This window comes from Triticum dicoccoides, chromosome 6B, assembly GCF_002162155.2.
Source record: "Triticum dicoccoides isolate Atlit2015 ecotype Zavitan chromosome 6B, WEW_v2.0, whole genome shotgun sequence".
NCBI lineage: Eukaryota > Viridiplantae > Streptophyta > Magnoliopsida > Poales > Poaceae > Triticum > Triticum dicoccoides.
Window position 1 is genome coordinate 598,119,732 of NC_041391.1, and position 72,089 is coordinate 598,191,820.

Genomic DNA, 72,089 nt, shown 5'->3' on the forward strand with positions numbered 1-72,089 from the left:
CGTCGGGCGGGAGTTTTTACTGTAGCCATATGTTAATGAGCACCTCGAATCCTCGATACTAGTACTATATAGTAGGAGTAAGTAGTAGGAGTAGTAGGGTGGCATGGGCCAGAACAAGCATTCACGTCTAAGAGTACGGCACACGCCACCACCATGACATCCATCTGACACCATATTATTTCTTGGAGTCCGTGCTAGAGCAATCTCTTCAACCTCGTCATTTCTCTAACTTCAGCCATCGCATGGCAGGCGAGGTGGGGGTTTGCCGATAGTCGGTTTCCTTAACTACGGTCCCACTTGTAAGGCCAACTCCAACGCACGACCCCAAACGGACCTCCATTTTGCACGAACTCCAACGATAATTTTGACTAGAAAAGCAAGACCAAGAAAACAAGAACCACACGAATACATTTTACTACTCCTGTAAGTTGGATTAGTGCCTTCTCGATGCATTCATTCTAGTAGGAGTATCAACAAGTGCACCAATCTCATCTCTAGCCTCTGTGCTAGCTAAAAGTGATAGAACATCTACTAAATTGCGCTCTATCAATATATGGATGTACTCTTCTTCCCATTACAGAAACTTGCATCCACTCTACTCCCTCCGTTGCACAATACATGCCTTCTATTTGTCAAAATATATATGTATCTAGACATGTTTTAGTATATAGGTACATCCATTTTTGGACAAATGGAAGTCAAGGATTTTGGAACGGAGGGAGTACACAATAAAATTTTTAAGTTAGCACAACTAGTCTAATCCGAGAGCACAACCGAAGATTTGGTCGGGTTCTTCCTCCTTTTGCCGACACGTGGGACATCCAGCATCCAGGTCGTGTCATGAAAGAAAATAGAGTGGTAGTTGAAGCCACGAGATGTGCATCTTGGGTTAAATTGTTAATAGAATCTTACTACTCTTGAGTAACTCCAAAAGAGGCCACCTAAGATCTTTATTGGATTTGTTTTTCATCACCAGCACGTCGAGGTGAAAGATGTGCAGGTTCAGTGGGTCCGCTTGTGTTTTCACTAACATGTGGGACCACATGTGAGCAAATAGACGCTGGGCTCCGCGCGTCCGCTGGCTAGTTGAGAAGAGAGATAGAGGAGGGCTGAGCACGGACTGCAGGAAAATTGTTCTACGTACCTCGATATAGGCTCGATATAGTGGGGTGGAATGGGGGCATAACTAGCATTCACGTCTAGCAGTACGGCACATGCCACCCACACGAGTCCCATCCGACACCAATTTTCTTGGAGTTCGTGCTACAACCATCTCTTCTCCCTCCTATTTTCTCAGCCATCGCGCGGTGGGCGGGGTTGGGGTTCACCGATAGTCGGTTTGCTCAACTACGGTCCCACTTGTAAGTGTAAATGCAACACCGCATGCATTCTCGTTTGAGCGGCGTGCCGGACTAATCGTGTGGGGGTGTGACGCGAACACGGCAGGCTTTTCCTTTTGAACTTATAACTTGTAAAATTTGGTTCTACTCCATGGCGCGACCGATAGATAGAAAATAACGATTTTGCCTTGAGTAATGAGAAGTTAGGTTCTGGCGCCGTTCATGCATAGAGTACGTACGAAAATTATGAAGTTGATGCGAAAGGTAAGGTAATTACTATAGTATCATATACTACTACATGGATTTGACGGAAAGATAAAAATACATGCGGATCCATCAACGACATCCTCACGCCCCAGTGCGCCGGGTCACGACCCGAGGTGTGAGGAGCAGCGGCGTTGGCGACGAACTCAACGTGCTTCTGAACAGTGTTGTCCAAGGTTGCCCTGTGGTCCAAGAAGGCCAGCGTCCTATCGTCCTCCTCTTGCATGTAGTAGGCCTTGTGGATGATTTGCGTGTAGACGTGGGTGATTATGTCGATGGTGTCTTGCTGCGCCAGGCGCTGTGCGGTGAGCGCGACCTCGAGGTGGACATTCTCCGGCGCGATGGCGGGTAGTCGCAGGGCCACTAGTGCGTCGAAGATGTTGTCACCATAGTGGATGTTGAGGGTGGCGGGCTTCGCAGAGCCTGGGCGCGTCGGCTGGAGGCTTACGTCAAAATCATCCGCGAGCTTCTTGACGATGGTGAACTTGTCGAGGAAACCAACGAGGACCTCATCGAACAAGGAGACGAAGCTGTCGTCCAAGCGGCCCCTCGCCCTGGCGGCCTCAAGCCATACTACTTGGAGACGTTCCTCGATGCCGGGCCGCAGGCCGGCGTCGTGGATCATCGCGCACAGCCGGCTAATGCTCACGCTCATCGCCTTCGAGTCAACTGATCTTGCGATTCGAGTGATCACTCTTGCCCTTGGTTAGCATGCGTAGGTGCGTAGTATTTCGTACTACTCCTCGGCCCTCTATTGCACCTGCCTTTGGCTGTATGTTAGGTGGGCCAGCCACCCCCTGGGCCCATGTGTCATTCACCCAAAGGCAGTTGCCATAAGTCAATGAAGCTGCGTCCCCCTCCGTGCTGGTGCATTATAGTCATCTCACCAGACCTCTAGTTGGGGCCAAACGAGAGAAGTTTGATGTTTACTGGTTTATTGGTCCCTGTCGGTGTCAAAACTGGCAGATCTCGGGTAGGGGGTCCCGAACTGTGCGTCTAGGCTGATGGTAACAGGACACAAGGGACACGATGTTTTACCCAGGTTCGGGCCCTCTTGATGGAGGTAAAACCCTACGTCCTGCTTGATTAATATTGATGATGTGTGTTACAAGAGTGGATCCACCACGAGATCAAGGAGACTAAACCCTAGAAGCTAGCCTATGGTATGATTGTTGTTCGTCCTATGGACTAAAGCCATCCGATTTATATAGACACCGGAGAGGGCTAGGGTTACACAAAGTCGGTTACAATGGTAGGAGATCTACATATCCGTATCGCCAAGCTTGCCTTCCACGCCAAGGAAAGTCCCATCCGGACACAGGACGAAGTCTTCAATCTTGTATCTTCATAATCTTGGAGTCCGGCCGACCATGATAGTTCGGCTATCCGGACACCCGCTAGTCCGGAACTCCCTCAGTAGCCCCTGAACCAGGCTTCAATGACGACTAGTCCGGTGCGCATGTTGTCTTCGGCATTGCAAGGCGGGTTCTTCCTCCAAATAATTTATAGAAGATTGTGAACATCAGGATAGTGTCCGGCTCTGCAAAAATAAATTCCACGTACCACCGTAGAGAGAATAATATTACACAAGTTCAATCTGCTGAAATATTTTGTGGCGTGATGTCACACCACTACCAAGCCTTTACTCAAATTGTTTTTATCGTTCCACCTCAGCGCGTTTAGCGAAGCGGTCTCCCTGGCACGTCTTGTCGAAGCAGAGATCGTGTTCCCCTTATTCCGGATTCCCATCAATACGGACGTGGGTAACCCAACCGCGCCCGTTGCCACGCCCCCTCCATCGAAGACGGGTTCCAAACGGTCACGGGGACGGCCTTTGGTATTCTTCCTCTTTATAATGAGACCAAGGCCCGTTCTTTTCCTTCAATCCTCTATCGAATCCGCCCCTCGCCCTGAGTTCCAACACCCAGGGCTCCAGATTCGGGTACCCTCGATCTTCGACAATGTACGGCCCCGACCTACGAGGCCGGTGGATGCCCTCCTCCATCACGGAAGAGGACGTGCTAAAGCTGAGAGACGCCAGGTACTTAACCTACGAGATTTCGCATAGGCTGCCTGCCCGAGGGCAAGTTATTCCTACTCCCGAGCTTGGCGAGAGCGTCGTGTTCGTGTCTCACCTCCGTCGGGGTTTAGGCTTCCCGACGGATCCCTTCGTGAGGGGGCTCATGTTTTACTATGGGCTGGAATTTCATGACTTGGCTCCGGAGTCCATCCTCCACATCTCATCATTCATTGTCGTTTGCGAAGCCTTCCTCCGCACTACCCCTCACTTCGGCTTGTGGCTCAAAACCTTCAACGTGGAGCCGAAGATGATTGAGGGGCGTCAGGCAGAGTGCGGCGGGGCGGTTATAAGTAAGAGGGCCGATGCTCCATGGCCCGAGGGCTCTTTTCAGGTGGAGCTCGGCTTGTGGCAACAGGAGTGGTTCTATATCACCGCTCCCAGGGGCAGCAGGCAGAGGCTGCCGCTCGTCTTCCGCTCGGGCCCTCCACAGCGGCTGGCGTCATGGGTCAACAAGGGGCGTGACTGGGGGCCGTCCAAAGACGTTCCCCTGTTGCAGGACCGGATTCGAGGCCTCCAAGAAAGGGAGATCAATCTGGCCATAGTGGTACAGGTTATGTTGATTCAGCGCCTACTGCCCTGCAAACGTTGCCCCCTCCGCCTGTGGGAATTTAATCCGGAGGGGCCACGAGCTCTTCAACACTTCATGGGTTTGACACTCACGGAGATGTACAAACTGTTCTTCGGATCGCAAGAGATGCGTCCGGAATTGACCGAGGATGCTGGCCTAAGCTACAATCGCCCGGATACTCAAGTAAGTTGCCCTGTGTCCGGACACATCCTCCATTCATTTACCGTGGGTCTGCCTTTTAACCAGCTATCCCTTGGACAGGAGTGGATAGTGCAAGCAAAACTGATACGGTGTCCGGCCCCCCTCCCTGAGACCACGCAGGATCCCGTGTTAATCAAAATGTTGGAGGTTGCACCTTCGGAGGAGGGCGAATAAGGGCACAGGGGAACTACCACCTTAGCCACGGAGGCTTTCAGTAAGGGAGGAATCGAGAGTCCCTCCTCCCAAGGGGAGAAGAGGACCGCTTCCGAAGACCCGGAGGCCAAGGCCTCAAAGCGGGGAAAGAAATCTGTACCGGAAGGTCCTGTGCCGGGGAGAGCCCCGGCCGTACTGTCTCCTCGGAGGAATCAGCCCTCCAGCGAGCCGTAAGTAAAAAAGGGGGGATTTTGTAATAGTGGACATCCTACTTAATTTCTAAGGGTAACCGAAGTTTTCACCTTGTAGTTCGGATCTCAGCCCATCTCAGCACAGCTCATCGTCGGGAGACCTTCGTCCGGAGATGATGGAGAGCGAAACGCCTCCATCTGCCGCCCCTTCGTGCGGGGCGGGCGACCCTGAGGTGTCATCACGGAGGGTCTCCCCGAGCCCGGCGGGGCCGGAGCGTTCGGCACCCATTGGAGTACAGTTGGTGGAGCTGCAGGATTTGCTCAAGAGGGCGTCTATCTCACAAGATCACCGCACATTAATGGGTAGGGTGATTGAGAGGATCTCGTCCGCCGACAGCAAGTTGTATGAGGCTGTCAGAAGTTTGCTGACGGGGTTTGAGGTACGCAAAAAATGACATACCTTTTGACAGTTTTGCACATGAAGTGCGCCCTGTATAAATAGTAGCCCCTGAGACTTGGTATGCTGTCGAAAGCGACAGCGTGCCGAGGATCATAATCTCAGTTACAGATTGTCGCCTTTCCTATGCAGGTGGCGGAACGTTCGGTGGCCAGCTGGACTGATGGATTTGCCGAGCTGAAGAGGCAACTCGACGTTGCGGATGCGGACATCTCGCTGGTTAATAAACGACTTGATGAGTCACAAGGTATGTGGTTGCTCCGCCGTCGCCTAGTAAGGGAGATGACGCTCATTCCTTACAGTTTGTATGCTTGAAGCAGATGGTGCTGCTGCTGTGGAAGACCTTCGAGCAGAACTTGCTCGGGCCAAGGAGCAAGCCAGAAAAAGCGAGGCGGCTGCCTTGAAGGCAGCGGAAGAGCTAGAAGCCGAGAAGGCTGCTCACTACCGAAGCAGGGAGGAGATGGTCGGAATGGCTGCGAAATTAAAAGTTGCTACCGACCACCAAGAGGTTCTTGAAAGAGAACACCGAGCGAAGCAAGAGGACCTGAACAAGGCCAACGCCGAAGCCAAGGATGCCCGTAGTGCAATGCGGGCTATGAAAGAGGAAATGCGTCAGGTTGGAGACATTGTGGATGGAAAGCCCTTTATGCTGCATAGGAAGTTCACGGATCCGAAGTATGCTCAGCTGGGCCGATTGTATGGTGCGGAGGATCCTTATCTGGACTTGGCAGCGAGTGCGGCGGACGCAGTCGTGCACTTCCGAAGCCAGAAGGATCACGAAATGGAAGAGCTCTTCTGGTCTCAATTCCATAGTCCAGAGCGTCCACTTCCGTTGAGTGATCGGATGGTTGAGTGGGCTGAGCTGAATAGATTGTCCGGACTTGCCATGACGGATGTGGTGGCTCATCTGTGGCCGAAAAGACCCAAGCCGAAGAGTTATTTTGGCTTGTTGGAGCAATTCCTTGGGGCGGTGCCGCGTATTGGGGCGATGAAGTGGTCGGCATGCATAGAAGGTGCACGGATGGCTCTCGCCCGTGGTAAGACATACTGGGCGGAGATGGATGCCACCGCTGTTGCATCTCGGGGTTCGGACAAAAGCCGATTCCCCACCGAGCACTATTTTGAGGAAGTCCTGTAGGGCGCTCGTTTAATAGAGTCGCAGTGCTCGAAAGATGTTATGTTTGAATGACATGTATGATTTCTGATATCATGTTTATAATGCAATAACTTTTTATACTTGTGTGTTCAAGTATTGAACTATCTCCTGTGCGGCCGTATATGTATGTATAATCTGAAAGATGGCAGTCTTTGGCTTCAGCCCCCACGCACATAGTGCGGGGGTGTTTGCAAAAAGAAAAGCGCTTTTTCACACTTAATCCAACGTCTTGGTCCTTTTAAGGAGGTGATAGCGTAGCAAACTAGGCAACCGGACTAAAATGCTTTATCACTTTCACTTAGCCATAGGAGCTCGAATTTGGGGCTACTATATAGCCCCTGGCGGCACCGCTCTTCTCCGAACTCGGGGCGCATATGTGCCTGACCGGGAAGCGGTCCTTCGTCAAAGCGGAGGAATTCTAAACATTCCAATGGTCGATCAACTGGTTGACCAGTCTCTCGCTATATCATGACAGTCAGTTTTCGGCTTTCTCTACTGAGGTGCTCGCCCGGCCGAACTGAGGCACAATCGCAGTAGTTCTCCTGGTGCCGCATTAGCCGATGATACGGAACGTAAGGCAGCAAAACACAGGAGCCGGGCAAACCCAACATTTGATCAAAGACATGATTCGGAGCTGATGCATACAAGGCCTAACTCGAGACGCCGAACACTCCCTGAGGTGTTCGGTCTTTGTGATACCGGGAAGAACAATGCCCTAAGCCCCTAGTGTCCAGGTACAGGCGGGAACTTATGACGCGGCCGATGCCAAAACGCCAGCCTCCTCCTCGGCTATGGTAGGAAACCGGGGGATGTGTATCAACAAGAGACAGTAAGAAAGGTTTACGCAGTGTCTTAATCTGAAAAGAATCCTTGCAACGGGTCCCTGCTGCACGTCTGCGCCTGTATCTCCATTGTGCTGTATCCTGGGCGGGTGTAGCACGTGCTTCATCTGTAAAAGAGAAGGACTTAGTTTCTAAGAGATATCGTGCAAAGGTTGTATTAAAATAAAGTATAATTTGGAAGATGAAGAAAGTTGAGCGTTATTGGCTCTCATCATTTGTACGCGCGGCCCCTTATAAAGGGGGTATGCTGCTAGGAACCCCCTTGTTTATTAATGCCGGACTCGCCCAACTGTGTCTGGGGTCTGAATGACCTGTTTTTAGGGGCCTAGACCTGCAAGGTCGGAGTGGCCATTAAGGCAGCCCCATGCTCTCCGTGGTCGAGGAACACTCTGAGTTACTCTTTTAATGAGATTATGCCGCGTGGACCGGGCATTGTAAGTATAAGAGACGTGTAATGCGGTATTGCATTAAAGCGGGTGAAAGCTTCGCACCCCAGTAGTGCTTAAGGGCCACTATTAAATGGGGCGATGGAGAGTGAGCTTTTCGCGACGGAGGTTGTCGGATGAACTGAACACAACCTCTAATGGTACAGAGCCTGTGTGGTAGGCTTAAAGGCCTGATGTCACACCTTTGAAGGAAGTGCTGCTATGGAAAATTTTGGTAGGGTCTATCCCCATTCTGCGGACGGTGTCCTGGTATGGCAGGTGTCGCGCTGTGTTTTTGTATTATCACATGAAGTGAGTTCACTGTTTTGACTTCTAATGGGAAAGTCTTCTGTTTTTCGGAGTGCTGCTTTTGGGGTTCGTCACTTTCGCTTGGTGTGTCGAGCCCCTTGTGTTTGGTGTTAAGTCGGCCGGACTGCTTGAAGACCCAACAATCTCTGTGGGTATGGTTTGCAGGCTTCTCGGAGGTACCATGTATTTGACATAGCGTATCCAGAATCTTGTTTAGGTTGGATAGCTCGTCACTGTTGTCCTTGAGGGGCAGTGTTTTGTTGTTCGGCGGAGAGCTTTTGAATCCGGCGTTGACCGCCGTGCTATTTGGGCCATTTTCCTTATTCCGGCGTTGATCTTTTCTGCGTCGTGATTTCCCATTTCCATCCCTGATTTCGGATGTACTCGGGTCGCTGGTGCTGCATCTAGCCAGCCAGCTGTCTTCCCCTTCACAAAAGCGGGTCATGAGGCTTGTTAGTGCGGCCATTGTTCTTGGTTTTTCCTGGCCGAGGTGTCTGGCGAGCCATTCGTCTCGGACGTTGTGTTTAAAGGATGCTAAGGCTTCGGCGTCCGGACAGTCTACTATTTGGTTCTTTTTAGTGAGGAACCTGTTCCAGAATTTGCGTGCTGACTCTCCGGGCTATTGAGTTATGTGACTTAAATCGTCTGCATCCGGAGGCCGGACATAAGTCCCCTGAAAATTTGCTCGAAACGCATCCTCAAGCTCTTGCCAACTTCCAATGGTATTTTCTGGGAGGCTTTTAAGCCAATGCCGAGCTGGCCCTTTGAACTTGAGGGGTTGGTATTTTATGGCATGGAGATCGTCTCCTCTGGCCATATGTATGTGTAGGATGTAATCCTCAATCCAGACTCCGGGGTCCGTTGTTCCGTCATATGCCTCTATGTTTACGGGTTTGAATCCCGCTGGAAATCCATGATCCAGTACCTCGTTGGTGAAACATAGTGGGTGTGCGGCGCCCCTGTATTTGGGTGTGCCGTTGTCTTCAAATGCTCGGCGGGTTATGTTGCTTCCTGGAGTCTTCTTTTTTGGCCCATAGATAGATCTGACTGGGTCGTCCTTTTTCCGAGGATCTTTATGCTGATCGTGTGCCGGCCTGTGTGTGGTGCCCCTTATTGCTCTTGGCCTGTCATCTGGTCGTCTATCCGGCCAGGCGGCTTCTTTCTTTTTTGACTGCGAGGGCTCTAAGGCCTCCTCGTCAAATTCGGGCAACAGCTTGCGCTTCGGGTAGCTCTTTGTCTGGTGACTAGCGCCATGTTTATCTGCGGTGTTGAGTACTTTGCTCCATCTCATTCTGAGTGCGTCCTCCGTTGTTTTGAGCTTCCGCTTTTGCTTCTGCAAACTTCTTGCAGTGGCGACGAGCCTTTTGTGAAGGTCCGTATGCTCTGGTGAGGTGAGATCGTCTTCGCTGGGGATGGGTTGCTTGTCCAGTTCATCATGTCCGGCTGGCTGCTTGGTGACATGTGCGTCGTCCACTGCTTCGCCCTGCTCTAGGGCCGGGTCCGTTTGGGTGCCGTTCTTATCGAGGCCGGTCTTCGGGCAGCGCTTGCGTCGCCGTTTTGGTTGTAGGTTGGGGGAGTTGTCCTTCGCCACATCCCGTTTCTCCTCATTATCGCTTCCTTTTGGTGTATCCACCATGTATGCGTCGTGAGTTGGGGTGGCTTTCCCGTGCCCGGTAGGCGCTGGTTCTTGGTCGTCTCCGGCATCGTCGTCCATACCGTCGATGTCTTCGGAGTCATAGTTTAGCATGTCGGTTAGATCATCGACAGTGGATACTAATTGGGTGGTGGGTGGGCTTTGAATTTCTTCGTCGTCCGCATCCCAACTGTCCTGGCCGCAGTCCGGCCAGGGCTCTCCTGATAATGAGAGATACTTTAGCGAACTCAAGATGTCGCCAAATGGTGAGCGTTGAAAGATGTCCGCTGCGGTGAACTCCATGATCGGCGCCCAATCGGATTCGATCGGAGGGGGCGCGGGAGGTTTGGAGTCCGGCGAGGAGTCCGGCACCTCGGAGTCACGAGCTTTATGAGGGACAAGGTCAGTGTTCGGCTCTATCGCCGTAGAGGTTGCAGTCCCCGAGGCAGTGTCTAGCCATCCATCCTCGATCTACGCAGCCGGCTCCGAATTGAAGATCGGAGCGGGTTCGAGTGCGGCCTCAAGGGTACTGTCCGGCTGCAGAGCTAAATCATGCTCGCCGTGACAGTGCGGCACGCTCGGCTGTGGCTCGAATCCATCGAGGATCAAGTCCCCGCGGGTGTCAGCCGTGAAGTTCAAACTTCCAAATCTGACCTGACGGCCAGGGGCGTAGCTTTCGCTCTGCTCCAGATGGCCAAGCGAATTGGCCCGCAGTGCAAACCCGCCAAATACGAAGATCTGTCCGGGGAGAAAGGTCTCACCCTGGACTGCATCATTGATGATGGTCGAAGAAGCCATCGAGCCTATTGGTGACGACACAGAGGAACTCTAAATGAAAGCACCAATGTCGGTGTCAAAACCGGTGGATCTCGGGTAGGGGGTCCCGAACTGTGCGTCTAGGCGGATGGTAACAGGAGACAAGGGACACGATGTTTTACCCAGGTTCGGGCCCTCTTGATGGAGGTAAAACCCTATGTCCTGCTTGATTAATATTGATGATGTGTGTTACAAGAGTGGATCTACCACGAGATCAAGGAGGCTAAACCCTAGAAGCTAGCCTATGGTATGATTGTTGTTCGTCCTATGGACTAAAACCATCCGGTTTATATAGACACCGGAGAGGGCTAGGGTTACACAAAGTCGGTTACAATGGTAGGAGATCTACATATCCGTATCGCCAAGCTTGCCTTCCACGCCAAGGAAAGTCCCATCCGGACACGGGACGAAGTCTTCAATCTTGTATTTTCATAATCTTGGAGTCCGACCGACCATGATAGTTCGGCTATCCGGACCCCCCCTAGTCCGGAACTCCCTCAGTCCCCTTTGCATTTTGCGCCAAGTTTTGACCTTTGATTTAACTAATAAAATGTTAATGCATGTAAACAAAAATATTGTGTAAGTCACCTTACGAAAACCAAATAATCCCAAAACACTTAGGCACGGTGCATTAACTCCCTCCTTGTTTCTTATTTCGTGACATATCAACGAATGAGAGATGTGGACCGTGCATGCTTTCAGTGACTTGAGACTACCAAACATGACATGCAGTGTTTAGTTCATTGCATGTAATCCTATTAGTACTCTAGTTAGCAAAAAACATTAAGTTCTCTCACTGATAGGAATAAAACACCATGTATTTATTTAGAGAGGGAGTAGTACATTTTTTGTGACATGCATTACTAGATATTGCTAGTCAAATACTAAAATCCAGATGGACGTGGTAGTATTCCTAAATCCAGACGGTAGTGCTACAAGTACTAGTAGTAGTACTACCAATGTAGTAGTTGTACTAGCACTGTACTACCCGTTGTTCAGATTATTACGTGCTGCTCCTCACAGTGAAGTGACAAGACCATGCGCCGGAGATGACACCTAAGTATAGGCGCCATGTTCGGCATACCATAGTCAGCCTCACCGTCTGCAGTCACTATCATCATGGCTGTAAAGCTAGCCTACTTACAACTAGCCCTGTTCGACATAATTTCCTGTGCGTAGATGCCCGTACATTGCACAGAACACCAAGATTGGGGGTGGACGGCTCCGGCAGCGGCCATCGCGCCAGATTTTTCCACGGCCTTCTAGATGTGGTGGGGAGGAGATAAGGCTGATTGTGAGAGACAAGGAGTTGTTTGTAAATAGGGAACAAGTGCGGGTAACTTTTTGCAAAAATGGAGAAGCTTGGTTTCTATGCGTCAGATCTAGATCCGACGACTATTGGTGAAAGTTGGGAGGCACAACATCATCACCAACTCAGGACCTGTTTGATTCGCAGGATTTTGAAAACACAGGAATGGGACACGACAATATTACAAGTTTCAAACCAATATTACAAATGTTAGGAGTAATGCTGCACCTATGAAGAGGGAATTACTAGGAAGTTTACGTAAGAAACTTTCGTTACTTTAGGTGGATGCAGCATTATCGTACAAACTAAAATCCACCGCCCTAACATGTCACTAATAGGCAAATAAGTTTTCGATTCTTTGGCCACTTGATGTTTCAAAAACAAATTCAGCTTCGACGGAGACTTTGTCATTTAGGCTTAGACGCTTGCGGTGATCAGCACACCATTCATTATTGCGCCAGAGAACGCCAAACCTCATTACCTTGAGCACACTTGCCTCCAGAACAAAGAACCTGGCCAATTTACTCTCAGATGTGCTGCCTCGATAGTCGATCAAATCAATTTCTGTAAGATGGAGATCAAGGCATTCGATGAGATTGTTATAGTGCAGCACATTTTTCACTTTCTGGTCTTTTTTTATCTGCAAAAGAAGAGAACATATTAGAGCAGCTGGCTGCATAAGATTGTCGTGTCATCAAGAGGTACCAATATCATTCGCTCATACGATATGGTTGGTTGGCTAGTGATATTTTTTCACTCTCTCTCTCCATCTCTCTCTTTCTGTTTCCTCTCATTTAACTAGGAGCACGTGAAGAGCTTGGGCATTTGTTGCCTTCCACTATGTGGCCGATGCCATATTTCTCAAAAGTATGCCACATAATACGCATCGATGTCAAATCAAAAGATTTTGGCACCGCTCTCGCGATGTGAGAGAGTTGGCACCGCTGTGCACATAGACCCACATGTATAAACAAATCAATCAAACACACTACACCAACCTCTCACTTTCCCAAACAAGTGTTTTTTATTGCCTCAGTCCTCTCTCTCTCTCCCACGCAGTGTTTTTTCATTGCGTGAGTTAATTTGGCACCGGAGCAAAGTAGGTGATCCAGATTGGGGCACCAGGTGAGCAATGGAGGGGCATCGATGCCAAATGCATCACAAGTGAATTTGGCACATGTTTTGGCCTACATAGCCCACTTTTGTACTCCCTCCGTCCCCAAATTCTTGTCTTAAATTTGTCTAAATACGGATGTATCTAGTTACATTTTAGTGTTAGATACATCCGTATCTAAACAAATGTAAGACAAGAATTTTGGGACAGAGGGAATACTACCTCGTATTTAGTATAAAATTTTGACCATAGATTTACCTAAGAAAATGCCAATGCATGTCACTAAAAATTACACCATTTGAAATTATTTCAAATACGAATCCAACGATATAGTTCTTAGTGACATGCATTAACATTTTTTCAGTTAAATCTATGGTCAAATTTTGATTCTACAAAATTGGAAGAGTAAACCAGGACGGAGGTAGTACTTGCTCTTAGGGTAACCATAGAGTTACTGGAGTAGTCTAAGTTACTTTCCACTATAACTAGCCTAAGCTACTATAGTAGTACAGCATAAAAACGATGCAGGTGATCACATGAGAAAAGAATACTAAAAACATTTCTTTCAGTGCAGTGCGTAGATGTAGTTTTGAACACTACACTTGTCATCGTAATTTGGGAAAATTACGAAAAAAATGAGCTACATTGTGATTACCGTTTACTTATAGGAAATAAGTTTCACCTTGTTGAGTAGCTTCTCCGTGCACGGAAAGCATGTAAGGAATCCAACAACTTGATCCAGATTGGGGCCGATAGATTTTAGTGCTAAGATCTTCACTATGCGCATGGACTGGGTCAAGCTTGTGGGAATCATTTTCTGGAAGACGATCATAAATACATCAAGAAGAAATTTAAAAATCTTAATTTCAAGAAGATGGAGAAGAAGATGAGTGATGTACCTGAACGATTATGGATCCAATAAAGAGTTTGGAGAATTTGGGAGACGAGTACACCAACACTATCAATTTCGGTGCGTCAATGATCCTGATTTTTGTTGGACCTTCTAGATCCAATACAAGCAATCTCTAAAGGAAAGGCGAATTCTCAATGACCATAACGTGAAACAGCTGGAGTGATCTCTTCCCAATTGATGTCTTGTTGCGGGGCCAGCAAGACACATAAATCCATCGGAGATTCGTTGAGGCGATGTGGAGGCTAATGAACCCGTGGATCTGCTCAAGACGAAGGTACTCGAGCGCAGTACAGCTGCGGAGCAGGTGCTCCATAGCCTTCTTCGAGATGACAACGTCGTAGAGGTCGAGCTGCTTGAGTTAAGGGAGAAGAAGGGTGGGCGCGACATTAATCTGGGGAAAATAGCAGGAGCTGAAGCTGGCGCGGCGCGGCGTTGGCACGAGGCGGAGCGCGGACAGTGGCAGAGAGCGACATCGTCCAGCTTCAAAGCTGAGCTCCTCGAGTTGATCTAGGGCGGGGGATAAGAACCACTCGTCGAACTTGGGTTGGACCTTGCAGTTGGTACTGAACATGCGGATGTCAAGGCGTCTGGCTAGCCTAGGGTGCGATGAAAGGATCTTGGAGATTGCGGCCATTCGTTTGCAATCCCCGTCACAGAGGCAGCTGTCGACGGTGAGGTTGAGGGGGACGCAACGCCAGAGTGGGCGCCACCGTCTGGAGAGCAGGGCGGTCCGCATGGTAGATTTGGTGGGGAGGAGGTAGATGATGACGAGCAACATGTCGTCGGGGAGGCTGCTGATGAAGTCCAGGCTCGCCGGATGCGGTTTTGGCTCGAGCCGCCTCCTCTTGTTGGCTGCCTCGCCGTACATCTCAACCGGCAGTGACGCCGATGTACACGTGTGCTGGTGTGTGTTGTGTGCTGGGTGTGCGCGAGTGCGTCCTTCTGTGCATGCCGACGCGCAGTGGTGAATTGTGCGCGAGTGCGTCCTTCACACGCAAGAAGTTTGTCCTCAATGCGCCCTCAATTTAATAGCATGCGGGGTGCTACCCCGAGTGGTTTCAACTTTGTTTACTTCACCACGTGTCAGATGGGCCTCTAGTTTACTTATTTTCACCCACTGCCACACGGGCCAGCACACGAAGATATGGAACACGAGCTGACAAGGCAGCATGTGGATGGTTGACCGGTCAACTAAACAATATACGGAGCTATATGCTGACACAGTGAGCGTATAATCCGTCGGTATAGAGAGTTCGAGTGAGAGGGGAGGCCCGTGAGAGATAGCAGAGAGAGAGAAAGAGCTACTCCCTCCGTTCGATAATGTAGTTCCAACATTTTTTTAAAGTCAAACTTTTGGAACTTTGACCAAGTTTATAAAGAAATTACTTATATCTACAATACCAAAGATAAATGATAGTATGAAGTAAGTACATGTTGTGATGAATCTAATGATCGCTCCAGATATAAATGTTTTTCTCCACATATACCTGGTCAAACTTTTCTGAGGTTTGACTTTTCAAAACATCCATATGCTTATGGACGTGACAAAGTCCCTAACTAGAGAGAGAGAGAGAGAGAGAGAGAGAGAGAGAGAAAGAGTGAGTGAAAAAAGTGTGTGTGCGTGTGTGAAAGAGACATGGACAACACACGATAAAAGTAGAGAAAAAGCGTGCATGTCTTATGCAAACATATCACACATGCATCTTTGACAATGGAGGCAAGGTGAGGAGATAGTGTGTGGTTGTTTGGAAACGAAAGAGCAAGACCCCTAGCATGTGGCCAAGAGGGGTCTGACAAACAAGGGAGAGAGGTCGAGAGAGACGTACGGAGAAAATGCAGACATTGGGGAGGAGAGAGTGTATGTTTGTTAAAGAGAGATCCACTGGAGATCGTGATGGGACTACATGGGTGGGAGATCGAGTGGCAAGGTGTGTGCATGATAGACGATGCCCCGAGAGATATCGAGATAGACGTATGGATGGAAGGGGACAATACGTGTGTTCCTGATGGCTAGTAAGAGATAATCATACTTAGGAGGGGGGGAGTGCTTGCGCCTATGATGGAGTGAGGGATTATGGTCCTTAGGGGGTGTGTGTCACATGGAGAGAGAACAAGAGCGGAGAGTGTTGGATGGGTCTATATGTATAGCGCGAGCGAGACTTGTGTATGTGTGAACCAGGGAGATATAAGGCCAGTTTTGCTTGCATCCTGAGCATCTTTTGCCTGGCCTGGGGTTGTGGCTGGATTTCATGCATGCTTGTTTGGTTGCTACCCTGTGAAAAAGAAAGCCCGCCTGGCCTGGGTTCCCTTGCACTTTAATTAGCCTGGCTAAACTCCAGACACTGCAAGTAGCCTGGCCCAGGCAACCGATTTCGAATGCCTGGCCGTGCCTGGTCGTGCGGCCACGAGGCTAACAGCAACATGGATGGATATTAGCATTAAATAATTGATGCATGGATTGATTGATGAGTCATTGATGCTTTGCCTGGCCCAGGCATGAACCAAATGCTTCAGCACCACGCAAGCCTGGCCAGGCAGAAATATTTTACATCTCACGTCCACACCAGGCAGTACCGGCCATTAAGGCATGAGGGTCAGGTCCAAACTAACCAATAAAGTTTGAGAGAGATTGAGGAGCCCCGATAAGGCTGAGTGGTGCGTCAGATAGCTGAGAGGGGGAAAGAGACATTCCATCCACTCGATAATGCAGTGCATGTAAATTTTTTAGAAGTCAAACTTTGGAAACTTTGATCAGGTTTATGCAAATGTTATTTATATCTACAATACCAAAGATACATCATACAAAACTACATCTCATGGTGAATCTAATGGTATATGTTTGCCATACTATATATAATTATTTTTCTCCACGTACATGGTTAAACTTTGTGATGTTTGATTTTTCAATAAATCTATATGCTATGGACCGAGGACAGTGCCTCAGTTGAGACAGATCAAGTGCATGTGAAGGAGAATGAGTAAGTGTGCAAAAAGAGTATGTGTGTGAAAGAGAAAGTGACAACAAACGATAAATTAGAGAGAGTGTGTGTTTTTTCGTTTCTTATGCGAACATATCACGCATGCATCTCCGAGATGGAAAAGCGAGGCGAGGAGATACACGAAGATAGCTAATGTGTGATTGTTTGCAACAGAGAGAGACACCCCTGTAGTACATGTCCAATAGAGGTCTGGCCAACAAGGAAAAAAGGTCGAGAGGGACACATGGATGGCATGGACGTTGGGGAGGGAGAGAGGGTGTGTTTGTGATAGAGAGATCCCCTCGAGATCGTGAGGGGACTATATTGGTGGGAGATCGAGGGAGTGCGTGCGCAATAGAAAGATGCCCCGAGAGAAATTGAGATATACCATTGCTATGTCTTGAGCTTGCGTTGGTTTTCCTTGAAGAGGAAAGGGTGATGCAGTAGAGTAGCGTAAGTGTTTCCCTTAGTTGTTGAGAACCAAGGTATCAATCCAGTAGGAGGCTCCTCAAAAGTCCCACGCACCTACACAAACAAACCAAGAACTTGCAACCAAAGCAATAAAGGGGTTGTCAATCCCTTCATGGCCACTTGCGAAAGTGAGATCTGATAGAGATAGTATGATAAGATAAATATATTTTTGGTATTTTATATTATAGATGCAAAAAGTAAAGATGCAAATAAAAGTAGATTGGAAGCAAATATGATAAGAGATAGACCCGGGGGCCATAGGTTTCACTAGAGGCTTTTCTCGAGATAGCATAAGTATTACGGTGGGTGAACAAAATACCGTCGAGCAATTGATAGAAAAGCGAATAATTATGAGATTATCTAGGCATGATCATGTATATAGGCATCACGTCTGCAACAAGTAGACCGACTCCTGCCTGCATCTACTACTATTACTCCACACATCGACCGACTCCTGCCTGCATCTAGAGTATTAAGTTCATAAGAACAGAGTAACGCCTTAACCAAGATGACATGATGTAGAGGGATAAACTCACGCAATATGATATAAATCCCATCTTTTTATCCTCGATGGCAACAATACAATACGTGCCTTGCAACCCTTTCTGTCACTGGGTAAGGACACCGCAAGATTGAACCCAAAGCTAAGCACTTCTCCCATGGCAAGAAAGATCAATCTAGTAGGCCAAACCAAACTGATAATTCGAAGAGACTTGAAAAGATAACTCAATCATACATAAAAGAATTAAGGGAAGATTCAAATATTATTCATAGATAAACTTGATCATAAACCCACAATTCATCAGATCTCAACAAACACATCGCAAAAAGAGATTAATCAAATAGATCTCCACAAGAGAGGGGGAGAACATTGTATTGAGATCCAAAAAGAGAGAAGAAGCCATCTAGCTAATAACTATGGACCCGTAGGTCTGTGGTAAACTACTCACAACTCATCGGAAGGGCTATGGTGTTGATGTAGAAGCCCTCCGTGGTCGATTCCCCCTCCGGCAGAGCACTGGCTAAGGCTCCAAGATGAGATCTTGCGGATACAGAAGGTTACGGCAGTGGAAATTGTGTTTCGGGTGCTCCCTCAATGTTTTCGGGGTACGTAGGCTTATATAGGAGGAAGGAGTACGTCGGTGGACGCCCGAGGGGCCCATGAGACAGGGGGCGCGCCCTATAGGGGGCGCCCTCCTATCTCGTGGAGTCCTCGACTGCTTCTTGACTTGCACCCCAAGTCCTCTGGATCACGTTTGTTCCAAAAATCATGCTCCCGAAGGTTTCATTCCATTTGGACTCCGTTTGATATTCCTTTTCTTCGAAATACTGAAATAGGCAAAAAACAGCAATACGGGCTAGGCCTCCGGTTAGTAGGTTAGTCCCAAAAACGATATAAATGTGTAAAATAAAGCCCATAAACATCCAAAAGGGGTAATATAATAGCATGGAACAATAAAAAATTATAGATAGGTTGGAGACGTATCAAGCATCCCCAAGCTTAATTCCTGCTCGTCCTCGAGTAGGTAAATGATAAAAAAAGAATTTTTGATGTGGAATGCTACCTGGCATAATTCTTAATGTAATTTTCTTTATTGTGTCATGAATGTTCAGATCCAAGTGATTCAAAATAAAAGTTCATATTGATAAAAGAAATAGTAACACTTCAAGCATACTAATCAAAGCAATCATGTCGGAGTAATGGGCCACGGGTAGGCTAACCCGAGCCCCAGGACATTTCAAGACATCGGGGCAGGCCACGCCCCTCAGGCCGAGTCCCAGGAGAGACTCCAAGATATGCCGAGTCCCAGACGGCGACTCCCAGATAAGCCGACTCCAAGCTGGCGACTTCCAGGGAGGCCGACTATGGAGAGTCGGCCCAAGACTCCTCCCTTATCCCGAAGTACGACACGGGGTACGTTCACGGCATGGCCGTTTTTCCCCTGCCTACGAAGGGCCGGCATGGCTACAATGAGCCGTATCGCTGGAAGATTCTCCGTCGAGATGCGGCACTGTTGCCATGCCTGCCCTGATCTCAGCCACAGTACGCAGTACACTGTGCCCACGACGCAGGCCTGTACGACCCAAAGGCGGTGGGGCCGCCTGTCAGTGGGTGGGCCGAAGGCGGCCTGGGAAACCCTAAGACGGACCTGTGGGAGTCGGCCTCCCTGGAGTCGGCCTACCCCTCCCGGGGCCCCACGAGCCATTAATCAGAAAAGATGGGGAATGGCGACAGTGATCGCCCGATAGACGGCGGCATTGTTGCCACGACCCGATGACCAAGCCTGCGTCATTAGGAGTGCCGCTACAGTATCAAGCATGTCCACGGGACCCGCCAGTCGGCGGGCCCCATAAGCCGGTGGGAAGGACGGCGGCCTGAGAGACAGACGGCTGGGACCCGCGCCCAGCCGGATTACTATTGTACCCCCGGGGGGTAGGCCTATATACTACCCCCCGGGGCACCCATGCAAAGGGTTCGGACCTAGAGAGAGAGATAAACCAGATAGCCCAGGGAGGAGAGAGCTAGCCTTGCCCTCTCCTACCTCCCAAAACAGCTCCAGGAGCACCATTGTAGTCACTTTGCTTTAGTGATCATGCGGAGACCCCGCAGAGCAGCAGTAGGGGTGTTATCTCCTAGGAGAGCCCTGAAGCTGGGTAAGTTCCGCCGGCATGCATGTCTTCGCCTCATCCCGCTTCCAGGCACCGGCGACTGTCTACTCGCTCCCACCATGATAAGCCATCCTTTGGCATATGTCGTATCCAACCCCCGACATTTGGTGCCCACCTTGGGGCGAGGTGCACCGTCGTTCGGAGATCTGCTCTGGACGGGAACCCTGTTCCTCCCCGGCGAGCACAGCCAGCCCAGCACGCCGGACGGCGTCTATGCCGACGCGCTACGCGGCGCTGAGATCGCCTGTGCAGCCAGCTGCCTCGCCGATCTTGTCGGCGAGGTTTGCCTCTCCGACGAGCCTGCGCCCAACGCAGGCACGAGTGGCCCCGAGAGCCTCCTCACGGGCCTCCTCGACCAACTCCATGTCGCCGGCGAGCCTGCCATGGACCTGGAGTCCAGAGGATCCACCGACCCGATGCTGGTCGACTCCGACACCGCGTCGCTCCACGCATTCCCCACCAATGTGGTGGTCTACGACGAGCCGCTCTCGTACGCGGGGAGCGGCGGCAGCACCGTCACTGAGGTCCTCGTCCTCGAGCACGGCGAGCGCTCCGGCGAAGGAGTGCATGACCCGTTTGACGCAGCCCTGCGAGACCTTGCAGCACTGGTTCCAGAAGACGTCGACGCCGGGACGCTGGAGGCGCTCCGCCTTCAGCTCATCGAGGGCGCGAAGAAGCTGGCAAGCATGAGGCGCTTGTCAGAATCTTACCAACGAGAGATGGATCGCGCCGTAGGCGGCTTGCCGGCTCCAACCGGGCATAGCCGCCTAGGCGCGGTCCGACAGCGGCACGGCAATCGCCAACCTCTTCGGGGCTGATCGCCCTATGTATGCCACGTCCGCAGAGAATATCCGTGCCGCCCAGGCGACAGCAGACGAGCTCGACAACTTCGAAGGCGAAGAGCGCCGCATAATGACGGAGCGAGTTCAGCAGCTCCTCGACGTGGCTGCCGCGCAGAATGATGCCGGCTGCCGCACCGAGGCGCCGCAGCGCCAAAACTACGACCCACCACCTCGCCGAGACCAAGGTGCGACGTCTCGAACACCGACTGGCGGGGCCCGTGGGAAGAAGGACAAGGAACCGGCTGCCAGCCGCTGTCGGACTCACATCACCATCGAACGCGACCAAGACGGCCGCCCTAGAGCGGTGGAACGGTGGGACGACTACTTGCCTCCCCCTCCTCGCAGAGAAAGACAAGTGTTCCCGCCGCCCGTGGAACATCCGACTCTCGGCGATCGCCTTGGCCGCCGAGAGGGAGTCGGAGAGAACGACGCCCGCCACCGGATCGACCGACTCCACCGATCCCTGGCGCTGGAAGAAGAAGACGAGTTGGGTCCCCCCAGCTTTGGACCCCGCATCCGGGACGAGCCTTTTCCCAAAGGGTTCACGCTCCCCCGAGACACACCCAAATATACCGGCACCGTGAAGCCGGAAGATTGGCTGATCGACTACTCCACATCCATCAACATAGCGAACGGCAACAAGCGTGTTGCCGTAAGATACGTCCCGCTCATGCTCCAGGGCTCGGCCCGGACGTGGTTAAATAGTCTGAAGCCTCGCAGCATCAATAGCTGGGTCGACTTCACCGAGGTTTTCATCCGCAACTTCACGAGAACGTACAAGCGACCTCCCAAGCCACGCCAGCTCTCCTTGTGCGTGCAAGGCCCTGATGAGTCTACCCGCGACTACCTCACACGATGGGGCGAACTCCGGAACTCCTGCAAGGGCGTGCACGAGGTGCAGGCCATCGAGTACTTTACTGCCGGGTGCAGAGAAGGCACCCTCCTCAAGCACAAGCTCCTCTACGACGAGTCGGAGACCCTCGATGAGCTGCTGATCACAGCGGACAAGTATGCCACGGCCGACTCCTCCATGAAGGCGGAGATTCGGGTCAGCACAACTGGCAAAGTCGCCCCTCAGGCTCCAAGAACTCCGGCTGGAGACACCAGTCGGCGGCAACAGCAGAATGACCAGAAGCGCAAAGCCCCGCAGCCGACTTCCAGCAGTCGGCAAGTGGCAATGGCAGAGGACCAGCAGCTGGAGGGACCGCCTCCGGCGAAGCGGAAGAAGGGCGGCAAGTCCAACTGGCTGCCGTCTTTCTCCTACGAGCAGACTCTAGATTGTCCCTGCAAGTTTCACAGCGGCGCGAAGCCGTCAAACCACACCACCAGGAAATGCCACTGGCTGACCAGAATCGCCAAGGGGGACGGTCTGCTCCCTCCCGCTCCTCCTGGGCCGCCTCCTCCACCACCGCCCCAGCAGCCGGCCGTCAAGCCAGTCGGCGCGATACAAGACGAGTTCCTAGATGAGCACGGAGCCTATGTGGTGTTCACCAGTGTAGCGGATGACCGGCGCAGCAGGCACCAACAACAGCAAGAAGTGAATGCGGTTGCATCAAGCACTCCAGAGTTCATGCATTGGTCCGAGAAGCCTATCAGTTGGAGCAGAGCTGATCACCCAGAAGTGATGCCGAGTCCAAGCTCCTACGCCTTGATCTTAGGCGCCACACTCGCCACAGATAGGCGGGCCGCTTGCTTCTCGCGAGTATTGATAGATGGAAGCAGCAGTATCAACATCCTGTACAAGGATATAATGGAGAAATCAGGAATCAAGCGAAGATAGCTTCAGAGCAGCCGGACTGTGTTCCACGGAATCGTCCCTGGCCTTTCCTGCTCACCAATCGACAAGATCCTGATAGATGTCCTCTTCGGAGACAAAGATCATTTCCGCTGAGAGCCAATTTGGTTTGAGGTGGTGGACCTTGAGAGCCATATCATGCACTACTTGGCCGACCCGCCTTGGCCAAGTTCATGGAGGTCCCCCACTACACCTACCTCAAGATGAAGATGCCGAGTTTCAAGGGAATCCTAACCGTGTCCGGCGACTACAGGAAGTCGTCCGCTTGCGCGGCCGAAAGCAGTCGGCTGGCCGAGTCCTTGGTGATCGCAGCTGAGAAACGGCTCCTTGATCGGGTCGTGGCGATGGCCGGCAAGCAGCCGAGTTATCGCCCGACCCCAAGGAGTCGGAAGCAGAAGGATCATTCAAGCCGGCCAGAGAAACAAAGAAGATACCGTTGGACCCGGAACACCCGGAGAGGTACGCTGTCATGGGCACATGCCTTGACAGCAAATAGGAAGGCGAGCTCGTCGATTTCCTCCATGAGAATCGCGACATCTTCGCATGGTCCCCCAAGGACATGCCTGGTGTCCCGACAGAATTCGCCGAGCACAAATTACACGTCCGATCTGATATGAAGCCCGGCAGGCAGCCCTTGCGCCGCCTGTCAGAAGAAAAAAGAAGAGTTGTTGGAGAAGAAATAGCCCGGCTCCTTGCAGCCGGCTTCATTATGGAAGTATTTTTTCCAGAGTGGCTGGCAAATCCAGTACTGGTGCTGAAGAAGAACAAGCAGTGGCGGATGTGCATTGATTACACGAGCCTCAACAAAGCCTGCCCCAAGGACCGATTTGCTCTGCCAAGAATTGATCAGGTGATAGACTCCACAGCCGGATGCGAGCTGTTGACTTTCCAAGATGCATATTCAGGATATCATCAGATCAAGCTGAACCCGGCTGACAGACTGAAGACCGCCTTCATCACGCGTTTGGAGCCTTCTGCTACCTGACCATGACGTTCGCCTTAAGAAACGCCGGTGCCACCTTTCAGCGTTGCATGCAGAAGTGCCTCCTGAAGCAACTCGGTAGAAATGCCCACGTCTATGTGGATGACGTAGTGGTGAAGACAGAGAAGCGTGGAACCTTGCTGGAGGACCTCAAGGAAACATTCGAGAATCTGCTCCGATTCCAGATCAAGCTCAACCCGGAGAAGTGCGTTTTCGGAGTACCAGCCGGCCAGCTCCTCGGTTTCCTGGTCTCCGAACGCGGCATAGGGTGCAATCCTGTAAAGATCAAGGCCATCAAAAGGATGGAGGCACCCAGACGACTGTTAGATGTGCAGAAGTTCACCGGCTGTTTCGCATCCATCAGCCGATTCATCAGTCGACTGGGCGAGAAGGCTCTCCCCTTGTATAGCTCATGAAGAAGACGACCTTCTTTGAGTGGACTCCCAAGGCGGACGAGGCTTTTCTCCAACTAAAGAAGATGTTGACTACTCCCCCTGTGCTGGCGGCTCTGACTCCCAAAGAGCCCATGCTCCTATACATTGCCGCCACCAGCCGAGTAGTCAGCACGGTCATTTTAGTCGAGCGCAAGGAGGAAGGCAAGGCGCTACCCGTCCAGAGACCGGTATATTACTTGAGCAAGGTGCTGTCGACCTCCAAGCAGAACTACCCCCATTACCAGAAGATGTGCTACGGCATGCATTTTGCCGCCAAGAAATTGAAGCCTTACTTCCAGGAGCATCCAATCACCATGGTCTGCACAGCTCCACTGGCCGAGATCATTGGAAGCCGAGATGCTTCTGGTCGGGTGGCCAAATGGGCCATCGACCTGGCTCCCTACACCATCTACTACGAGCCCCGCACCGCCATCAAGTCACAAGCACTGGCCGACTTCCTCGTCGACTGGGCCGAGACCCAGTATCTGCCGCCAGCGCCCGACTCCACCCATTGGCGGATGCACTTCGACGGCTCCAAGATGCGCACCGGCCTAGGAGCCGGCGTCATCCTCACTTCCCCCAAGGGCGACAAGCTCAGATATGCGCTACAGATCCACTTTGCTGCCTCCAACAACATGGCCGAGTACGAGGCGCTCATCCACGGGCTTCGGCTTGCCAAAGAACTCGGCATTCGCCGGATCCTGTGTTATGGCGACTCTGACTTGGTGGTCCAGCAATCATCTGGCGATTGGGACGCCAAGGACGCAAATATGGCGAGCTACCGTTTCCTCGTCCAGCAACTCAGCGGATACTTCGAGGGGTGCGAGTTCCTCCACGTGCCAAGGAACGACAACGACCAAGCAGACGCCTTGGCACGAATCGGCTCCACCCGCCAGGCAATACCATCTGGTGTCGCCCTCCGGCGCCTCCTCAAGCCTTCTATCAAGCCGTCACCAGAATCAGATTCAATCTATGTGCCGGCTCCGCCTGAGGAGGACGGATCCGACTCCAAGAAACATACAGTCGAAGCCGGCCCGGGGACTTCAGAACCTGGCCCGAGGACTGCAGTAGCAAGAACGAAGACTCCAGAGCTCGGCCCGGGGACTGCTCCAGTCGGCCCCGGGACTTTGTCAAATCAGCAAGCGGCTGCGGACTCCAACCCACCGCCTCCCAGCCCGGCCGCCCTTATCCAAGTCGCGCTAGTGGCAGTTGAAGAAATAGCAGCACCTTCATGGGCCCAGCCCATCCTCAGATTCTTAGTAAACAGAGAGCTACCAACTGATGAAATCTTGGCTCGGCAAGTGCAACGCCGAGCAGCAGCATACACCATAGTCAACAGAGAGCTGGTCAGGCGCAGCGTTACCGGTGTCTTCCAACGCTGCGTCGAAGCAGAACAAGGTCAGGCAATCCTCAGAGACATCCACGAAGGCGAGTGCGGCCACCACGCGGCCTCAAGGGCACTCGTCACCAAAGCCTTCCGGCACGGTTTTTTCTCGCCAACCGCTCTGGAAGAGGCCAAAGAGTTAGTCCAAAAGTGCAAGGGGTGCCAGATTTTTCGTTCCAAGCCACTTCAGCCGGCTTCCGCACTCAAGACTATCCCCATCGCCTAGCCCTTTCAGTCTGGGGCCTGGACATGGTGGGACCATTCAAGACGGCACGAGGTGGCTTGACTCACCTACTTGTCGCAGTGGACAAGTTCACCAAGTGGGTGGAGGTGAAACCCATCAAGAAATTGAATGGTCCGACTGTAGTGATCTTCATCGCTGACATCACAACTCGGTACGGCAGCCCACACAGCATCATCACCGACAATGGCACGAATTTTGCCAAAGGCGCCTTGGCCCGTTTCTGCGCGACAAAGGGCATCCGACTGGACTTAGCGTCCATTGCCCATCCGCAGTCAAATGGCCAGGTGGAGCGAGCAACCGGCCTCATCTTATCCGGCATCAAGCCTCGACTCGTCATACCGCTGGAGTGATCTGCCGGCTGTTGGCTTGAGGAGCTTCCAGCCATCCTCTGGAGTCTGCGCACGACTCCAAACAAGTCAACCGGCTTCACACCATTCTTCCTTGCCTATGGCGCCGAAGCCGTCATCCCAACGGACATAGAGTTCGACTCCCCGCGAGTCACCATGTACACCGAGGAAGAAGCAGAAGAAGCACGTCAAGACGGTGTCGATCTGCTGGAAGAGGACTGGCTGTTGGCACTCAGCCGGTCCAGCATCTACCAGCAGAGTCTGCATCGATACTACAACAGGAAGGTCAGGCCAAGATCTTTTCAAGAAGGCTACCTTGTGCTCCGGCTGATCCAGCGAACAGCCGGCCAGCACAAGTTGTCGGCACCTTGGGAAGGCCCCTTCATCATCAGCAAGGTGCTAGGGAACGACGCCTACTATTTGATCGACGCCCAGAAGCCCCGAGCACGCAAGAGGGACGATTCCGGCAAAGAGACAGAGCGCCCGTGGAATGCAAATCTTCTTCGAAGATTTTATAGTTGATGCAGTATGTATCACACTACCCCTTTGTATTAAAGTACTAAGACTTTGGGCCCCCCGAGACGAGCTCGCGGACTGCCCTTTTTGTTATCTGTACGATAAGAATTACTCCTCCAAGTACATTACTTTCATTACAAGCCGCTTGGCACCGGGCCTAACTAGTCGGCCCGGGAACTCACCGCCTTGCGCTATGAGAAGCTTCCCGCAGTCAGACAAGTAGTGTGTGGTGCCTAATCCGCCTCCTGGCAAAGCCGCGGCTCGCAGAGCGACTGTGAGGCAGGCAGGAGTGAGGAAGAATGGGCACCCACACGAAAAATGGCTAAGGACCTAAAGCACGAACATAGCATAAGACGGCCTCCAGCATTTCTGAAGTGGAAGGCCGACTCATGAGTAGCCGGCTCGCCGCCTTTATTAGCCTCTATTAAGGACGGCCGACTCTTGGGTAGTCGGCATGTCGCTTTCTATCCTACTTGCTAAAGATACTCTAAACGGCCAAGTCCTTGCCTTCCCGAAGTAGCCAAGCACTTGACCCAGCGACAGTCCGCAGAGCGGCTACTCGACTGACAAGGCAGCGACTAAAGGAAGGAGGCAAAAGGAAAAGCCTAAAGAGCAGTAAGCAAGGAAAGACGGAAAGCAGATTAATATTTACATAGGCCCTTGGCCGAATCTTCGAATAGAAGTTCAAGATAGACCCCGCGGGTGGAATTGTTTGAATCTAACAAAGTTTTCAAAAGATTACTAAGACAGACAAACAGAGGCGAAAAAAGCAGCCTAGGAGGCGGCATCTGGGATTGGAGGATCAGAGGAGACGGCGGTGTCAGGCGCCGGGGCAGTCGGCTGGGCGGTCTTAGTTTGATCGCCTCCGATGGCAGTCGTTTTCTCTTGACGCGGCTCGTTGCTGGAGGCGCGGTCGTGCTGAGGATGGCTGGCTGCTCCGTCTTCTGGCACCTCCGCCTTGCCTTCGGCCTCCGCCTCGTCCTCCTCCTCAGTGCTGGAGTTGATCACCTCCGCTGAGTCCTCGCCATACTCCGGGTTCATCCCGAACCACTCTGCCGGCACTTCCTCGCCGCCTTCAGCCCGCTCGGGCACGAAGACGCTGGTGTTCGTGTACTCAGCGATGGCCGCCGCATGCTCGATAAGGGCGCCCTCCATGTCCTCCAGCTCGGCCTGGGCTTCTGACCGGAACGCAGCCAGACGGTCCAGGTCCAGCCCTGGATACCACGCCTTGACGAACTCCAAGGCCCGGCGCGCTCCGGCCCGGGCCGAGGAGCCCTTCCAGGCCTCAAGACGGCCGGCAGCGACTTCCAGCCAGTCGGCGGTCCGACTGGCGGTGCGCAGAGCCGGCATATCCGGCCATAAAGCGGCAACCGCCTGGGCGCCGGCATGCTGAAGCCGGCGCATCTGCCGGTGGGCCGGACGAAGACGGGCTTCAATGCTCAGGAGCTGTTCATCAACGGTTCAGGGGGCATTGGCGGTGATCTCCTCACCATTCTCCCTTCGCGCCTCACGAGCAGCCTCGATGGCCAGAGGGACCGCTTGCGAGTGACCAGGGAAGAAGTCTGCCCAAACAAAAAGAAGCAAGCCGAAAAATCAGAAGTCGGCCTGGCACATAGTCGGAAGCCCGAAGAAACGAAAGAAACATACCATCCACAATATCCTCGATCTCGTGGAAGCTGGAGGTCAGCATCGCCTCCTTGTCAGTCCAGGAGGAGCGCTCGCTCTCGAACTCGGCCAGGAGAGCGGCTTCCTTCTTCTCGGCCTCGTCTTGCCCCTTCTTGAGCATCTCCTTCTGCTCGGCCAACTGCGCCGCCAGCAGGTCGCGCTCCGTGGCGAGCCTTTCACACTCCTCCTCCTTGGCACGACGGGCGGTATTGGCCTCGCCCAGCTGCTCCTGAAGAGCGGCGTTGGCTCCTGAAAAATGAAAGAGGAAACAAATCAGTCGTCAGCAAAGAAGATCGCCGGGAAGATCCGGCCCGACTGCTGAGCAGTCGGCCCGAATCTCGCGGACTACAGCCCGCGGGTGCGCCAGCGCGCCCCCACGAGGAAGAACTCACTCTGGCTTTCCGACAAGTCGGCAGCCCGCTTGCTCAACTCCTCAACATTGCGGTTGAAGGCAGTGGCACGGAGGTTGTGATACTCCTGCAGATAAGTCATTGAAGACCAAGTTAGTGTATGGAACTCGCCAGAGGGAGTTCCGAACCGCCTGCTCAGCAGCCGGCCCGGAACTCGGGGACTACACCCAGTCGGTGTGCTGGCGCGCCCCCACAGAGAAAAACAAGAATCAAGAAGGAGAAGAAACTTACTCGGACGGCCGTTCGCGCGGCCAGGTGCGCTCTGGTGCAGGCTTGAAGGGCGTCGCCTTCGGCCCGCAACTTCGCCTGGACTTCCAGGAGCAATTGATTTAGCGGCCCAGTGCCGCCTCCGCGCACCCACCCGGTGGGCGCGGCGCTTATGGCCTCGGCGTCTAGAGTTGCCGAGCAGGCAGTGCCGATCTCCCGAGGTCGCGGCGCCGAGGTCGCCCTCTCAAGACGGCGACGCACCGGCGAGGCGACTTGGAGAAGCAGCCGCGCTTCGGCCTCGTCCATGGCCGGCGGCTCTGACCGATCCACCGGCTGTTTGCCGTGTGGTCTCCCAGACGGTGGTGGAGGTGGTGGCGGCGGCATGAGTGCGTCCGACATGGAGTCCTCGCCGCTCTCCTTCTCCGCGACGGGGTTCTTGGTGCTGGCTCCCCCGGTCTGCCCCGTGAACTTCGGAGGCGTAGGTGCAAACGATAGTGGGGGCACGAGCATCGCCGATCGGTGACGCGCGGCCTCCTAGGCGCGCCGTCTTGCCGGAAGGGCGGCTTCGGCATCATCCAGCTTTTTCTGGGCGGAGGCGGCCTCCCTGTCGGCCTCCGCCTTCTCCAACCGCGCGGCCTCCTCCTCCTCGCGCTTCTCCCGTGCATTCCGCTCCGTCGCCTCCCGGAGGTCGGCGGCAGGGTCGGGCTGCCGAGTATTGGCGGACATCTCTGCCGACCCCATGACGGAGGGGACGGCGACTCTCTCAAGGGAAAGAGGGGCCCTGAAGAAGAATGGATGGAGTATATAAACAAAGACTCGGACAAGATTCAACGAAGAAAATAAAAGAGCGTGAAGATTTACGCGGATACTAGCGGCGGCTTTCTCACTTCCCTTCGGAAGCGGTTAGCCTTCCCGGCCGCCTCCTCTCGTCTGGTCGCGGCGGCCGCCCCCTTGAGCTTTTTCAGTTTGTCGCCGGGCGCACTCGGCCCGGTGTGACGCCTCTTCACGCCGCCTTGGCCGGCGGAGGGGTCGGCGCCCGACGGGCCGATCCTCAGCTGGTGGCACGGAGCGACTTCGCCTTCGGCGTCGTCGTCAGGCCAGTCGGCGAAGGTGGCCGAGGGCCTGAAGTCGCCTTCTGCTCCTCCTCCCCCGCCTTCGGCATCGGCTTCCATCGCTTCAGGAGCACCATTGTAGTCACTTTGCTTTAGTGATCATGCGGAGACCCCGCAGAGCAGTAGTAGGGGTGTTATCTCCTAGGAGAGCCCTGAAGCTGGGTAAGTTCCGCCGGCGTGCATGTCTTCGCCTCATCCCGCTTCCAGACACCAGCGACGTTCTACTCGCTCCCACCATGATAAGCCATCCTTTGGCATATGTTGTATCCAACCCCCGACAAATCATGTCTTCTCAAAATAACATGGCAAAAGAAACTTCGTCCCTCCAAAATCATATAGTTAGGCTATGCTTCATTTTCGTCCCACAAAGATGTTCCCAACTTCTATACCCCCGATGACAAGCCAAGCAATTGTTTCATACTTAAATAATCTCAAACTTTTTCAACCTTCACGCAATACATGAGCATGAGCCATGGATATAGCATTATGGGTGGAATACAATATGAAGATGGGGGTTGTGTGGAGAAGACAAAAAAGGAGAAAGTCTCACATTGACGAGGATAATCAACGGGCTATGGAGATGTCCATCAATTGATGTCAACATGAGGAGTAGGGATTGCCATGCAACGGATGCACTAGAGCTATAAATAAATGCTCAACAAAAGAAAACTAGTGGGTGTGCATCCAACTTGCTTGCTCATGAAGACCTAGGGCATCTGAGGAAGCCCATCGTAGGAATATACAAGCCAAGTTCTATAATGAAAAATTCCCACTAGTATGAAAAATGCAACTTATGAGACTCGATATATGAAAAACATGGTGCTACTTTGAAGCAAAACATATGAGACTCACTACATGAAGAACAGGGTGCTACTTTGAAGCACAAGCGTGGAAAAAGAGAGAGTAACATTGCCCTTTTTTCTTTTTCTTTTTTTTATTTTTTTGGCCTTTCTTCCTTTTTGTTCATTTTCTTTTTTTTTCTTTGGGCAATGCTCTAATAATGATGATCATCACACTTCTATTGATTACAACATATGAATTACAGCTCGAAACTAGAACAAGATATGACTCTATATGAATGCATCCGGCGGTGTACCGGGATGGTGCAATGAATCAAGAGTGACATGTATGAAAAATAATGCATGGTGGCCTTGCCACAAATACGATGTCAACTACATGATCATGCAATGGCAATATGACAAAAGTAATGTATGTCATGATGATGATAAACAAAACGGTGGAAAGTTGCATGGCAATATATCTCGGAATGGCTATGGAAATGCCATAATAGGTAGGTATGGTGGCTGTTTTGAGGAAGATATAAGGAGGTTTATGTGTGATAGAGCGTATCGTATCACGGGGTTTGGATGCACCAGCGAAGTTTGCACCAACTCTCAAGGTGAGAAAGGCGAATGCACGGTACCGAAGAGGCTAGCAATGGTGGAAAGGTAAAAGTGCGTATAATCCATGGACTCAACATTAGTCAAAAGAACTCATATACTTATTGCAAAAATTTATAAGTCATCAAAAATCAAGTACTACGCACATGCTCCTAGGGGGATAGATTGGTAGGAAAAGACCATCGCTCATCCCCGACCGCCACTCATAAGGATGCACAAGCCAGGTACACTTCATGTTTCAAATTTGTTACACAACTTTAACCATACGTGCATGCTACGGGACTTGCTAACTTCAACAAAAGCATTCCTTAAATACATAATCACCCAACTAGCATGACTTTAATATCACTACCTCCATATCTCAAAACAATTATCAAGTATCAAATTGATCATAGCATCCAATTCACTTCCTATGATAGTTTTTATTATACCCAACTTGGATGCCTACCATTCTCGGACCAAATTATAACCATAGCAAATACCCTATTGTTCTAAAAGACTCTCAAAAATATATAAGTGAAGCATGAGAGACTAGCAATTTCTACAAAATAAATCACCACCGTGCTCTAAAAGGTATAAGTGAAGCACTAGAGCAAAAACTATCATGCTCAAAAAGATATAAGTGAAGCACATAGAGTATTCTAGCAAATTCTAATAAAATAGGCTTCTCCCAAAAGGTGTGTACAACAAGGATTATTGTGGTAAACTAAAAATCAAAGACTAATATAATACACGACGCTCCAAGCAAAACACATATCATGTGGCGAATAAAAATATAGCTCCAAGTAAAGTTACCAATGAATGAAGACGAAAGAGGGGATGCCTTCCCGGGGCATCCCCAAGCTTAGGCTTTTGGCTATCCTTGAATATCTTGGGGTGCCTTAGGCATCCCCAAGCTTAGGCTCTTGCCACTCCTTATTCCATAGTCCATAAAAGCTTTACCCAAAACTTGAAAACTTCACAACACAAAACTCAACAGGGAATCTTATAAGCTCCGTTAGTGAAAGAAAAAAAACCACCACATAAGGTACTGTAATGAACTCATTATTTATTTATTTTGGTGTTAAACCTACTGTATTCCAACTTCTCCATGGTTTATAAACTATTTTACTAGCCATAGATGCATCAAAATAAGCAAACAACACACGAAAAACAGAATCTGTCAAAAACAGAACAGTCTCTAGCAATCTGTAACTAACGCAAACTTCTGGAACTCTAAAAATCCTACCAAAATAGGAAGTACTGGATAATTTGTTTATTTATCAGCAGAAAAAAAGAATCAATGCAAAACCCCATTTCTGTGATTTATTGAATTTTTTCTCGTGAGCGCAAAGTTTCTGTTTTTCAGCAGAATCAAATCAACTATCATCATAGTTTATCCTATAGGTTCTGCTTGGCACAAACACTAATTAAAAGATAAAAACACATATAAACATAAAGTAGATGCAAAATTTATTACTAAACAGGAACAAAAACAAAAAACACAAAGAAAAATTGGGTTGCCTCCCAACTAGCGCTATCGTTTAACGCCCCTAGCTAGGCATAAAGGCGAAGATAGATCTAAGTAGTGCCATCTTTGGCACATGATTCATAAGTAGCCCGCATGATAGATTCATAAGGTAATTTGACTTTCTTTCTTGGAAAGTGCTCCATGCCTTTCTTTAATGGAAATTGGAATCTAATATTCCCTTCCTTCATATCAATAATCGCGCCAATCGTTCTAAGGAAAGGTCTACCAAGAATAATGGGGCAAGAAAGATTTCAATCTATATCAAGAACGATAAAATCCACGGGCACCAAATTTCTATTTGAAACAATGAGAGCATCATTGATCCTTCCCATTGGCTTTTTAATGGTGGAATCCGCAAGGTGCAAATTTAAAGAGCAATCATCAAGATCATGGAAACCTAGAATATCACATAAAGTTTTCGGAATCGTGGAAACACTAGCACCCAAATCACACAAAGCAAAACACTCATGATCTTTAATTCTAATCTTTATAGTAGGTTCCCACTCATCATTAAGTTTTCTAGGTATAGAAACTTCCAAATTAAGTTTTTCTTCATAAGATTGCAACAAGGCATCAACGATATGTTTGGTAAAAGCTTTATTTTGACAATAAGCATGAGGAGAATTAACAACGGATTGCAACAAGGAAATACAACCTTCTAAAGAACAATTATCATAATCAAAATCCTTGAAATCCGAGATAGTGGGTTCAATACTATTTAAAGTCATGACCTCTCCAATCCCACTTTTACCAAATTTAGCATCAAGATCTAAAAACTCCGAATTCTTGGCACGCCTTCTAAGTAAAGTTGACTCATCATCAGTCCCATAATTATCAAGATTCATATTGCAAAACATAGATCTAATAGGAGACACATCAATAACTTTAAGATCTTCATCATTATTTTCATGTAAACTAGAAGAACACGCTTTTATAAAGCTATATTTTTTAGCACGCAATCTAGCGGTTCTTTCCTTACACTCATCAATGGAAATTCTCATTGCTTTGAGAGACTCATTGATATCATGCTTAGGAGAAGAAGATCTAATTTTAAGAGAATCAACATCAAGCGAAAGTCTATCAACGTTCCTAGCCAAATCATCAACTTTGAGCAATTTTTCTTCAAGCAAAGCATTAATTTTTTTTGAGAAATCATAAATTCTTTCACACCATTCTCAAAATCAGAGGGCATCTTATTAAAACTACCATAAGAATTATTGTAGGAATTTCCATAATTATTAGAGGAATTACTAGGGAACGGTCTAGCCTTAAAGTTTCCTCTATAAGCATTGTTTCCAAAACTATTCCTACCAACAAAATTCACATCCATAGATTCATTATTACTCTCAATCAAAGTATACAAGGGCATATCATTGGGATCAAGAGGAGTATTTTTAGTAGCAAACAACTTCATAAGTTCATCCATCTTTCCACTCAAAACATTGATTTCTTCTATAGCATGCAGTTTTTTACTAGAAGATCTTTCGGTGTGCCTTTGAGAATAATTAGCCATAATATTATCAAGAAGTTTTGTAGCATCTCCTAACGTGATTTCCATAAACGTGCCTCTTGTGGCCAAATCTAAGAGATTTCTAGAAGCAAATTTCAAACCGGCATAAAAATTTTGTATGATCATCCATAAATTCAAACCATGAGTAGGACAATTGCGAAGCATCAATTTCATTCTTTCCCAAGATTGGGCAACATGCTCATGATCAAGTTGTTTAAAATTCATAATATCGTTCCTAAGAGTTATCATCTTAGCGGGAGGAAAATACTTAGAGATAAAAGCATCTTTGCACTTGTTCCAAGAATCAATACTATTTTTAGGCAAAGACGAAAAGCAAACTTTAGCACGATCTCTAAGTGAAAATGGAAATAACTTCAATTTAACAATATTGTTCTCCGTATCTTTCTTCTTTTGCATATCACAAAAATCAACAAAGTTGTTTAGATGAGTAGCGACATCTTCACTAGGAAGGTCGGCAAATTGATCTTTCATAACAAGATTCAGCAAAGCAGTATTGATTTCACAAGACTCAACATCATTAAGAGGAGCAATTGGAGTACTAAGGAAATCATTATTATTGGTACTCGAGAAATCATACAATTTGGTATTATCTTGCGCCATGGCAACAAGTAATCCGACACACAAGCAAACAGAAAAAGGCAAGCGAAAAGAGAGGAGGAAAGAGAGGGCGAATAAAACGGCAAGTGTGAAGTGGGGGAGAGGAAAATGAGAGGCAAATGGCAAATAATGTAAATGCGAGGGAGATGAGTTTGTGATGGGTACTTGGTATGTCTTGACTTGAGCGAAGACCTCCCCGGCAACGGTGCCAGAAATCCTTCTTGGTACGTCATGAGCTTGCGTTGGTTTTCCTTGAAGAGGAAAGGGTGATGCAGCAGAGTAGCGTAACTATTTCCCTCAGTTTTTGAGAACCAAGGTATCAATGTAGTAGGAGGCTCCTCAAAAGTCCCATGCACCTACACAAACAAACCAAGAACTCGCAACCAACGCAATAAAGGGGTTGTCAATCCCTTCACGGCCACTTGCGAAAGTGACATCTGATAGAGATAGTATGATAAGATAAATATATTCTTGGTATTTTATATTATAGATGCAAAAAGTAAAGATGCAGATAAAAGTAGATTGGAAGCAAATATGATAAGAGATAGACCCGGTGGCCATAGGTTTCACTAGAGGCTTTCTCTCGAGATAGCATAAGTATTACAGTGGGTGAACAAATTACTGTCGAGCAATTGATAGAAAAGCGAATAATTATGAGATTATCTAGGCATGATCATGTATATAGGCATCACGTCCGCAACAAGTAGACCGACTCCTGCCTGCATCTACTACTATTACTCCACACATCGACCGACTCCTGCCTGCATCTATAGTATTAAGTTCATAAGAACAGAGTAACGCCTTATGCAAGATGACATGATGTAGAGGGATAAACTCATGCAATATGATATAAACCCCATCTTTTTATCCTCGATGGTAACAATACAATACGTGCCTTGCAACCCTTTCTGTCACTGGGTAAGGACACCGCAAGATTGAACCCAAAGCTAAGAACTTCTCCAATGGCAAGAAAGATCAATCTAGTAGGCCAAACCAAACTGATAATTCGAAGAGACTTGCAAAGATAACTCAATCATACATGACGGTGTCCTGGACTAGGGGGTACTCACCACATCATCTCCCGATCAGTTGGATTGGGCCGAGGATTCCCATGGCCGTATACTCATGGGCCAGTCTGGACAGTTGCCGCATACAAGGAAGATTCCACAAGACTTGGCGATCAAGACAAGGACTCCTCCCCCACCGGCGTATTCGGCTAGGGCTCTTGTTATCCTAGGCCTCTGGTGCATTATATAAACCGAGGCCAGGCTAGTCGATAGATATACAACAATCATACCATAGGCTAGCTTCTAGGGTTTAGCCTCCTTGATCTCGTGGTAGATCTACTCTTGTAATACCCACATCATTAATATCAATCAAGCAGGACGTAGGGTTTTACCTCCATCAAGAGGGCCCGAACCTGGGTAAAACATCATGTCCCTTGTCTCCTGTTACCATTGATCCTAAGACGCACTGCTTGGGACCCCCTACCCAAGATCCGCCGGTTTTGACACCGACATTGGTGCTTTCATTGAGAGTTCCGCTGTGTGATCGACGAAACGATCAATGGCTCGACTGCAGGTCAACTGCGACGTTGGCTTCTTAGTCACCAGCTCGACTGGTCACCTTGGCTTGATCGAGGACTGCGGCCTACCTGCGATCGTCATGTTCGGATGAAGGCCTTCATCAACACCAAGTCCAATCTCTAGCAAGATCATGGAGGAGTCATCAATGGAGCTCGGGGGCTCAACGTCAACATTGCCCTCAGGCGACCGTGCTGTTTTTCTGGACGGCAAACTTGTATCCGCTGCCACCGCCTCCTTGAGTGTCGCTTAAACGATTACATCGGTGGAATTATGCGGAATTAAGTCTACAACAACCCTGCAAAAATTTTGTCGAGTTCCGATGGAGGAATCTCCGGCAATCTCCGATATACCGGAGCCCTGTTGAATCTGGACGAGAATCCGGACGAGTTTAGGGCGTGGTGTCCGGCATCTAGCTCGGATGTCCTTTGGAACATCCAACCGTTGATTTGCTGCGGAATTACCATATCTACCACCTGCCAAAAATTCAGCTCGATCCAACCGTCCAAACTCCGGATAACTTCCGATTAGTGCGTCACTTTTTGGATCTACTTTCTGCGCGAGAACGAATCCGACCCGAATTCATCTTCTTTATGAACGGGATCTCGGACATCCTTTTTGAAGGAAGTTTTCGTATGGGGTGTTGTGTTTTATTCTCAAACACATCCCACTAGTATTAAAAGTATTCTTGCAATACGAACTTCACCGTCGCGCCGGTGTCAAACCAGCCCGACAACATCACTCCACGGCGGCCGACCTGCGTTAGACACATCGTCGCTTTGTTGAGCCGAGCTCAATTTCTTCGGATCATCATCTCGGCAAGCCGAACGAGAGTCCGGCATCGCGAAGGATAAATCATCACCAACATCGCCACCCCACGGATTACACGGAGCAGGCATACCGGCATCGCCGCACGGTCGCTTCATCAAGCTGGCATCAACCACGTCACGACCTGCATCGGCAAGGCCGCACTATTGCTTCTTCAAGCTGGTGTCCATCACGCCGACCTACTTCGACATCTCGGCTGGACCGGGGGCTTCTCCATCTCTTCATCAACCTACTCCGGACACTTCGGCGTCACTAGCCGACTAGGCAATGGGTGCGCGGATCGAGTCCCAATTTTGGGAGTCACCTTCCTTCGGATTGCTAAAACAAATAAACCAGGTGCTATTAATCCTAGTATTTCTTTTTGCTTGTTTGGGTTAATTTTTCCCAAGGAATTATTACTCTGGTTAGTCCATCATATGTACACAGGTCTATCAAATACTGGCCACATTATCAACGGTCGCATGATAGTTCGGTCAGTTTCCGTACATAGTCCGGCGAACGCCGCATCCGGAACTCGGACCGACCTGTGAATCCAGGCTTTGCCACGCCTTTATTGCATTACGCCGACGACCTGCATCGACATCGACTTCGGCGGCAGGCCATATTTCTTTTATTACTCACTTTGCATAAATTATTTATTATGCAACGATTTTTTTTACTATTATCTCTGGTTTGCACTATTTTTTGTGCACAGGAAAATGATCCAGCCGGACTATATCCTTTGACGTCACCTCGGCTGGACGGGGGGCTTCGTCAACACTTCATTACCCCATGCCAGGGACTTCGGCATCACTCTGCCGTCCTGCATTGACCATGCTATGTCACCACTTCACAGTGCCGAGCTCTTTGCTCCGCCACCTCAGGACCGGCTTGGGGGATGGAACCTTATCCCGCATCAAGCTCGGACCGCATCGTTAATACCGAACACATTAACCAACTACGTTTCCTTCATACTCAAAGTTTTAAAATTTCTAACTTGTGTTCGGTTCAACCAAGCATTATACTTTCTCGGGAAAAAGTTGCTTATCTTCCTTGCCGAAACTTTGTTCGCACACACTTGACGCGCTACCCACGCTCATCATACCTGGGGGCTTCTTTAACAGAAGCTTATTAATTCGGGCTTTATGCCCAAAACATGTGTCACACTTCCGCATGTACCTTTTATTCACCATTATATGCATCGATATGACTTAAGTTTTGGCCAAGCTGGGTTGCCTGGCTCCTGTGCTTACCCCTACGTTCCCGATTGTTCGGCTAGGTGCTAAAGGGAGCACTTCTGCGATTGTTACTGCCGGGTCAGCCGGATGTGTACCTCAGACTGGGTGAAGCCGAAAGCTAGCGTTCTTAGGGGAATACTCGGTCGGTGAACTAAAAGATGATTTCTTACCTATTTATTTACCTGCCCCTAGATGTTTTTCTGCTCTTTTCGCAGTCCGGACATGCACTTTAGGGCATGCCTCCAAGGGAAAGGAACCCCTAACGGAACTATTCTCCCTGGAAGATGTTTCTTACTAACCATGTAATATAACATAACTAGTTGGGCACTTGTCTGATAAAGCACTAATGACCCCTACGCCTGGTCTCCACGCATGCCCCGGTTTCTATAACCGCGAGGGTATTCGGACACACTCCAGACTATTGGGTCCAGAGGTTAAAGAGAAAAGGTCCGCTACGACAAACGATCTACAATCCGACTAGAAGGCATTCTACATGTCACCTTACATTATCAACTTTTACCCAAGTCACTTGGGGGCTCTTATGTTTATTTGAGCCGTTTCATACTAAGTGTTTCTCTTCCTAGCCGTTGCAAAGTTTTTATTATTATTTATCACTCCTTTTTTCGACACAAGTGTGCGGTCACTAGCCGGGGAGCCTAATTTCTCTCTCAAAGCCGCTAGAGTTTAGTTTGCTAAACTGGCCTAGTAAGAAGTACTCTGTCTCCGGGATAGGAGGTTGAAGCCGTAGGCTGACCCGCTTGAAGTTTTGAGAAAGGATGTGTCATGTTAAAGCATGGCAGAAGCACCTTTTTTTTCTAAAGTCCAATTTTCGGATTGGCACCGAACACTTGATCTAGTTCGGACATTAATCTTTTGAATAAGTTTTTTGGCTTTTCGAGCCCATGGCACTTTTAAACTATTTGTGTGTTTTCAGCACAAGTCTTGCAGTGCAACGCCGGACACCTTTTGAGATTCGGCAAAAACATTCTCAGATATTGCTATATATGCATCAGTTTAGAATTGTGTCTTTGGTCAATAGTTGGGTTGCCCGGCTCCCGCGCTTGCCTCCTACGTTCTGCTTTGTTCGGCTAGGTGTGCAAAGGGAGAACCACTGCGATTGTGCTTCCAGCTCGCATGGTCAAGCACCTCAGTGGAGAAAGCCGAAAACTGACTGTCATAATAGGTGTAAACTGGGCAGCGATCCGATGACTATATTAAATGACGGGCCATTCATTGGCCGAAGTGTTTCCGGCTTGACCTCGATTGTCACCAAACACTATCGGGGGCTATTAACTTGCCTCCCAAACTAAATCCTCGATATTTTGCTCTTACATTAGAGCAGAGGTTTCAAAATCATGCTTAGCATGACAACCCAAAGAAAGGAACCGATAGCGGGACTATTTTCTCTAGAAGACATTTCTTCTGTTAAACAGTAATATAACATGTCTCTCCGCGTACCTTTGTTTATAAAACCGTATGGCCAGATTGCCTTGTTTGTTGTAAATCTTTGCCCTCATAAAGGCTTTATAAAGTAGGACAAGCACTCCTCGGCTATTGGCTGAGGAGGTGGAAGCCGATGGTCGGTCAATAAAGTTTTGTACAATGCGGATCCGAGCATTAATGACGTAAAGTACTTGGATACATAGAGTCATTACACATATTTGTGATTTTACTATGGATATCGATCCTTAATTCGGCCTCCCGTGCCCGCATTAAGGCTCGGGGGCTACTGGGCTTCGGGCTTATTATTTATACAAATATTAAAGGGGCACATCGATCCCCTGATCTGGTATTGCCACCCGACCAGTGTCTCGAGGGCTACTGCATTGCCTGTTTTATGCAGAAAATATTAAGTGCAATACAGTTTCCGAGGAGATTTTGATCCTCAGGTTGGTCGGCTGCACCGAACCCGAGTCTCGAGGACTGAGCACGCCTCTTTTTGTGTCCCGAAGTATTCCGCCGAGCTAGGACTTGATCCTCAGACCGATTTTGCAAATCAACCTGAGTCTCAGCGGCTACGGGGATCAGCGGTCTTATGTCATCCTTCATGTGCATCTCGGGTTTTAGACCGATACCCAGCATGAGGGCTACTGGCTATATATCTCGTCAGAGAATAAATTACATCAATAAAAAAAATTGACCAAAAAATCAGCCCATGACCGAGGTGCTTAACCACCTCGGAAGCAGTCCGGCATAAAGCTCGGGCGCTAGTGGCTGGCTCCATAGAGGGCACTTCCGGCATTAAGCTCGGCTAAACTCCTTCAAACTTCTTTGAACCAAGGTGATTTACGACACCTCTAATACAGTCTGGCATTGGAGCTCGGATACAGTCCGGCGTTGGAGCTCGGATACATAGTCCGGCGTTGGAGCTCGGATACCGTCCGGCGTTGGAGCTCAGATACATAGTCCGGCGTTAGAGCTGGGAAGCAGTCCGGCATTGGTGCTCGGCTGCAAAAGATACCTCGAATGCAGTCCGGCGTTGGAGCTCGGACGCAAGAGGACGTTGCCGCCCGGGAACAACCTCAAACCCGAGGCATGGCATAAAAGTAACAAGGCATTAATAAAGGCCATAAACTTAAAGGGGCTCCTCGGATACCCAACGTGTAAACTCGTCGAATGCATTTCGGCGATCCTCAAGAGAGAAGATGAGAAGATTTGTTGAACCAGTTTTCAAGACCGGCAACCAAAGATGAAGAACAGTTCGGAAGAATCGAGGAGAGTCCCCAACTTGAAGACCGGTCAGGGGGCTACTGACGGTGTCCTGGACTAGGGGGTACTCACCACGTCGTCTCCCGATCAGTTGGATTGGGCCGAGCATCCCCATGTCCGTATACTCATGGGCCAGTCCGGACAGTTGCCGCATACAAGGAAGATTCCACAAGACTTGGCGATCAAGACAAGGACTCCTCCCCCACCGCGTATTCGGCTAGGACTCTTGTTATCCTAGGCCTCTGGTGCATTATATAAACCAAGGCCAGGCTAGTCGATAGATATACAACAATCATACCATAGGCTAGCTTCTAGGGTTTAGCCTCCTTGATCTCGTGGTAGATCTACTCTTGTAATACCCACATCATTAATATCAATCAAGTAGGACGTAGGGTTTTACCTCCATCAAGAGGGCCCGAACCTGGGTAAAACATCGTGTCCCTTGTCTCCTATTACCATTGATCCTAAGACGCACTGCTTGGGACCCCCTACCCGAGATCCGCCGGTTTTGACACCGACAATACATAAAAGAATTTAGAGAAGATTCAAATATTCTTCATAGATAACCTTGATCATAAACCCACAATTCATAGGATCTCGACAAACACACCGCAAAAATAGATTACATCAAATAGATCTCTAGAAGAGAGGGGAGAACATTGTATTGAGATCCAAAAAGAGAGAAGAAGCCATCTAGCTAATAACTATGGACCCGTAGGTCTGTGGTAAACTACTCACAACTCATCAGAAGGGCTATGGTGTTGATGTAGAAGCCCTCCATGGTCGATTCCCCCTCCGGCAGAGCGCCGACGAAGGCTCCAAGATGAGATCTTGCGGATACAGAAGGTTATGGCGGTGGAAGTTGTGTTTTGGGTGCTCCCTGGATGTTTTCGGGGTACGTAGGCTTATATAGGTGGAAGAAGTACGTCGGTGGATGCCCGAGGGGCCCACAAGACAGGGGGTGCACCGTATAGGGGGGGGGGGCGCCCTCCTATTGTTGGGATCTACGGTAGGGTGCGTTGTCTGCAAATTAAAATTTCCTACGCGCAGAACAACCAAGAACATGCTACGGGAGATGGATCACGGTTCGTTACCACTAGACGCGCAGTGCCGTGCAGCGGAAGAAGAGTTGGGGCAGCGCGTCCGCGTGGATCGTCTCCTCCTCGTCCGATCTCCCTCGAACAGCCGGTCGTCCGATCCCACGTACAAGTTCGCCGGAGCGGCGCAAGTGCACCGCCTCTAACGGTATCCGTGCGTGCAGGAGGAACACCATGCGGCGGACTGCTAGGTCTGATCACACAGTCGGCGGCGAGTGAAGGTGGCTATTCGCAACACATCAAACCCTAGTCGCAGCGCCGAAGCGATCAATCGCATGAGTGTGCCGCACCTCCACTTTATATAGGCGTCCGTCGCAGGCTCAACACTTGGGCCTCGCACGGACCCAAAAGCCCAAAGTCTACTCGATCACGTTCCTAGTCCAGTTCGGGCCACATCCGACTAGTGTCCTACGAACCGACCTCGTAGGTTCCTTCCCTTAAGCGCGCGACCCCTTAGGTTCAAGTCGGCTTGGTTACAGTTCGGATCACCTCCGACCTGCACGGTTGGTAGCGGCCTCTAGCAAGGCGTGTCGACCACCAAGCAGACTATGAAGCTGGTTAGGCAAACCTGTACAACGTTTCACACTTCTGTTCCCTTTGCCGCACGATATGTATTGTCGAGCTCAGGGCGAGACTATCATCATTGTGCTAGCCCGACCACTTTCTCGTTCCAGTGATACCAACCACAAACTGGATTATCTCATAATCCTTGTCGCATGGCCATGCTTATCCTTGTTGGATCACACGAGGGGCCCAGAGTATATCTCTCCTTATCAGAGGGGCAAATCCTATCTTGCTCGACCATGTCTCACAGCATGGGACTAGACAAACCCGAAACCTACCTTTGTAACTACCCAGTCACGGAGTAGCGTTTGGTCGGCCCAAAGCAAGTCTTTCACCATCCCAAGTACATGGGTCAGCTCAGGTTTTAGGACACAGAACGTATGGTGTACTAGAGACTCACAAATGACATATCGCCGCGTCTCATCTAGTTGGGTCTGTCAGACTTGGACCTTATCTCGACTCGGATCCGACTACATCGAATCCGACCAGAACTTTCCAAGTCCATATTATCCGGTTAGCATCCAATGCTCCATGGCTAGTGAGACCAAGCCATCGACCGTGTCATATGCTAGTCTAGTCGGCTGCGCGTCCACACAACCCTTTCGACTAGGGACCTTTTAGGACAGTCATCATATAATGCATAGTCCCACAAACAGGTCACGTGCTTGCTAATACACATCATTGATAATGTCCAAAGACTATCTTTATTCATAAACACATAGGAAATATCATTATACATGATTGCCTCTAGGGCATATCTCCAACAGTCTCCCACTTGCACTACAGTCAATCAAATAGACATCAAATGCCCATAGCTCTAACGTGCCCCTCATGCTTGGGTTGTGGAAGCGGCTTAGTCAATGGATCTGCAACATTTGCTGTCAGGACCCCGACTCAATGCCACATCGATCTAGCATGTAACACCTCATATCACTTTGCGGCCTCACGCATAGTATTCCCATGGGTGTCGCCTTACCTTTGCCCGGGACTGTTTGTGCCTTTTGGCACACGTATATGATAGTGTCGCTAGCATCCATATGATAAGGAGCCCGGGCTGACATGGCTAGTCGTAAACCCAAAGTGGCACAGACTTACAGGGACAGGCATCCATGACCCAGCATTGAACGTGTCGGTCATCAGCGAGTGAATCCAGGCTGTAGCACTGGGCTAGCAGGACTCCGGTGAACCGGGCTGTAGTGGGCTAACAGGACTCCGATATTCATCGCGTGACATTTCCCCGAAGGGACAGACACAGGAACGAAGAAGGACACATGCCGGCCAGCCTAAGTGTTCCGGAGCAGTAGCAAGCTACCATGGCTCAGTGGAAACACTAGGAGACATTTCCCGATAAGAGAGGCTACTAAGGATAAACAACTAGGTAGTCAGATCCCACACATACCAAGCATTTCAATAACATACACACAATATGCTCGATATGTGCAAATACAACATGGCATCACAACATGACTCTACAACTCAAGTATTTATTCAATAGGCTCCGAGGAGCGAGATATTACAGACATGGGTCTCATGACCCAGCATTTAGAGCACACAAGTCAAGCACAAGCGGAAGCTTAACATGTCTGAATACAGACATCTACAAATGAAAAAGGCTAAGAAGCCTGACTATCTACCAGATCTTGCCGAGGGCACAAGATCGTAGCAGAGGTAACAAGCTAAACGTCGAAGTCCACGCGGTACTACTAGCGAGACTGAAGTCTCTCTGCAAAAACATAAATTAAGCAACGTGAGTACAAATGTACCCAGCAAGACTTACATCAGAACTAACTACATATGCATCATTATCAATAAAGGGGATGGTGGGGTTTAACTGAAGCAAGCCGGCTTTGACTCGGTGGCTATCCTAAACTACGACTGCAAGTAACTCTTTTGAGGTGGCGCACACGAGTCTATATATTCACCAACCAATACACCACTATGGATCCACTTCCGTCTCCCCACGGGAACGCCATCCATAACACTCATGCTTATCTTGCGCATTTTAAAGTATCCACTTTCATTTGTCTATGAACTATACAGGCAACCCAGAAGTCCTTTACCACGGACACGGCTATTCGAATAGATGATGTTAACCCTGCAGGGGTGTACTTCTTCACACACGCTCTCACCACTTACCGCCGTTTACACGACATGTACTCGGCAACCTTCAAGCGGAAGCCCAACGTGGGTGTCGGCCATGGCCTACCTAAACACTCAAGTCTCTAGTCCAGGTTTATCGCCTATTCGGGTTCCATCCGTGAGGAGATCCGGCCGGGGTTTCGCTCACAGCCCCAAACGATGTGTACAGGGTTCCGTGACACCAAACAGGCGCCCGGTATACCCGGCCATGTGCCTACCGCATCATAGCCCACCCCTCCAGTCAGCGCTGCCCACGGCCTCCAGCAAACTACAAACACCAGAAACTACTTGCAACTCCTGGACAGAGGACAAGGGTGATTAAGAAGCCGAGAGGGTCCATTCGTTTCGGGCCCAATGCGTGGTAGTATCTGTTTCATGGATCACAAACACAGAACTCAGTTCCTGAGGACGGCTGCAATGAGACAACCCACCATGTACTCCTACATGGCCTCTCGCCACTACCTTTACCAAATCGTATTCACACACTTAGCTCACACACAGTAGGACATGTTCATACACCTCTGATTCATCCCCGATGAATCAGACCTGACTCAACTCTAAGCAGTAGCAGGCATGGCAAACAAGCATGAATGAGTAGGCACAACAGGGCTCAAACAACTCCTACTCATGCTAGTGGGTTTCATCTATTTACTGTGGCAATGACAAGTCATGCAGAGGATAAAGGGGTTCAGCTACCGCAGCAAGTAATAGTTGAATCGTTGTTGTCCTAATGCAGTAAAAGAGAGCAGGAGCGAGAGAGTAGGATTGTATCGGAATGAAGAAGGGGGTTTTGCTTGCCTGGCACTTCTTAAGATAATATAGCTCTTCATCGGTGTCATCGAACTCATCGTCGGAACACGTCTATCGAGAGGGGGCAAATACCGGCAACAGAGAAGAAATACAATGTCAGGACCCCGACTCAATGTCACATCGATCTAGCATGTAACACCTCATATCACTTTGCGGCCTCACGCACGGTATTCCCACGGGTGTCGCCTTACCTTTACCTGGGACCGTTTGCGCCTTTTGGCACACGTATATGACAGTGTCGCTAGCATCTATATGATAAGGAGCCCGGGCTGACATGGTAGTCGTAAACCCAAAGTGGCACAAACTTACAGGGACAGGCATCCATGACCCAGCATCTAACGTGTCGGTCATCAGCGAGTGAATCCAGGCTGTAGCACTGGGCTAGCAGGACTCCGGTGAACCGGGCTGTAGCGGGCTAACAGGACTTCGGTATTCATCGTGTGACATTTCCCCGAAGGGACAGACACAGGAACGAAGAAGGACACATGCCGGCCAGCCTAAGTGTTCTGGAGCAGTAGCAAGCTACCATGGCTCGGTGGAAACACTAGGAGACATTTCCCGGTAAGAGAGGCTACTAAAGATAAACAACTAGATAGTCAGATCCCACACATACCAAGCATTTCAATAACATACACACAATATGCTCGATATGTGCAATACAACATGGCATCACAAAATGACTCTACGACTCAGTAGTTTTTATTCAATAGGCTCCGAGGAGCGAGATATTAAAAACATGGGTCTCATGACCCAACACTCAGAGAATACAAGTCAAAGCACATGCGGAAGCTAATATGTCTGAGTACAGACATCTATAAATGAAAAAGGCTGAGAAGCCTGACTATCTACCAGATCCTGCCGAGGGCACAAGATCATAGCTGAGGTAACAAGCTAAACATCGAAGTCCAAGCGGAACTACTAGTGAGACTGAAGTCTCTCTGCAAAAACATAAAATAGGCAAACGTGAGTACAAATGTACCCAGCAAGACTTACATCAGATCTATCTACATATGCATCATTATCAACAAAGGGGATGGTGGGGTTTAACTGCAGCAAGCCAGCTTTGACACGGTGGCTATCCTGAACTACGACTGCAAGTAACTCTCTTGAGGTGGCGCACACGAGTCCACATATTCACCATATCAATACACCACTATGGATCCGCTCCCGTCTCCTTACGAGAACGCCATCCATAGCACTCACGCTTATCTTGCGTATTTTAGAGTATCCACTTTCACTTGTCTATGAACTGTACAAGGGGTCCAAGTTTCCATATCCGAGGAATCCGGCTATTCGAATAGATAATGATAACCCTGCAGGGGTGTACTTCTTCACACACGCTTTCGCCACTTATCGCCCTGTACACGTCATGTACCTCGGCAACCTTCAAGCGGAAGCCGGGCGAGGGAGTCGGCCACGACCTGACTAATGGAACAAGTCTCTAGTCCAGGTTTATCGCCTATTCGGGTTCCATCCGCAAGGAGATTCGGCCGGGGTGTCGCTCACGGCCCCAAACGATGTGTGCAGGGTTCCCAAGCCCACCATCCGGGTGCCACTTGGTACACCGTGCCACTGTGCCTAGTCTGTCCCAAGCCCACCTGTACCGGGTGCCACTTGATAGACTACTAACACCACCTACAAACGCCAGAAACTAGTTGCAACTCCTGGACAGAGATCAAGTTGATTAATTAGTCGAGAGAACTTGGAGCGCCCGGAGCCCAATGTGTGGTAGTAACTGATCATGGATCACAAACACAGAACTCAGTTCCTGAGGACGGCTGCAATGAGACAACCTACCATGTACTCCTACATGGCCTCTCACCGCTACCTTTACCAAATCGTGTTCACACACTTAGCTCTCAACAGTAGGACATGTTTATACAACTCCGATTCATTCCTGGTGAATCAGACCTGACTCAACTCTAAGCAGTAGCAGGCATGACAAACAAGCATGAATGAGTAGGCACAACAGGGCTCAAACAACTCCTACTCATGCTAGTGGGTTTCATCTATTTACTGTGGCAATGACAGGTCATGCAAAGGATAAAGGGGTTCAGCTATCGCAGCAAGTAACAGATGAATCGGTGTTGTCCTAATGCATTAAAAGAGAGCAGGAGCGAGAGAGTAGGATTTTATCGGAATGAACAAGGGGGTTTTGCTTGCCTGGCACTTCTGAAGATAGCATAGCTCTTCATCGGTGTCATCGAACTCATCGTCGAACCACGTCTATCAAGAGGGGACAAATACCGGCAAACAAGGGAGAACACAATCAATGCAATGCACAATATGATGCATGCTATGACATGGCAAAATGAATGTGTTTTGGGCTAATGCATCTAGCAACAACTTAAATGGGGTTGGTTTGAATACAAGATTCAAATTCAAACGCCATATGTGATTATTTAAATGCCATTCACTTCATTTGTCCTAAACAGTAGCGATAAGTTGTTCTAACATGCATGGAAATGGTACAGATGGATTCCTTGAATTTTTCTGATAATTTTTCATATATAAAATATTTAATTTGGAGTTACGATTGAATTTCTATGAATTTTAGAAGTTTTAGGCATTTTCTGAAATTAATAAATCATTTCCTAATTTATTTTAATTCCAGAAAGGAATTATTGCGTCAGCATGATGTTGGCATGACGTCAGCAGGTCAACAGGGGCTGGCTAGGGTCAAACCTGACGTGTGGGGTCCACACGTCAGTGACACGGGTTAAACAGGGGGGGGTTTAGTTTAGTTTAATTAAAGATTAGGGGCACTAGGGCCCACATGCCAGTGTCAGGGGGTTAGACTAGGTGGTGATTATCTTAAGCTAATCACCTGATGGCGGGGTCCACCTTTCATGGACCCAGGGGAGGTCAAACCCCGGGTCAGTAGGGTCAATCCCGCCGGCGTCTCGACGCCGGCGAGGCCCGGGACGGTGGCGGCCGTCGGAAACACGCTACAGGGCACGGGCGAGGCCGTGCTTGGGCTCGTTGGAGAGCCCTTGCTCCCGCGCGTCGAACGGTGGTGGTGGCCGTGCCTGTGGTGGCCGGTACCGACGACGGCGAGCTCATGAGCGGCGACCGGAGTTCGGGTGCGGTCGGGTTCGGCGCTGCTGCTCGCAAGCGAGGGAGCTGAGGCGCTGGAGGGGCTCTACGGGTCGCGGCAAGCACAACGGGTGCACGCACGTGACCAAATGGTCACCGGGGTTTCGCCGGCGACGATCCCATGCGGCGGCGGCTGCTATTAGCAAGGGGCGGCGGCTACGGCAAACAAACGAAGGCGGGATTAGGGGGAAGAGGACTGGGGGCTCACAGCGGTGCCGACGGAACGCTCGGTGAGGTCGGGGACGGTCCGGAGCTGACGAATTTGACGGTGATGGCCGGCGGGTCCGAGGTAGAAGACGACGGCGATGGCGACGAAGCAAAGCCCTCCGGCTCGTTTCCTTCGGCTTGGGGATGTGGTGCTCAATTGCGGAGCTGCTGGGCACGGCCACGGGACGAGGGGTGGCCGGTGGTCATGGCTACGGCGAGCGGCGCTCTCAGGTGCGTTCGGTGACGAGAGGGAGGGAGAGCAGAGGAGGAGGAGGGGGTCCAGAGAGCGAGGGAGAAGTGAGAGGGGGTCGGGGAGGCGCGTGGCGTCACCGGGGCGTCGAGGAGGAGCCAGGCAGGCTGGGAGGGAGGAGGTGGCCGGGGCGCGTGGCCTGCGCGCGCCACCGAGCAGCTTCAGGGTGAGGGGGAGGAAGACGACAGGGGGAGAAGCGGCGGTGGGCTGGGCCGCTGGAGGAGCTGGGCCAGGCAGGTAAGTCAGGTAAGTGGCTGGGCTTCTCTTTTTTTTTAAATTTCTGTTCTGTTTTCTTCTATTTAATCTTTTGCCACTGTTTTGAATTTAAAATAATTCAAACAATGCCAAAAAACTCCTCTGAATATTTTTATTTTGCTAGATGGACTTTTCCAAAAGCTCATAAAATATTTCAGGGGTATTTGAAATTATATTCTAGTTATATGAATATAATTCTAATTCAAATAGCTAATGATTTAAATTCAAAGTCCCAAAAATAAATCCTTAAAAATGTTCAATATTTTGGTTGGGACCAGAACCCTTTGCCAAAATTATCAAACATTTAAGAAGAGCATTTTGGAGCAATGAATGAGATTTTAGGGTTTTTGCCCTTCTTTTATTTAGGGTTTTGAGGCTTCCAAATTTCCTCAGTTCAAGTTTCAAAATTTAAACATGATGCAAACACCAGGCAGCACCAGAAGCTAGGGATGTGAGAACTCAACCCCACTAAACAAGAATCTCGTCTCGAGATTCAAGCGTAGGGTAAGATGAAGGGGAAACGCAAACTAGTATAATCTTCACGGTCCAGGTTGCCCTTCATAAGAACATTGATTCGATCACCATCATTGTCTTGTCGTCTTATCCTGAGAACTCCAAGTAACATGACAACAAGAGGAAAGGGACAATTCCAGAAGAATCAATCTTCTCGAAGAACAATCAACTTAGGACCAACTCACAGAGTGAGTCATAGCAACTTCTCTTGAGCTGAGACATGAAGCACACATCTGGAGGAATGGAGTGGAACAGATGATGAGGGTCACTAGGTAGACAACAATTCCACACTTAAGAAGGTGGTAGACGATTGTCAACGTAGCGAGGAGTTGAGTTGCCACGATACCATAACGGGGCACCTTAGGGAAGGTGACTTGTGGAAATATCTCCTTAAGTGGCAAAAAGAATTACCTTTGATTCAAAGATCATTGAAACTCTTTATACCAGCTTAAGGCAAATCATAATCGATCATTTAGAGGGGTTCGGTAGAATGGCATACTCGGACTTGGATGATGTGGATTACCTTGTTGAAGACAACGTAATGGATGAATTTGCTTACCACCGGAAATGGAAGGGACCCATGGTAGAATGGCACATTGGTGGTGCAAGCTGGGAACAGAATGCAAATGCTGGGAATGATTCTGGTAACTGGGAAGAACCCAACAATAGAGGGTGAATTCAGTGTTTGAAAAGGTCATAGCATTGCCGAGGAAACTAAGAGCACTATACAGTTAATGCCGACGATCAAACCTAGCACTTGCGCGTGCTCTCAAGAACTTGAGCATTTCCATAATCATCAAGATTTTACCAATATCCGTGTCAAGGATCCTGGTAACACAACTTACTACCATGATGAATACCGGTGGAAGATGCAGATGCAAAGGAAGATAACACTTTCTCAGATTTCACCCTTGGCGAGGCCAAGGAAACAAAATCTGGATGATCGACCGAGAGACATTTAGCACTGCGCTTCTAATGTTCTCCTTGACGTGCTAGTGTATCCCATTCATAGATATGGTTTGATAACTAGAACATCAAGTAAAGGTCGGACTTCGGGAGCAATAGAATCCATAAGGAACAGTTACGGAGATAAATCCTACGAAATCCTTATGGGGAGGTGGCCAACTTCCTCAAACAAGATACTACAATAATAGGTCTTCCGGCTGGGTGTGTTGGCCACGACATCCACTTTACCGGTTATCGAGGGACCAATATTATAGTTCTTGGGAAATGTTCCAACCATCATATCTGCCTAGGACTCAGATCTGGTTGGTGTCAGGATATTCCAGACTCATCGAGTCTAGGAAGAAAAATGAAAGTTTGCAACACAAATCGACGAAATGACGTTGCGAGATTCTCGGGAAATGAACTACGATAGCAAGCTCCAAAACATGAGCTGGTTCTGCTACACATGTGTGAACACGCTGCCTCAGACAAACATGATCACATGGTAGTCTTACAATAGAACACTACCGAGTTCTGGTTGGGAACCATCAGCGAGGATATCGAAGTTCTTTCATAAGTCCGGATTAGCTCTTATGAAGATACTCCTTCTCCTTGAACAAATCAGTCAGTGGCTTGGTGTGCTAGGATACACATATGGAATGAAGATGATCAGTCTATCAAACCACAGAATACTTCGCACGTGCATAACTAACTTGGGACAATTCCAAAGGAGGTAAAACAAGCCTTCTCAAATTCATGGCGGCAACTTGCATCAAGTGCACATGAATTAGAGGGACTCACTTCTTTTGTCCAAACATATGCTTCACGAACGAGTCATGAAGATAAAGCTTACACAAGTTTCCAACACTAGCTTAATGTTCAACAAAATCATGGAGGAGATAAGGATGTTGTCAATGGGCTCAACAACAATTCATCCAGGTTCCCATATTAGTGGAATTCCACAGTTAAGTGAACACGGTGATAGCATTGGTCAGACCAAAGAATATAATGGTGTATGCTTGAGGAAAAACCACGAGTAAGACAACATTACGAATATCGTTGGTTCTGATTTGATTTGACGATAGCCCATACTCCAAATCAAAGGTTTAGGTAAGATAGTAGATCCAACAATTGATCACGAGGATCAACCAATAAGGATATCATCTATCTTCAACACACACACACACAAGATATCCCTTAAAATGAACTAAATCGGACAAGCTTTTATCTTCCAACTCTCCAAGTTGTTGTTTAGCTTATCCAACTAGCTCAGGGTATCCAACACGGATTCTTGGAGAAGGGGTGGTTTACAGGGATAAACCAACTTGATCACGAGCTCAACATAACAGTCAAGGGACAACCTGGTAATACTTCCGAGAAGATATTCAGAAAATCACGAACCACCGGTATGTTACTAAGCTCGAGAACAATCTCGCTTTTGAGGGCAAGGCGATATGATCAAATGAGCGAGGACTTGACAAAATCCTAACTCATCAATCAAAGAGTGCACCAGGAAATAAGGACTAGGTAGCACAATCAACCTTAGGGCGATGATTCAAAAATCAACATGCTAAGAATGAGGTTATTGTCCATTAACTACCAAGCAACAAGGTTGCTAGGAGTATTGAATTCACACATCACGATTCACTTGTCGGCATTCCGCTTGCGACAACACAGAACCGAGGGATGAATAATGATGGCGAGAAGTATCACTACATCAAGAATTCACAAGAGCCGGTGCAATCCTCATGAAAATCCTGACATAAAGACGGTAATACTTCAGGGTAGAACAGAATCAAAAGCTGGGCTGGCATTTTGATCTGCGGAGCATGACTACCTTGACCCAATCCTAGATATGGATGAGGTACTAGAGTTCATTTCTCCTAGTCATTCTGGAATAGAATGGCTTGATGGACCACAAGAGTAATAGGTATCGATGAACGATTGCACGCATACTCTTGACTATCAATTGATAGACGAGGGCCAGAAAACAACTAAAGAGGGACAACTCAAAGGAACATATGATTTTCCAAGTTGTGGATGCATGGACTAGCATGTCGAACGAATTCAACATATTTCTTCCGGATAACCCATGCAGAAAGGTAGAACTGGCAGAGTCACAATATAGAATCGAGAACCCATCGAGAGCACTCTGATTGTGATCTTTCGATCAGCAAGGAACATCTGCCATAAACGGTTCATAGTATTTGGAAGAAGGAAATACCACGAACATCGAGGACTAATGCAAGGGTTACTAATAACCTAAAGGAACGAGCAAAACTATCAACATCAAGCAAGTAGGGTGAATCTCGGGTTTAAAACCCAGGAGTAGAATACCTACTACTAAGTGGCATCACGTGATGCTTTCGAGGATAAAGGCCAGAATCATCACACTGGGACACAAATCATGGCTAAATTACTAGATGACCCCCTAAGACACCTAGGGTCATAATACCAGCTCCAACATATATGTCAAGGCAATAAAGTACCTCAACTCACCGATTAGTGTGGTTAATTTGGCCCAAAGGAACATCGAAACGGGAGGAAGGAATTTGCAAATTCCTTCAAACTATTTAGAAACCTGGGATGACTCGGACAGCATAACGGCTGTAAATGCTCAGAAAAGATTTGAGACATTCACAAAAGGGTGGCATAACCACTCAGAAGCACAATATCAAGGTTTGGAGATCAACAGTTAACATACAGAAATAGTAGGAACTAAACTGAGACTTAAATCCAACAATCTATAAGTCTACGGATTAATAACACGTGATCCTGATAGAAAGAGGAGAAAGCCTAGTTCCTTAACCCCGTAGGAAAGATAAGATGACTTAGATCAGAAGGGCATAAGGTATAAGGAGTAAAAAGAGCCTTACGTTCCATCCCACAATCAATTCCCTTATATAACTAAAGAATTTCTAGACTCAACTTCGACCAGTTTGGCTTGGTAATCCTACAGGCAGTCAAGCTCTGATACCAAAGCTGTCAGGACCCCGACTCAATGCCACATCGATCTAGCATGTAACACCTCATATCACTTTGCGGCCTCACGCACGGTATTCCCACGGGTGTCGCCTTACCTTTACCCGGGACCGTTTGCGCCTTTTGGCACACGTATATGACAGTGTCGCTAGCATCTATATGATAAGGAGCCCGGGCTGACATGGCTAGTCGTAAACCCAAAGTGGCACAAACTTACAGGGACATGCATCCATGACCCAGCATCGAACGTGTCGGTCATCAGCGAGTGAATCCAGGCTGTAGCACTGGGCTAGCAGGACTCCGGTGAACCGGGCTGTAGCGGGCTAACAGGACTCCGGTATTCATCGCGTGACATTTCCCCGAAGGGACAGACACAGGAACGAAGAAGGACACATGCCGGCCAGCCTAAGTGTTCCGGAGCAGTAGCAAGCTACCATGGCTCGGTGGAAACACTAGGAGACATTTCCCGGTAAGAGAGGCTACTAAAGATAAACAACTAGATAGTCAGATCCCACACATACCAAGCATTTCAATAACATACACACAATATGCTCGATATGTGCAATACAACATGGCATCACAAAATGACTCTACGACTCAGTAGTTTTTATTCAATAGGCTCCGAGGAGTGAGATATTACAAACATGGGTCTCATGACCTAACACTCAGAGCATACAAGTCAAAGCACATGCGGAAGCTAATATGTCTGAGCACAGACATCTATAAATGAAAAAGGCTGAGAAGCCTGACTATCTACCAGATCCTGCCGAGGGCACAAGATCGTAGCTGAGGTAACAAGCTGAACGTCGAAGTCCAAGCGGAACTACTAGTGAGACTGAAGTCTCTCTGCAAAAACATAAAATAGGCAAACGTGAGTACAAATGTACCCAGCAAGACTTACATCAGATCTATCTACATATGCATCATTATCAACAAAGGGGATGGTGGGGTTTAACTGCAGCAAGGCAGCTTTGACACGGTGGCTATCCTGAACTACGACTGCAAGTAACTCTCTTGAGGTGGCGCACATGAGTCCACATATTCACCATATCAATACACCACTATGGATCCGCTCCCGTCTCCCTACGAGAACGCCATCCATAGCACTCACGCTTATCTTGCGTATTTTAGAGTATCCACTTTCACTTGTCTATGAACTGTACAAGGGGTCCAAGTTTCCATATCCGAGGAATCCGGCTATTCGAATGGATAATGATAACCCTGCAGGGGTGTACTTCTTCACACACGCTTTCGCCACTTATCGCCCTGTACACGTCATGTACCTCGGCAACCTTCAAGCGGAAGCCGGGCGAGGGAGTCGGCCACGACCTGACTAACCGAACAAGTCTCTAGTCCAGGTTTATCGCCTATTCGGGTTCCATCCGCAAGGAGATCCGGCCGGGGTGTCGCTCACGGCCCCAAACGATGTGTGCAGGGTTCCCAAGCCCACCATTCGGGTGCCACTTGGTACACCGTGCCACTGTGCCTAGTCTGTCCCAAGCCCACCTGTACCGGGTGCCACTTGGTAGACTACTAACACCACCTACAAACGCCAGAAACTAGTTGCAACTCCTGGACAGAGATCAAGTTGATTAATAAGTCGAGAGAGCTTGGAGCGCCCGGAGCCCAATGTGTGGTAGTAACTGATCATGCATCACAAACACAGAACTCAGTTCCTGAGGACAGCTGCAATGAGACAACCCACCATGTACTCCTACATGGCCTCTCACCGCTACCTTTACCAAATCGTGTTCACACACTTAGCTCTCAACAGTAGGACATGTTTATACAACTCCGATTCATTCCCGGTGAATCAGACCTGACTCAACTCCAAGCAGTAGTAGGCATGACAAACAAGCATGAATGAGTAGGCACAACAGGGCTCAAACAACTCCTACTCATGCTAGTGGGTTTCATCTATTTACTGTGGCAATGACAGGTCATGCAAAGGATAAAGGGGTTCAGCTGCCGCAGCAAGTAACAGATGAATCGGTGTTGTCCTAATGCATTAAAAGAGAGCAGGAGCGAGAGAGTAGGATTTTATCGGAATGAACAAGGGGGTTTTGCTTGCCTGGCACTTCTGAAGATAGCATAGCTCTTCATCGGTGTCATCGAACTCATCGTCGAACCACGTCTATCGAGAGGGGACAAATGCCGGCAAACAAGGGAGAACACAATCAATGCAATGCACAATATGATGCATGCTATGACATGGCAAAATGAATGTGTTTTGGGCTAATGCATCTAGCAACAACTTAAATGGGGTTGGTTTGAATACAAGATTCAAATTCAAACCCCATATGTGATTATTTAAATGCCATTCACTTCATTTGTCCCAAACAGTAGTGATAAGTTATTCTAACATGCATGGAAATGGTACATATGGATTCCTTGAATTTTTCTGATAATTTTTCATATATAAAATATTTAATTTGGAGTTACGGTTGAATTTCTATGAATTTTAGAAGTTTTAGGCATTTTCTGAAATTAATAAATCATTTCCTAATTTATTTTAATTCCAGAAAGGAATTATTGCGTCAGCATGACGTTGGCATGACGTCAGCAGGTCAACAGGGGCTGGCTAGGGTCAAACCTGACGTGTGGGGTCCACACGTCAGTGACACGGGTTAAACAGGGGGGTTTAGTTTAGTTTAATTAAAGATTAGGGGCACTAGGGCCCACATGTCAGTGTCAGGGGGTTAGATTAGGTGGTGATTAGCTTAAGCTAATCACCTGATGGCGGGATCCACCTGTCATGGACCCAGGGGAGGTCAAACCCCGGGTCAGTAGGGTCAATCCCGCCGGCGTCTCGACGCCGGCGAGGCCCGGGATGGTGGCGGCCGTCGGAAACACGCTACAGGGCACGGGCGAGGCCGTGCTTGGGCTCGTTGGAGAGCCCTTGCTCCCGCGCGTCGAACGGTGGTGGTGGCCGTGCCTGTGGTGGCCGGTACCGACAACGGCGAGCTCGTGAGCGGCGGCCGGAGTTCGGGTGCGGTCGGGTTCGGCGCTGCTGCTCGCAAGCGAGGGAGCTGAGGCGCTGGAGGGGCTCTACGGGTCGCGGCAAGCACAACGGGTGCACACCCGTGACCAAATGGTCACCGGGGTTTCGCCGGCGACGATCCCATGCGGCGGCGGCTGCTGTTAGCAAGGGGGCGGCGGCTACGGCAAACAAACGAAGGCGGGATTAGGGGGAAGAGGACCGGGGGCTCACAGCGGTGCCGAGGAACGCTCGGCGAGGTCGGGGACGGTCCGGAGCCGACGAATTTGACAGTGATGGCCGGCGGGTCCGAGGTAGAAGACGACGGTGATGGCGACGAAGCAAAGCCCTCCGGCTCGTTTCCTTCGGCTTGGGGATGTGGTGCTCGATTGCGGAGCTGCTGGGCACGTCCACGGGACGAGGGGTGGCCGGTGGTCATGGCTACGGCGAGCGACGCTCTCAGGTGCGTTCGGTGACGAGAGGGAGGGAGAGCAGAGGAGGAGGAGGGGGTCCAGAGAGCGAGGGAGAAGTGAGAGGGGGTCGGGGAGGCGCGTGGCCTCACCGGGGCGTCGAGGAGGAGCCAGGCAGGCTGGGAGGGAGGAGGTGGCCGGGGCGCGTGGCCTGTGCGCGCCACCGAGCAGCTTCGAGGTGAGGGGGAGGAAGACGACAGGGGGAGAAGCGGCGGTGGGCTGGGTCGCTGGAGGAGCTGCGCCAGGCAGGTAAGTCAGGTAAGTGGCTGGGCTTCTCTCTTTCTTTTTTAAATTTCTGTTCTGTTTTCTTCTATTTAATATTTTGCCACTGTTTTGAATTTAAAATAATTCAAACAATGCCAAAAAACTCCTCTGAATATTTTTATTTTGCTAGATGGACTTTTCCAAAAGCTCATAAAATATTTCAGGGGTATTTGAAATTATATTCTAGTTATATGAATATAATTCTAATTCAAATAGCTAATGACTTAAATTCAAAGTCCCAAAAATAAATCCTTAAAAATGTTCAATATTTTGGTTGGGACCAGAACCCTTTGCCAAAATTATCAAACATTTAAGAAGAGCATTCTGGAGCAATGAATGAGATTTTAGGGTTTTTGCCCTTCTTTTATTTAGGGTTTTGAGGCTTCCAAATTTCCTTAGTTCAAGTTTCAAAATTTAAACATGATGCAAACACCAGGCAGCACCAGAAGCTAGGGATGTGACATACAATCAATGCAATGCACAATATGATGCATGATCATGACATGGAAATATGTTGTGGTTTGGGCTAATGCAGCTAAGAACAGGAAGGTTTGAGCTTATTTGAACCAAAGTTTCAGATTCAAACTCAAACTATGAATTCATAAAGTGCATTATAGTGTTTTGATATGAAAAGCAAGGTTAAGTAGCTTAAACATGCATGAAACCAGTGCAGATGGATAGATTGGATTTTTCTGATCATTTTTCATATATAAATTATATAATTTGGAGTTACGGTTGAATTTCTATGAATTTTAGAAGTTTAGAGCATTTTTTGGAATTTCCAGAATTATTTTAAATCCAGAAAACAATTACTGCGTCAGTATTGTGTCAGGGTGACGTCAGCAGGTCAAAGGCGCCAGCCTAGGTCAAACCTGACAGCTGGGACCCACATGTCAGTGTAACAACTAACTAACAGAGTTAGTTAGCGTTAGGTTAGCACTAATCTAGGTTAATTAGAGCCTGGGCCCACTTGTCAGTGAGTCAACTAATTAACTAAGTTAATTAGTGCTAATTAAACTCACACGTAAACTAAATAGGGGCATGGCCCACGCGTCAGTGACCCTGGGGGGGGGTCAAATCCCAGGTCAAACGAGTCAACCTCGCCGGACTTGGTCCACGGCTCATCGCCGGCGACGCCAGAGATGGCGGAGGTGCTCGGGTTTGCGTCTCCCGCGACCAAATGGGCGGCCGAGAGCACGCACGGGGAGCTGGGGCTCACCCGCATCCAGGGAGGCATGCGGCAGCAGCGGGGACGGCCGGAGCTCGCCGGAAACGAGCTCGAGGCGGCACCGGCGTTCGGGTGTTTCTGGCTATGGGGCTGCAGTGGCCGTGGTATCGCGTTCGTGGCACCTACAGCAGCTACGCGAGGCAGCGAGCATGTTGGACACGATGCCCGGACCAAATGGTCGCCGGAGTCGTGTCGGCGGCGAGTGCGGGCGGCGGCGCAGTCGGGCGAGAGGGGCGTGGCGGCTACGGCCTGCCAGAGAGAGAGCGGAGAGGGGGAGGATGATCAGAAGCTCACGTAGATCATGAAGGGCGAGTCGGTGAGCTCGGGGAGGAACTGGAGGCAGCAAATCGACGGTGACGATCTCCAATGGCCGACGAGGGGAATGGCGGTGCTTGCGGCATCCAGGGGGCTTCCGGCGTCGAGCGGCTCGGTGAGGAGGAAGAGAGGGATGAGGCAGAGCTTCTGGGTGCGTCGGAAAGGCGTGGGGTGGACGGTGGCCATGGCGGCAACGAACAGCGGCGACGAGCGCGTCGGCCATAGCGGGGGAGGACGAGGGAGAGATGCAGGGAGAGAGGGGAAAGGTGCAGGGGGTCGAGAAGGAGTGCGTGGCGACGTCCAGAGCGTCCGGGCGTTGAGGGGGAGTGGCAGGCAGGCAGGGTGGTGGCGTGGCGAGCTCGGCGGCATCGCGGTGTCCCTCCTCTGCCTACTAGCACGAGGAGGAAGGTGATAGGGAGCCAGGCGGTGGTGGGCTGGACCAGAGCAGGAGCTGGGCCGGCTGGGCTGCCAGGTGAGCGCCAGGTAAGCTCTCCCTCTTTTGTTTCTGTTTTTTTAATTCTGTAGGTTTGTTGCATTTCTAAAAATACCTAGGCAACTCCAAAAATCACGAAACTGCACCTGGTCCTTAGTTGGAATATTTCCAGCATGGAACATTTTAGTTTGGGATTATTTGAGCATTTAAAATATTTTATATAATTTAAATGCCCAAATTCAAATAGTTAGAGATTTAATCCAATGACCTTAGAGTGACCTAGAAATCTGTGCATCACTTTTGACGGTGGTTTAGGACCAAGGCAAAGGTGATGAACATTTTAGAAGGGCATTTCAGGTTCATTGAAAATATTTTTAGTAAACCCTAGTTGGATTCAGAGGGTTCTGGGGGTTCTGTCTTCCCCATTTCAAATTTCTGATGAAAGGTAAACATGATGCAACACTCTAATGCATGGACTAGCTAGGATGTGACAACTCACCCCCACTAGACAAGAATCTCGACCCGAGATTCCAGCGTAGGGTAAGACGAAGGGGAAACGCAACCTAACACAATCCTCACGATCCAGGTTGCCCTTCATAAGAACATTGATTCGATCACCATCATTGACTCGATGTCTTCCTCCAAGAACTCCTACCAACATGACCACGAGAGGGAAAAAACTCTAGAAGGATCGATCTTCTCAAAGATCGAGCAACTCATGATCAACTCACGGAATGAGACATTGAAACATCTCACGAGCTGAGATGCGAAGCACACATCCATAGGAATGGGGTGAAGCAGATGACGAAGGTTCACTAGGTACACAACAATTTTCACGCTTAAGAAGGTGGTGAATGGTTGTCAACGTATCAAGGAGTTGAGTTGCCATGATACCATAACGAGACATCTTGGAGGAGGGTGATTCGTAGAATTATTACCTTAAGTGGCAAAAAGAATTATCTTTGATATAGAGATCATTGAGACTCTCTATATCAGCCTAAGGCAAAACACATCAATCGTTTGGCGGAGTTTGAAGGAATGGCATACCCAGACTAGAATGGATGATGTGGATTACCTTGTTGAGGACAACACAAGGGATAATTTGCTTATCACCGAAAATGGAAGGGACCCATGGTAGAATGGCACATTGGCGGTGCAAGCTGGGAACAAAATGCAAATGCTGGGAATGATTCTGGTAACTAGGGAGGAACCCCATCAGTAGAGAGTGAATCCACTGTTTGAAAGGGTTATAGCATAACCGAGGAAACTGAGAGCACTATGTAATTAATGCCAACGATAAAACCTAGCACTTACGCGTGCTCTCAAGAACTTGAGCATTTCCATATTCATCAAGGTTTACCAATATCCGTGTCAAGAATCCTGGCAACACAACGTACTACCATGATGAATACCGGTGGAAGAGATGCAGATGCAAAGGAGGATAACACTTTCTCAGATTTCACCTTAGCGAGGCCAAGGAAACAAAATCTGGATGATCGACCGAGAGACATTTAGCACTCCGCTTCTAATGTTCTCCTTGATGCACTAGCATATCCCATTCGTAGATATGGTTTAATATCTAGAACATCAAGTAAAAGGTCGGACTTCGGGACCTTAAGAATACATAAGGAAGAACTACTAGAATAAATTCTACGAGATCCTTATGGGGAGGTGGCCAACTTCTTCAATCAAGATACTACAATAATAGGTCTTCCGGCAGGGTGTGTTGGCCATGACATCCACTTTACCGGTTCTCGCGAGACCAATATTATAGTTCTTGGGAAATGTTCCAACCATCACATCTGCTTGAGATTCAGATCTGGTTGGTGTCAGAATAATTCAGACTCATCGAGTCTAGAAAGAAAAATGAAAGTTTGCAACACAAATCGATGAGATGGCGTTGCGGGAATCTCGGGGAATGAACTACGACAGCAAGCTCCAAAACATGAGCTGGTTCTGCTACAAAACATGTGGACACACTGCCTCGGGCAGGTATGACCACGTAGTAGTCTTATAATAAAACACTACCAAGTTCAGGAGGGGAACCATCATCGAGGATATCAAGTCCTTGCATAAGGTATACTCTTAAGAAGGAATTTCTTCTCCTTGAACAAATCAATCAGTGGCTTGGTGTGCTAGGAATACATATAGAATGATGGTTGCAAGTCTCCGAACCACATAATACTTTGCACGTATGCGTGACCGATTTGGGATGATTCCAAAGGGAGCAACATTGACTTTCTCGAATCCACGGCGGCAACTTGCATCAAATGCACATGAACTGGAGGAAGTCACTTCTTACATCCGAACATATGCTTCATGAACTAGCATGAAGAAATGCTTTCAAAAGTTTCCAACACTAGCCTGATGTTCATCATGAATTATGAAGGAGATAAAATGTTTCTGATGGGCTCAACAACAACTCATCAGAATTTCCATATCACTGGAATTCCGCCATTATGTGAACAAGGTGATAGTATTGGTCAGACCAAAAGATGGAATGGTGTATGCTCGAGGGATCAACCCCGAGTAAGACAACATTACGAACATCGTTGGTTTCTGATTTGACTTGATGATAGCCCATACTCAAATCCACGTTTTGACAAGACAATAGATCCAACAACTGATCACGAGGACCAATCGATGAAGATATCATCTTTCTTCAACACACACACACACAAGAAGATATCCCTTAACATGAACTAAGTCAGACAAGCTTTTATCTTCCAACTCTCCAAGTTGTTGTCTAGCTCAACCAACTAGCTCAGGAATGTCCAACACAGATTCTTGGAGAAGGAGTGATTTATAAGAAAACCAACTTGGTCACAAACTCAACATAGCGGACAGGTGACAACCTGGTAATACTTCTGAGAAGATATTCGGAAAATCATGAACCATCGATATGTTACTAAGCACGAGGACAACCTTGCTTTTCATGACAAGACGATATGAACAATAAGCAAGGGATTGAATAATCCTAACTCATTGATCGAAGAGTGCACCGGAAATAAGGACTAGGTAGCACAGTCTATTTTAGAATGATGATCCAATAACCAACATGCTAAGGATGAAATTATTGTCCTTTAACTACCAAGCAACAAGGTTGCTATGAGTATTGATTTCACACATCACGATTCACTTGTCGGTATTCCGGTTGCGACAACACGGAACCGAGGAATGAGTAATGATGGAGAGAAGTATCACTACGTCAAGAATTCACAAGAGCCGGAGCAATTCTCATGAAAATCCTGACATAAAGGGGGTGATACTCCAGGGTAGAACAGAATTCAAAAGCTGGATTGCATTTGATCTGCGGAAGACAACTGCTTTGACCCAATCCTAGAAATGGATGAGGTACTGGAGTTTCTTTCTCCTAGTCATTCTGAAAGAGAATGGCTTGACGGACCACAAGAGTAACAGGCATCGATGAATGAATGCACGCATACTCTTGACTATCAATTGATAGACGAGGGTCAAAAGACAACTAAAGCGGGACAACTCAAAGGAACATACGGTTTTCTGAGTTGTGGATGCATAGATTAGTATGTTGAACCAAGTTCAACAAATTTCTTTCGGATAACCCATGCAGAAAAGTTGAACTGGCAGAGTCGCAATATAGAATAGAGAACCCATCGAGAGCACTCCTGTTATGATCTTTTGATCCAACAAACTACTGCCATAAGTGGTTCATAGTATTTGGAAGAAGGAAAATACCATGGACCTCGAGGACTAATGGAAAGGTTACTAGTTTCCTAAAGGAACTAGCAAACACTATCAACATGAGGTAAATGGGGTGAATCTCGGGTTCAGAAACCCAGAAATAGAATGCCTACTAACTAAATGGCATCACGGGATGCTTTCGATAATGACGGCCAGAATCATCACACTGGAAACACAGATCATGGCTAGACCACTAGATGATCCCCTAAAACACCTAGGGTCATAATATTAACTCCAACATATGTGTCGAGGCAATAAAATACCTCAACTCACTAATTTGTGTGATTAATCTGACCAAAGGGACATCGGGAACGGGAAGAAGGGATTTGCAAATGCATCAGACTGTTTAGAAACCTGGGATGACTCGGACAGCATAACGGCTGTAAATGCTCAAAAAGATTGGAGACATGCTACAAAGATGGTGGCATAGCCACTCAGAAGTACAATATCAAGGTTTCGAGATCAACAGTTAGCATACGGAAGTAGTAGGGACTAAACTGAGGCTTAAAACCAACAATATTATAAGTCTACAGATTAGTAACACGTGATCCTGATAGAAAGAAGAGAAATCCTAGTTCCTTAACCCCGCAGGAAAGATAAGATGACTCAGATCAGAAGGGCATGAGGTATAAGGAGTAAAAAGAGCCTTACGTTCCATCCCACAATCAATTCCCTTACATAACTAAAGAATTTCTAGACTCAACTTCGACCAGTTTGGCTTGGTAATCCTACAGGCAGTCGGGCTCTGATACCAAAGCTGTCAGGACCCCGACTCAATGCCACATCGATCTAGCATGTAACACCTCATATCACTTTGCGGCCTCACGCACGGTATTCCCATGGGTGTCGCCTTACCTTTGCCGGGACCGTTTGCGCCTTTTGGCACACGTATATGACAGTGTTGCTAGCATCCATATGATAAGGAGCCCGGGCTGACATGGCTAGTCGTAAACCCAAAGTGGCACAGACTTAAAGGGACAGGCATCCATGACCCAGCATCGAACGTGTCAGTCATCAGCGAGTGAATCCAGGCTGTAGCACTGGGCTAGCAGGACTCTGGTGAACCGGGCTGTAGCGGGCTAACAGGACTCCAGTATTCATCGCGTGACATTTCCCCGAAGGGACAGACACAGGAACGAAGAAGGACACATGCCGGCCAGTCTAAGTGTTCCGGAGCAGTAGCAAGCTACCATGGCTCAGTGGAAACACTAGGAGACATTTCCCGGTAAGAGAGGCTACTAAGGATAAACAACTATATAGTCAGATCCCACACATACCAAGCATTTCAATAACATACACACAATATGCTCGATATGTGCAAATACAACATGGCATCACAACATGACTCTACAACTCAAGTATTTATTCAATAGGCTCCGAGGAGCGAGATATTACAGACATGGGTCTCATGACCCAGCATTCAGAGCACACAAGTCAAGCACAAGCGGAAGCTTAACATGTCTGAATACAGACATCTACAAATGAAAAAGGCTAAGAAGCCTGACTATCTACCAGATCCTGCCGAGGGCACAAGATCATAGCTGAGGTAACAAGCTAAACGTCGAAGTCCATGCGGTACTACTAGCGAGACTGAAGTCTCTCTGCAAAAACATAAATTAAGCAATGTGAGTACAAATGTACCCAGCAAGACTTACATTAGAACTAACTACATATGCATCATTATCAACAAAGGGGATGGTGGGGTTTAACTGCAGCAAGCCGGCTTTGACTCGGTGGCTATCCTGAACTACGACTGCAAGTAACTCTTTTGAGGTGGCGCACACGAGTCCACATATTCACCAACCAATACACCACTATGGATCCGCTTCCGTCTCCCTACGGGAACGCCATCCATAGCACTCACGCTTATCTTGCGCATTTTAAAGTATCCACTTTCACTTGTCTATGAACTGTACAGGCAACCCAGAAGTCCTTTACCGCGGACACGGCTATTTGAATAGATGATGTTAACCCTGCAGGGGTGTACTTCTTCACACACGCTCTCACCACTTACCGCTGTTTACACGACATGTACTCGGCAACCTTCAAGCGGAAGCCCAACGTGGGTGTCGGCCACGGCCTACCTAAACACTCAAGTCTCTAGTCCAGGTTTATCGCCTATTCGGGTTCCATCCGTGAGGAGATCCGGCCGGGGTTTCGCTCACAGCCCCAAACGATGTGTACAGGGTTACATGACACCAAACGAGCGCCCGGTATACCTGGCCACGTGCCTACCGCATCACAGCCCACCCCTCCGGTCAGCGCTGCCCACAGCCTCCAGCAAACTACAAACACCAGAAACTACTTGCAACTCCTGGACAGAGGACAAGGGTGATTAAGAAGCCGAGAGGGTCCATTGGTTTCGGGCCCAATGCGTGGTAGTATCTGTTTCATGGATCACAAACACAGAACTCAGTTCCTGAGGACGGCTGCAATGAGACAACCCACCATGTACTCCTACATGGCCTCTCACCGCTACCTTTACCAAATCGTATTCACACACTTAGCTCACACAGTAGGACATGTTCATACACCTCTGATTCATCCCCGATGAATCAGACCTGACTCAACTCTAAGCAGTAGCAGGCATGACAAACAAGCATGAATGAGTAGGCACAAGAGGGCTCAAACAACTCCTACTCATGCTAGTGGGTTTCATCTATTTACTGTGGCAATGACAGGTCATGCAGAGGATAAAGGGGTTCAGCTACCGCAGCAAGTAACAGTTGAATCGTTGTTGTCCTAATGCAGTAAAAGAGAGCAGGAGCGAGAGAGTAGGATTGTGTCGGAATGAAGAAGGGGGTTTTGCTTGCCTGGCACTTCTGAAGATAATATAGCTCTTCATCGGTGTCATCGAACTCATCGTCGGAACACGTCTATCGAGAGGGGGCAAATACCGGCAACAGAGAAGAAATACAATCAATGCAATGCACAATATGATGCATGATCATGACATGGCAATATGTTGTGGTTTGGGCTAATGCAGCTAAGAACAGGAAGGTTTGAGCTTATTTGAACCAAAGATTCAGATTCAAACTCAAACTATGAATTCATAAAGTGCATTATCATGTTTTGATATGAACAGCAAGGTTAAGTAGCTTAAACATGCATGAAACCAGTGCAGATGGATAGATTGGATTTTTCTGATCATTTTTCATATATAAATTATTTAATTTGGAGTTACGGTTGAATTTCTATGAATTTTAGAAGTTTAGAGCATTTTCTGGAATTTCCTGAATTATTTTAAATCCAGAAAACAATTACTGCGTCAGTATTGCGTCAGGGTGACGTCAGCAGGTCAAAGGCGCCAGCCCAGGTCAAACCTGGCGGCTGGGACCCACATGTTAGTGTAACAACTAACTAACAGAGTTAGTTAGCGTTGGGTTAGCACTAATCTGGGTTAATTAGAGCCTGGGCCCACTTGTCAATGAGTCAACTAATTAACTAAGTTAATTAGTGCTAATTAAACTCACACCTAAACTAAATAGGGGCATGGCCCACGCGTCAGTGACCCTGGGGGGGGGTCAGACCCCAGGTCAAACGAGTCAACCTCGCCGGACTTGGTCCACGGCTCATCGCCGGCGACGCCAGAGACGGCGGAGGTGCTCGGGTTTGCGTCTTCGGCGACCAAACAGGCGGCCGAGAACACGCGCGGGGAGCTGGGGCTCACTCGCATCCAGGGAGGCATGCGGCAGCAGCGGGACGGCCGGAGCTCGCCGGAAACGAGCTCGAGGCGGCGCTGGCGTTCGGGTGTTTCTGGCTACAGGGCTGCAGTGGTCGTGGTACCGCGTTCGTGGCACCTACAGTAGCTACGCGAGGCAGCGAGCATGTTGGACACGACGCCCGGACCAAATGGTCGCCGAAGTCGTGTCAGCGGCGAGTGCGGGCGGCGGCACAGTCGGGCGAGAGGGGAGTGGCGGCTACGGCGTGCCAGAGAGAGAGCGGAGAGGGGGAGGATGATCAGAAGCTCATGTAGATCACGACGGGCGAGTCGGTGAGCTCGGGGAGGCACCGGAGGCAGCAAATTGACAGCGACGATCTCCGGTGGCCGACGAGGGGAACGGCGGTGCTTGCGGCATCCAGGGGGCTTCCGGCGTCGAGCGGCTCGGTCAGGAGGAAGAGAGGCACGAGGCAGTGCTTCTGGGCGCGTCGGAAAGGCGTGGGGTGGACGGTGGCCATGGCGGCAATGAACGGCGGCGACGAGCGCGTCGGCCATAGTGGGGGAGGACGAGGGAGAGATGCAGGGAGAGAGGGGTGAGGTGCAGGGGGTCGAGAAGGAGTGCGTGGCGACGTCCAGAGCGTCTGGGCGTTGAGGGGGAGTGGCAGGCAGGCAGGGTGGTGGCGTGGCGAGCTCGGCGGCGTCACGGTGTCCCTCCTTTGCCTACTGGCACGAGGAGGAAAGCGACAGGGAGCCAGGCGGTGGTGGGCTGGGCCAGAGCAGGAGCTGGACCGGCTGGGCTGCCAGGTGAGTGCCAGATAAGCTCTCCCTCTTTTGTTTCTGTTTTTTTTAAATTCTGTAGGTTTGTTGCATTTCTAAAAATACCTAGGCAACTCCAAAAATCACCAAACTGCACCTAGTCCTTAGTTGGAATATTTCCAGCATGGAACATTTTAGTTTGGGATTATTTGAGCATTTGAAATATTTTATATAATTTAAATGCCCAAATTCAAATAGTTAGAGATTTAATCCAGTGACCTTAGAGTGACCTAGAAATCTGTGCATCACTTCTGACGGTGGTTTAGGACCAAGGCAAAGGTGATGAACATTTTAGAAGGGCATTTCAGGTTCATTGAAAATATTTTTAGTAAACCCTAGTTGGATTCAGAGGGTTCTGGGGGTTCTGTCTTCCCCATTTCAAATTTCGGATGAAAGGTAAACATGATGCAACACTCTAATGCATGGACTAGCTAGGATGTGACATTTGCATCCGTGTGAATCTTGCATAACTCTACATCACCATTCTTTACGATCTTTCGTATCAGGTGATATTTCTGATCTATGTGTCTCACCTTGTGGTGATTCCTCGCCTCCTTGGCTTGTGCGATGGCACCAGAATTATCACAATAAAGGTCCAACGGTTTCACCGAGGCTGGGAGAATACCAAGATCATCCAGAAAATGCCGGATCCAAACACCTTCCTTTGCAGCTTCACAAGCCGCAATGTATTCGGCTTCTATGGTAGAATCGGCCACCGTATCCTGCTTGGAACTCATCCAGTGCACTACTCCTCCGTTCAGGACGTACACGAATCCGGACTGTGATCGACAATCATCTCTGTCCGTTTGAAAACTAGCATCGACGTAACCCCTTACGACGAGCTCTTCCTCACCTCCATAAACTAGGAACATCTCTTTACTCCTTTCCAGGTACTTCAAAATAGTCTTCACCGCTACCCAGTGACTCTCACCTGGGTTTGCCAGGTATCTACTTGTTAGGCTTATTACAAAAGCAACATCAGGCCTTGTACATATCATGGCATACATGATGGATCCGATTGCCGAGGCATACAGAATCCTACTTATCCTGCTTCGCTCATCAGATGTCGAAGGACTCTGAGTCTCGCGTAGCCTTATACCATGTGAGAGTGGCAAGAACCCTTTCTTTGCCTCACTCATGTTGAACCACTTCAACACTTTATCTATGTACGTGCTCTGGCTTAAGCCGAGCAGCCTCCTCGATCTATCTCTATAAATCTTAATGCCTAAAATATAGACTGCCTCACCAAGGTCCTTCATCGAAAACATGCCATTCAATGATTGCTTGACCAAGTTTAGCATCGAAACATTGTTCCCGATCAACAATATGTCATCCACATACAAGATCAAAAACACTATCGAGCTCCCACTTAACTTCTTGTATAAACAAGAGTCCTCTTTGCTTTTGATGAAACCGAGACCAGTGACGACCTCATCAAAACGAATGTTCCAACTCCGAGATGCTTGCTTCAACCCATAAATGGATCTCTTGAGCTTGCATACCTTACTAGAGCTAGTCGGATCGACAAAACCCTCGGGCTGTATCATATACATGTCCTCGGTTAAATTTCCGTGAAGGAAAGCCATTTTGACATCCATCTGCCATATCTCGTAATCGAAATATGCAGCTATAGCTAGTATGATCCTCACCAATTTCAGCATCGCTACCGGCGAGTAAGTCTCATCATAGTCAATTCCTTGAACTTGTCCATAACCTTTAGCGACAAGCCGAGCTTTGTGGATCTGAACATTTCCATCCACATCGGTTTTCTTCTTAAAGACCCATTTGCAACCAATGGTTGTTACACCAGGCGGCGGATCAACCAAGTCCCAGACTTGATTCTCATCCATGGACTTTAACTCGGATCTCGTGGCCTCTTGCCATGCCTCGGAATCTGGGCTCACCATCGCTTCCGCATACGTGGCCGGATCGTCGCTTTCTAGCAACAATACATCACGCACTCTGCGGAATCTTTCTGACCTCCGTGGTTCCGGTGCCGCTTCCACTACAGGTTCCCTGTCTGACTCCGGTATGATCTCACCACCAGCCGAGCTGTCCCCGAGTGGTCCTCGAACTTCTTTGAGTCGGACCGTCCTCCCACTGGCCTCCCGACTGAGAAACTCTTTCTCAAGCAAAACGCCGTTCCGAGCAACAAACACTTTGTTCTCTTCCTGGTTGTAGAAGCTATATCCCAAGGTTTCCCTCGGATATCCCACAGATATGCATTTATCCGACTTGGGTGGAAGCTTGTCTGACATAAGTCACTTGACAAATGCTTCACAACCCCAAATCTTTAGAAAAGACAAACTGGGACTCTTCCCGGTCCACATCTCATGTGGTGTCTTGTCTATGGATTTTGATGGTACCCTATTAAGTGTGAAAGCTGCAGTTTCTAGAGTGTATCCCCAAAATGACAAGGGTAAATCTGATTTGCTCATCATAGACCGGACCATGTCCAACAAGGTCCTATTCCTCCATTCTGACATGCCGTTTCTCTGTGGCATACCCGGAGGTGTCAGCTGAGGTACTATACCCCGACTTTTCAGATGATGATCAAACTCCTGGCTCATGTACTCACCTCCACGATCAGATCGCGGAAGCTTTATAGTCTTGCCGAGCTGATTCTCAACCTTGTTCTAAAACTCTTTGAACTTTTCAAAAGTTTCCGACTTGTCCCTCATCAAATAGATATATCCATATCTACTCAAGTCGTCGGTAAAAGTCATGAAGTACTGATAGCCACCTCTTGCAGTTGTGCTCATTGGACCACACACATCACTGTGTATAAGCTCCAACAGCTCGGACGCCCTCTCGCAACTCTTTGCGAAAGGAGACTTAGTCATCTTGCCGAGCAAGCATGATTCACATGTCTCAAACGACCCGAAGTCGGACGAAGTTAGGAGCCCATCATCATGGAGCTTCTTCATGCGTTTTAGACTAATATGTCCAAGTCGGCAATGCCATAAGTATGTCGGATTTATATCATTAGGCTTATGCCTGTTGACACCATGTATTTATTTACAGAGGGAGCAATACATTTTTTGTGACATGCATTACTAGATATTGCTAGTCAAATACTAAAATCCAGATGGACGTGGTAGTACTCCTAAATCCAGACGGTGGTGCTACTAGTACTACTAGTAGTACTACCAATGCAGTAGGAGTAATAGCACTGTACTACCCATTGGTCAAATTATTACGTGCTGCTCCTCACAGTGAAGTGACAAGGCCCTGCACCGAAGATGAGACCTGAGTATAGGCACCGTGTTCGGCATACCATAGTCAGCGTCACCATCTGCAGTCACTATCATCATGGTTGTAGAGCTAGCCTACTTACAACTAGCCCTGTTCGACATAATTTCCCATGCATAGATGCCCGTGCATTGCACGGAACACAAAGATTGGGGGTGGACGGCGCAGGTAGCGACCATCGTGCAGATTTTTCCATGACCTTCTAGATGTGGTGGGGAGGAGATAAGGCTGATTGTGAGAGACAAGGAGTTGTTTGTAAAATAGGGAACAAGTGCGGGCATCTTTTTGCAAAAATGGAGAAGCTTCGTTTGTATGTGTCAGATCTAGATCCGACGGCTATTGGTGAAAGATGGGAGGCACAACATCATCACCAACTCGGGACCTGTTTGATTTGCAGGATTTTGAAAACGCAGGAATAGGACACGGCAATATTACAAGTTTCAAACTGATATTACAAATGTTAGGAGTAATGCTGCTCCTACGAAGAGGGAATTACTAGGAAGTTTACGTAAGAACTTTCGATACTTTAGGTGGATGCACCATTATTGTACAAACTAAAATCCACCGCCCTGACAAGTCACTAATGGGCAAATAAGTTTTCTAGCCTCTGGCCACTTGACGTTTCAAATACAAATTCAGCTTCTGCGGAGACTTTGCCATTTAGGCTTAGACGCTTGCGGTGATCAGCATGCCATTCATTGTTGTGCCAGAGAACGCCAAACCTCATTACCTTGAGCACACTTGCCTCCAGAACAAAGAACCTCACCAATTTATTCTCAGATGTGCTGCCTCGATAGTCGATGAAATCAATTTCTGTAAGATGGAGATGAAGGCATTCGATGAGATTGTTATAGTGCAGAACATTTTTCACTTTTGGGTCTTTTTTTATCTG